Source organism: Nicotiana tomentosiformis, chromosome 1, assembly GCF_000390325.3.
Source record: "Nicotiana tomentosiformis chromosome 1, ASM39032v3, whole genome shotgun sequence".
In the NCBI taxonomy this organism is placed as follows: domain Eukaryota; kingdom Viridiplantae; phylum Streptophyta; class Magnoliopsida; order Solanales; family Solanaceae; genus Nicotiana; species Nicotiana tomentosiformis.
The window spans coordinates 55257141-55329229 of record NC_090812.1 but is presented as its reverse complement, the minus strand read 5'-3'; the positions used below and the strand labels follow the sequence as shown (position 1 = coordinate 55329229).

Sequence of the window (72089 nt, the reverse complement as noted above, 5' to 3'; positions counted from 1 at the left end):
TCTAATTTTGTAGTTTTTCTTGTGAAATGCATTCCATTAGCGCGTATTGATGGTATTCTACTGATTGTGAATAGATTCGGAGCATTTGGAGGCTGAGTACAGAGGCAAGATCATTGCGGGTTAAAGATTTGACCGGTTTGAGGTAAATAACGATTGTAAATCTAGTCCTGAGGGTATGAAACCCCGGATTTTATATCATTCTACTATTTTTAGTGACGCACATGATAGGTGACAGGCGTGTGGGCGTGCACTGTTGGGGATTTGTGACTTAGTCCGCCCTGTAGCAACTGTAAAGTTGCATACTTTGTTGAAACCATCGATACTTATATGATTTAGAAAGATTTTATGTAAATTGGGCTGAATGCCATGTTTGGGCCTTGCGCCAATACTGTTTGGACCCTTAGGGGCTGTTTCTTACCATCCTCTCATTGTTTTCGATTGAAAATTTATACTCAGTCATGTTTATACTTGTTTACCGCATAACGCAGTTTTATGACGCTATTTTGATGTATATAAATGTTTTGGGCCGAGTGCCCTATTTTTACTGAAATGCCTGAGAGGCTTGAGTTACTTATGACTGAGTGAGGCCGAGGGCCTGATTTGTGAGGATGAGTGTGGATCGGGACTGCCCGCCTGCAGTATACTTTATTATTATCGCACGTGAGTTATCCGTACAGATTATAGCGCTTGGGCTGAATGAGCCCCTCCGGAGTCTATACACACCCCCAGTGAGCGCAGGTACCTACTGAGTGCCGAGTGCTGAGTGCTGAGTAACTGGGAAGCATGAGTGATTGTGAGTTATGCCCGAGTGGCAAGAGTGATTGTGAGGTATGCCCGAGTAGCAAGAGTGATTGTGAGGTATGCCCGAGTGGCACGAGTGACTGTGAGGTTGCCCCGAGTGGTTGTTTATGATTTCATCATTTTTGCTCACCTTTGCATTGAGCCTTTGTTTGAAAAACTGTTGGAAAAATGTCTTTAGATGATTTTTTACTGGAACTGGGTTTAAACGAGATGTTTGATTCAAATCCTGATTTTTAAAAGCATGTGGTATTTTACTGAAATTTCCTGATATGAATGTTATATGCTTCATTGCCCATCACTACTGCTCAGTCTTTATTTATTGTTGTTACTTACTGAGTTGGCGTACTCACGTTACTCCCTGCACCTTGTGTGCAGATCCAGGTGTGGCTGGACACGGTAGCGGTTATTGAGTGTTCTGGTTGCAGATTTTCTTGGAGATAGCAAGGTAGCTGTTTGGCGATCGCAGCCCCTGCTCTTCTCCCTCTTATCTTCCTCTAGTAGTATTTAGCTATTTTTCCAGGCTGAGTTAGCCTTGATATTGTTAGACAGATTATAGTAGATGCTTATGACTAGTGACACCCCAATGTCGGGCTTTTCTTTTCCTCACTTTTGTTTTTCTTTAATTTGAACTCTTTAAATGAAGGTTTATGGTAAATAAACTTGAAATTATCTTTAAAACGAAGATATCGGTTTGTTTTGGAAATGAGTCGGCTTGCCTAGTTTCACGATAGGCGCCATCACGACAGGGGTTAATTTTGGGTCGTGACAATCATCTTTACCCTTATTTCTTCAAACATTGTCACTGTAGTCTTCTGCCTTGCTGCCAAAATCCAAGCATTGAAACATTCTGCCATATTATTGTCAACACAGTCACACCTGCAGAATGTATTGAAATACACCTTGCTCCATCTTTCAATATTATAGTACAACAGTTCATCAACTATCGTATTACCCAATTTCTTCATTTCATCCAGATTTTTCTTCAACTCCCACTCATAGGTAGACCTTGCATACCTCCAGAAGCAGTTCCTTCTCTCTATGTCCCTCTATTTCTTAGACCAGTTAGCTAGGATGTGCCTTGCACACATCATATGCTTAGAATTTGGAAGTAGATCTCTTATAGAATTCTCAAGCCCCTGCAAAATGAACAATGATAGTTAGTTTTAAGTTAAATAGCAGTAGGAAAATAACAATAAACTACAAGTGCTTACCTTTTGCATATTTGCTATAATGGTCAGATTTGTACCGTCTCCAAGCTGAAGATCACCCTTTAAAAAGTTGGCAAACCACCTCCAAGTGTGCATATTTCCAGTCTCAACAACAGCCCAAGCAAGTGAAAGCATCTAATTATTTCCATCTTTGCAAATTGCTACAAGTAGTTGGCCTCTACATACCCCTTTTAAAAAAATCCATCCAACCCAATACATGGCCTACAACCATCCAAGTATGACTTTTTCATTGCATATGTAATAAACCGGCCAGTCATTTTGAGAATTTAAGTCTCATTCGGCGGCATAAGGTCTTAAGCAGCTTCATATTATGTGTATTAACTTACGTGCGTGGTCGAGTTCAGTTACCGGATGATTCAAAGTCAAATCGGAAGAAGGATTCTAGTTTTGGAAGCTTAAGCAGTAAGAGTTGATCGGAATTTGACTTTTGTGTAAACGGTTCCAGAACGAGTTTTGGATGATTTCAACAGCTTTGTATGGCGATTTTGGACTTATGCGTGCATCCGAATTTGGATTTGGAGGTCTGCAGGGTGATTTGAAGCATTTTCGGCGAAAGTTGGAAAAGTTAAAGTTTGGAAAGTGAAAAGGTTTGACAAATAGTTTACTTTGGTGATATTGGGGTCGAAATGCAATTCCGAGTGTTGGAACAGCTCCGCTATGTCATTTGGGATTTGCCTACAAAATTTGACGTCATTCCGAGTTGATTTGGTATGTTTCGGTACTAGTTTTAGAAGTTGGAAGATTTGAAAGTTCATCAATTCGATTCTTGGTGCGATTCATAATTTCGACATTATTTGATGTGATTTGAGTCCTTGAGTAGGTTCGTGTTGTGTTACGGGACTTGTTGGTATGTTCGGACGAGGTCTCGGATGGCTTGGGTGAGTTTCGGATAGGTTTAGGTTGTGTTGCAATTATTTTTTATGCTTCGTCGTCGTTTCGTCAAGCATATATGGTACCATATTAAGAAAATAAGCTCCAAATTCAGTATTTATTTAACCATTAGATCTTTATCATAATTACAGAGTCATAACAAAAAGAATCGTCGAATTTGGACATCGTATGAGGGAGTTATGCTCACGTGCCGGGGAGACTGCTTGTTTATGGTGTGCTCGCAATTGCGAACATTCTTATCGCAAATTGTGATCTAGGGTTCGCAATTGCAAACTTTTTGTCGCAAATGCGGCATTTTCCAACCTTGTTCTTGTTCGCAATTGTGAAGGCTTCTTCGCTTTAACAAGAGTTTTCAACTGCGAACCCTATATCGCAAATGCGACATCTGCAGCTTATTTTCAGCTGTGTAATTCGGATTTTTGCTTCATTTTGTCATATTTTTGAACCCTAGGTCCGAGAGTGGGCGATTTTGAGAGAGGAATTTCATCTACAATCGTTGGGTAAGTGCCCTTGATCAATTTCTAAGTATGCTTCATGAATTTATTTGAGTTTTAACATTAAAAATGGTGAGAATCAAAGTGAAAAATTTGGGAAAACTTGTAAAACTTTCAAAATGAAAAATGATGATTTGAGGGACCAAATGGCATCAGAATTTGATAATTTTTGTATGGTTGAGCTCGTATCGGAATAAGTGTTCAAATTTTGTGAAATATATTGGGTTCTGAGGTGCGGACCCGGGGGTCGACTTTTTGGTTGATTTTTAGTTTTTGATAAAGATTAAGGGTTTATGATCCGGAATAGTTTCTTATGAATTTTATTTATGCTTTGAAGTTATTTTGGCTAGATTGGAACCGTCTGGAGGTTATTTCACCCGAGAAGTTCATTTTGGAGTATCAGTTTGTTTATTTTGAGGTAAGTATCTTGCCTAACCTTGTAACGGGGAACTACCCCTTAGGATGTGAGTCTTCTATACTAATTGTATCTTGTGAAGTCCGTGTACGCGAGGTGACGAGTATGTGCTCGGGCTTATTTGTAGAAAGTTGGCCTTTTAGAGTTCTTAGGTCCTTGTATTCACCGAGTATGAAGTTGATTTGTATTGATTAAGTTTTCTTAATTATTAGTCTCGCCTCTACCTGCTTTAATTATAATTAATTGCTTCATGATCCACTCTTATTGCCTATTTGACTCTTATATAACTTAACTAAATATTTTTACCTCTCTTATTGCCATGTTATCTTTTCCTAACTGCTTATCTTTACTTGAAATTATTATTATCTCTTCTGTTATTGTTCATCCTTAATTGAGGTTATGATTATCTTCCTGATGCCTATCCTTAATTGAATTTGTAGTATTTCTTTCGTGATTGCTCAACCTTAAAAGAAGTTTAGGTATCTTATATCTTAGTTGACTTATCCTTATTGGAATTATTGACTCGTGATATCTCCCTTATTGTTAAACTGTACCTTGTGAGACCGTTGTTACATATTATTTTCTCCCTTGTTGAGATGATCTTATTATGACTAGCATTCTCTATTGTGGCTATTCCTTGTGAACTAGTTTTTCCGTTTCTTTTAGTTCTAGAATTTTTGAGTTGATTTAATTGCCATACTCCTGTATTATTATCATTGTTTTTGTTGTACTTGTTGTTGTGATGCACGAGGTTTCTGCTGTGTGGTGTTATCGGGTTGCACGAGGTTTCTGTCATGTTATTGTTACTATTGATATTTGCACATGCGGCGTGACAAGGCGGGATATATATACTAATTGCGCATGTGTGGCGAGACAAGACGGGCATTTACTTTACTAATTGCACACGTGGCAAGACAAGGTGGGCTATGTCAAGGATTAATTTGTGGTGACTTGTGATGGCCTGGGGCATTCTTGTTGTTGATATTTATGTAGTGGTGCACTTACCTGTGTGAGTTTTATCCTGTGGAAAATTGTGGAAAAATATTTTACGTACTATCCATTTTCTCTATACTTAATAGCTGGCATGAATTATGTTAGAACACTTGCACAAGCATACATGTAGTTAATCACTCTTATCAGTTAAGAGGATAGATCTTGATATTGTTGAGTATTGATACACACCCTCGTCTAGTTCTATTGGCACGTGAGTCGTCCGTGCAGTTATTGGTTATAGCAAAAGCACAGAATGCCATGTATTTGGGGTTCACAAATTGGGACCCGTGAATTATGAATATTTTGAGGTTCGGTGCCTCATGGTGATTATTGGATAAGACCTGATGTGAAAACGATTATTTTTCACCTAGTTGATACATGTCCTTCTTTTAACTGTGTTCTCCGGGTTTAGACTGTGCCTAGCTTACTCTACTGTGTTGTTACTTGTTGTGTTCCGCTGCTAACTGTTGTTTCTATTTCCTATTGCAAATACCATATTATCGTTGTCATTATGCATAACTTTATAGAGATATCGTATTTCTGTTAGTCCTACACTTATACTTGTTCAGGTTATTTAGTCCAGCGGGTGTCTTGACTGTTCCTCGTCACTACTCCACTAAGGTTAGTCTTGATACTTGCTGGGTACCGCTATGGTGTACTCATACTACACTTCTGCATATTTTTGTGTAGATCTAGGTATTGCAGAGTCGGTCGATGGTTAGCTAGCTGTCCAAATCTTGCGGTGGAGACTCAAGGTAAATTTGTTGTTGCGTCCGCAGGCTTCGAGGTCACCTTCTGATTTTGTATTAACCTTATTTCAGAACAGTTGTATTTATAGGTTTTCTAGCAAACTCTGTAGAGCTTATGACTTGTACTACCAGTTTTGGGATTGTAAAATTACAAAGAGATTTTTTTTCAAAATTGTCTTATGTTAGTTTAAATATCGTATTTATTCAGTTAATGTTAGGCTTACCGGATCCCTAAGACTAGGTGCCATCACGATACCAAACGGAGGGTAAATTGGGTCGTGACAGCATCAAAATAAATATAGAACCCAACAAATATTTTCTTCCCATCTTCAAAATTTTCTTCACTAAACTTCACTACACGTGTACTCCCTGGATTAGATCTAAGAAACTCATCCCTGTAATCTAATATTCTGCCATACTTCAGTTTATGATCACCATTATCTCATTCAACACAATATTTTTACCCTCCTACAAATTGTCCTCCCAACATACAATCCCAATTTCTTTCTAATCAACTCCTAGAACTTGAATATTCTAGTGTTAGGTTATTCTTTTATCCTCTCATTGAACCTTTTGGCCAAGAACTTTGAATTACATAGCTTGTTTCTATTAGCAGGGTCACATTTGTAAACTGGATTGTAGTTCTTGACTACAAAATCCTTAGTTCTAGAATCATAACTAGCAACTAGAAGCCAATAACAGGATGCCTTCTTGCACTTAACCCTCACCCTTATAGGTTCATTTACATATTTTTCTATAGAAACCTTTTGTTGAACAACATATTTAGTTACAGCTTCTCTAAAATCTCTCACACTTGCAAATGCAAGTCCAGTTTCCCAAACTATTTTCTTGCAAGTCTTGTCAAAGATTACTCTTCTTTTAGTCTTTCTTCTTCTAGCTTTAACTTTCTGTTGAATCTCCCATTCACCTTCATCATCAACATTATCCGAATCTGTCTCAAAACTAGCAGCTTCATCTGATGAACTATTGTACCCAAACTCTTTCACATAACCTAGAAACTCAAACTATGAGAATATATCAACATCCACATCAACACAATCAATAATCATCCCACCAACATAATCCTCCATTGAAAAGGAATGTAACTTATCCATGGAGATTTTTTAACCATGGAAAAACATCAGTGTAACATGTACAAAAGACATTGAAATACCTGAATATAGTAGAAAATAAACTAATTAAAGATTAATAATTGCTATTAGACCCTAACATAACAAGTGACAATATATGTAACAAGAAAAAGCTGTAATTTGGTTATTATTATACCTTAAAAATTGTATTTCTATTACTCGATTTTACATTGAAAACGTTACAATGAAGAAATTTGAAGCAAGTTCAAAACCCTAGTTACAAATGATATTAAACAAACTAAAATAGAGATAGCATTTAGGGTTAATGGTAGGAAAGGCTAAGGTTGATGGATTTACCTTCAAACTAAAACAGAGATAACGTTTGAATTTGATTCTTCAAAGACCTTCAGCTTCGAACGGGTCTTCTACCAACTCGTCAAATGAAACAATAACAATAAACAGAACCCTAAAGAACAACGAAATTGAAGGATTTTACAATAGGTCCCTTCCATTTTGGTCAGGCAAATCGAATTTGAAGGTGGGCCATTAGGATTCTTCAATTTGAGAATTTTTAACTAACGGGGTGAATGAGAGTGTTAGTAAATAGAGGAAGGATGTTATTTTTATTTATTCAATAATTTAATTACTTGGCTTCATAATAAAAGCGCGTGTTTCCCACTCAAGTCATTATAGTTGGGCCAGGGCTTATGAGGGAGTAAATAAATATAATTATTTTAACAATAGTAGGGTGTTAGGACCCGTAAAGTTTAGGTGTGTAAATAATTTTTCAGGACAAGTTGAATGAGGTCTTTATGCATTTTCTCTTTTGAATATTATGTTGTAGTTGATCCTGACCATATATATATATATATATATATATATATATATATCTTTGATAACCAAAAGGGAGAAATTTTACAATGTGTGAGACATTCCACGTCATACTTGAGTGAGGTTATCTATTGTTTGACACATGGAGCTGTGGATCCCACCTTTCATCATTATTCTCTCCCTGGTTTTTGACCTACTCCCACTCCCCTATCCATCTCCCGATTTTCTTTATTCTTCTCCAGTACAAATAATAATTATTTTTGACTATTTCAAAACTGTGATGTAAATTGAAATAATCGATGAAAACTAAATTGGCATTTTCTTCCCAACTTTGTTATCCCGCTTGGAGTAAGTGCATATCTCAAGCATCTTTTCTGTTTTACTCCTTTATGACATATGCACATCTATGACTGCGCAACTATTATAAATTTTGAACGAAACTTTCCTTTGAGCATCTCTCTTCAATTATAAGCAAAAAAGTTGAAGATTACACTCTTCCTCAGAAAGTAGAATTACAGCCTCTATCTTCTTTGAATGCAAGGGTTGAAACTATAAATACGGATCAAAGAAAATTCACTATTCAAATTCTTTCTTCATCCACATATTCTTCCAATTGAGCTATTTTGTCACTTTGGCATTTGCTCATTGATTAAAGGCCATTTAACTTTAATTTTGTGAGCTTCTTGCTTCAAAATTCATCTTTTTGTTGTTATCTTGGGTCATAGGCTTCTGACATGTGATCGAAATATTTCATAGATTCAAACCTTTTTTTTTATTTTTTGGGTAAAAATATCAGTGGGAAAGAAGAGCTAACCGAATGTATTTGTAAAAGAAAAATAGAATTTTTATAACGAGAGGAGAGGATAGGGGATGTGATCCCTCTGGAGGAGAGTCGATTGGAGAAAAAGAAAGTAAATGAGGAGATGACCGGAGAGGCAGAGAGTGAGAGTAAGTGAAATAAGAGGTGATGCTGAAGAGTGGGGTCCACAACTCCAAGTGTCAAACAATAGATAGTCTCACTCAAGTATGGTGTGGCATGTCTCACACATTGTAAAAATTCTCACCAAAAGGTATTGTTTTCTTCTGCTTCTTCGTGTGTCATCAATTGGGAGATTTTTATTTTCTCCAAATATTACAACAACCAAAAGAAACAAGAAGTCGAGAGTAGGGGTGGCATGTCGGCCGGTTCGGGCCCCAAACGGGCCAAGTGGGCCAGTCTAAACGGTCTTGGGCCGGTCCTTAAATAAGCGAGCCACCAGTCCCGGGTTAAACGATCTTTTTGTAAGAATCAGTCCGGGATCGGGCCCACGAACTCATTGTCCCGATCTAAACGGGCCGGTACGCGGGCTAAGTGGGCCCAACAACTAAATATTTTTTTTAAAAAAAATTAAATAGAAATTAAAGACAAAAAGATGTTAAAAAATATATAAGGCAATGCCTTATAGATTTATTATAGAATTGTGACCTAAATTTTTTAATTCAAATTTAAAGACAAAAATATTGTAAAGAGATATTCAAAGCAATGCCTTGTAATTTTATTATAGCATTAAAAAATATGGCAATATCTTTCTTCTTCCTCCCCCCTATGGAATGAGCACAACAAGGTGCTAATACCACCATTAAGAAGAAGAAAAAACTAATCAAGATGTGCCAAAATATAAGTTACATAATACATGCTAATTTTTGTTCATACAAGTTACATGGTATCTCTTACAAACTTCATAAATCTTTCAAGGTCCGAAGAAATTTTCGTTGGTGGTGGCGGAAAAGTAGCTTGGTCATCACCACTTTTATTGTCGGGGGAAGCAGCATCCTCCGCAAGTTCAGCTATCATTTCTTTGTAAGCTTCGTCTTACTTGTTCATTAAACGTTGAGTTTATGGAGTTTCTATATTCATATGCAATAACCAAACTTCCATACATGTAATTCTATTTAATTGGACAAGGTTTGGGAACCTTTCTTTCTCTTAGGCCACATTCATCACATCTTTTAAAGTATTCTCTAAGTCTACTTCTACAGTTTGAATAAAAAACCCAGTTAAGAGCCGTTTTAACCTTTTCAATTTGAATATTTAAAATTCTCATACCATCACCCACAATTAAATGATAAATATGAAAAATACATCTAACATAAAAAATGTTACTAAATACAAGATTTAGCGTAGTAGTAAGCAAGTCTATAGCATTTGTGTTATTAGTAGCATTATCCATTGAAACCGATATTATTTTATCATTAATGCAAAAATATCTACAAATATCCATAACTGTGCTAGCAATAAACTGCCCGGTGTGATGTGAAGCAATTATTTTATGAGCAATTATGCGCTTTTGCATTATCCAATCCTCATCAATCCAATGGCTGGTAACAGTAAGATAATCACAGTCGTTGCTACTTCTACCAATATCAGTTGTAATAGCAACACGACAATTTATATGAGTAAATAAATAGCGCAAATATTATTCATATTCATGTTTGTATTTATAAATATCGCTCTTTACGGTTGTGCGAGAAAAACCTTTATAAGTAGGATTAAAAAAAATTCTAATATAATGCACAAACGAAGGGTCAGAAGAAAAACTATAGTGTAAGCACATAACAATTAACATTTTTGTCAATTCTTCCCGATCTTCTTTTGGATCATAATATAAAATACCACTGGTAACAGTGTTAATTCTCGGTTGAAATTGATTTGAACCGGTACTAGGGTCAGCCTGACTAGGACTAAGTACACTTTTCCCCTCGGCCAAATCTTTTAGACATTCATATCTGACTCTATCTTTAGGGTGTTTATTTATGTGTCTAGTCAAAGTTTCCGTTCCCGTTCCCCTCCCCCCTTCCTCGAGATCCAAAATATTTAAAAGCTAACTCCATACCACAATTGTTATACTTAGCCTTATTTTGTGGAATTAGTTGAGTAAAAAATGGACAAACAAGAGATGTTTTCCTCCGTATGGTAGGTTATCTAGAAAAAATAGAGGCAGTAACAAGAGTATCAGATGGGTCATCATTTGGATTAGTAGAGTTATCACTAGTTGGGTTAACATCAGGAGCGTGACTAATAGGTATATCTCATCCGCTTGAGTTTCATCGAGATCAATTCCCCCATTATCATTTTCATCAATAGTATTGTAATTATTAGAATAAATAGCATTCATTAATTCATGGTCTAATTGTTCATCGGGTGCAATATTATGACAAAATTGACTATCGATAAATTGTAATAAACTATTATCGCTATCAAGAATAGCAGGTGTAGGACGGATATGGGGTTTGATTCAAGGAGCGGGGGGCAGAGGAGGAGGAACAACATGACCACTAGATTCGTCACTCTTGAATTTTCTCTTATTCTTATTTTTACCAAAAATATTTTTTAAGGAAGCCATCTTAATTAATCAAGTAATAGCAAATAAATAAAACAAACAAAACTATAATATTAAGACTTAAGAGTTGAACGAGTTTACCGAATTGACGAACAACTTTTTGAAAATTGATTATCGTTGAAGACTTGAAGATTTAAATTCACCAACTTCACATTTTTTTCACAAATTGTAACAATCTCAATATTTTTTTACTATTTTTTGGAATAAAGGAAGCAATAGTAGCAAGTATAGAAGAAAATTAGAGAGAGATTGTGATAGATTGAGATTGATTTTGTAAGAAAAATGAAAGAATGAGAGGTATTTATAGTTGAAAATAGGAAAAAAGTGTAATTAAAAAAAGATTGGGGTTAAAACAAAGTTGAGGGATTAAATAACTATTTTTTAAAGCCCAATGGCTATTTTTTACATAGCCAAATGGCTACTTTTTTTAAAAAAAAAATTACCATTGGACATGTTTGGCCCGCCAAGAGATCGGTCCGGTCCCAGTCCCTTAGCGGGCCAAACGATCCCGGTCTTAACGATTCAAAAGCAAGAACCGACTCACGAGATCGGCCCAAGCCCACCTCTAACGGTCCTATCGATCCCGACCCACTTAGACCACTTAACCCATTTGGTCCGGGTCGGTCCGTCCCTGTCAAAAGGAATCATTATCATTTTCCCAACTGTGAATCCACATGAGAGGACTGTAGTATCACTTCTCCCTGACAAAAAGGAAAAAGAGTTAATAATGGAAATTGCTGTACAATAACATTATTGTGCTTTGTCGAGGTCACAGGTCACATCTAAAATATTCATTTGAATCATATATGTTAGTTTCTTTTAAGTTTTAATAAAGGTATATATCTATCTATACTATATTAATAGCATGAATGCACTTAGTAAAATATCGTTCGTTTTTTTACCCTCTAAAAATATATTTTACATTGCACACAATTGTAAATTAAATTACTTTCCTAATATTTAAGATACTTAAATCACCTAAAATTTTGGTTATTAAATATTTTCTTACTAAACTAAATAAGAACTCCTAATTTTAATTTAGTCTTTAGACATTACAACATATTGATTAAATTAAAAAAACTTGAGTACATATTACCATCCAATAAAATACTATTAATGAAATAATATTTACCTAGAATGAAAGACTAGAATTTAAAACTAACATTTTTCTTTTTATTTCAAACTTGATCTTTATCAGAAGAGATTAAATATTATAAGAAACAATTCATTTAATAGTCGTTTAATTACTTTTTAAATATGTAGGAGTTTAAAATTAATTAAAATTTACTTATTAATTTGTTTCTCATTTGAACTATCTAGAAAGTTATAATATTATAGCTTTATTAGATTTCACTTTGTATATGTCTTACACTTATATTATATATATATGATAAGAAATAGATAAAGGAAAAATACAAGATTTAAGAAAGAAGAGGTACGGGTTCTTGAAAGTAACATAGATATTTCACTTTTTAAAAATATGCAAGACTACTGCACCAATAAAATTATTCAATATTATAATTTTAACTTTTAAAAGTTTTAAATGCACTATAGATTGTTGAACAGAAATCAATAATAGGCACAAAAATAAAAAAGATATTTTATGAGATATTTTAATTTTTAATCCATGATACATTTAGTTAAATGTGAGTGGGTTCATTAGCTAGCTTTCAATAGTACATTCTCTTACTAGTTTGCTTTATTTTTTTAATTATTATTGTACTTTAATTTTGTGTTTATTTAAAGTTCATAAATTATTAGTTGCCTGCTTATATATCATAAATTGTATCCTTCAAGATTATTTAGATTTTCAAGGTTCTTGTCGTGAAACTAAAATTATGAAATTACAAACCTGGAACAAATGTTAAGTTGAATTATTGATGATTGAGGACTTCTAAGATAATTTCTTCAATTATTGAGTTAGTTATACACAACCAATAGTCATGGCCACCTTTAGGAACTTACACTTTTATTTTATAACTCAATACTATTTTTTTTAAAATTATACTCGTTAAAATAGGATTCACGTCCGTACCCTAAGACTAGTATAGCTAAAAGTTCAAAATTAATTGTTACTACTATTTTTTCCAAAAGAAGAGTGAGTATTGTGGTGTTTCTCACCTACATATTAAACATTGCACGGGTCGTCCAATTCAAAATTAATGTATGAATTGTAGGACCCGTTTGGTCATAGATTTTACCAAAATAAATTTGAGTTTTATTTGGCAAACACATATTTGACCATAGATTTTGCCTACATTTTGGCCAAATCTCAAATCTCAAAACTAGCTCAATAGCTAATTTTGGGCCAAAATATCACTATTATATTTTTTAAAAATTGCCCCAAACTTTTGTATTTTATAAAAGAGTCCACCATTTATTATTTTTTAACGATGTTGCTTCGTGTTCTCGATCATCTGATAGTGTATCATGTAATTTATTATAAAAATGATAATTTTGTATCAAATTTATTTATGTTCATGACTATGATTTGCGATAATATAATGAATGTTATTGATAATGGTACTATTGGGTATTTGTGATAGTTTTTAGAACTTGTGGGTATAAGTCATGTTTCATGTTTTTCTAAACCAAACTCCACCCAAAACAGATGTCCAAATACATTTTCATCTTCAAACCAAACTTTACCCAAATTAGATTTTTCAGAATAAATTTGAGAATCTATGGCCAAACGCTAGCGTAATAATTTGATTTCCAATCTTCAGATTATTTAGTATTTATAATTTACTTGGTTTATTGCTTTCAAAAAAGATATATGTAGAGTATGTTCTAAAACATGTGTTTGGTTTTAAATCAATAAATTCGGATAATTTTTAATTTTCGATATTAATCTATACAACGTTACTTGAACCAATATAAATATTCAACCAAATGAAGCATAAAATAATAAAATAATATTGATTTTTATTTTGATATTATTTTAGAATAACCAAACGAGGCCCACGTATCTAGATATGGGCTGGGTTGAGAATGAGGTAACAAGTGGGTGGGTTGGACATCTATTAACTGTGAACTACTACTGATTCCATGAAACAAACAAGTTGGTGGTCAGTGCAATGATTATAGAGCCATATAAAAGCAAATTTTTTTTTTTAAAAGAGAAAATGATTGATCTATTGGTTAGATAGAATGATATTATTTTCTTGTTGGTCCATTTCGTTTCTAAAAAAAATCATTTTTTAAAATTTGAAAAATAATTTAATTTGAGAAAATATTTATAACTAAATGTGAAAATATAAACTAACATAGAAAGCAAGAATAATGATCAATGGCTACAAGCATGGATAGGTGATGAATTACACTCAAGTAACGATCCAATATATTTCCCAGCCCTGCCCTCACCCGAGGGCATGACCTTATTCTTACATCGTTGATCACAGCCACTATAGAGTATAGACTAAGGGGTACTACTTTATCACTACCACTCAACCAATAGAGAGCTAAAACTAAGGAAGGAATGGAGATTATGTGATTTTAAAATTCTACCACCAGCTTCCAAATAGAGGTATTGCATTATTTTCAAGCAGCGTAATTCATATTATATATACACATATTATTATTGTTAAAATTATAATTACGCGAATGTTTACATTTTTTGACGAAGGATGTCGGATGACACTCTTTGTAATAAGATATCTTCGCCACTGATTGTATATTATTTACACGTATATTTAGACTTTTTTCAATTAAGAAGTGTGAGATGACACGACTTTTTGTAAGTTATCTCCGCCACTAATTATCTTTTGAGATTATGATTTAAATGTACTATATTTGTAAAAGTATCATGTTGATTTTCACACAGGCATACACGAAAATATATATATACTTTGAACTCATTGCCTAAAAGTTGCATCCATCACTCTATACACTTACTAGTTTATTTTCTATACTTTGAATTTTGTAAAAATTTATGAATCCCTTTCATGTTTTCTCTTTTCCACATAAGCTCTTAGAGTCTTGCCCTCTACCTTTAAAAATAAAAACAAAAAAAATATGTTATAAAATAAAGACTATAAAGTAAAGACGAGTATAGATAGAAACTGATATATTATTCAAACTTCAAACTTGTGTACATAATGAACTGAATTCTCCTCTATTTGTAGAAGAAAGGAAGCTGCTGTGTAAGCTGCTACTGCAAGCTGCTGTGTAAGCTGCTTGTAAGCTGTTGCTCTAAACTGTTGTGCCAGATATAGATAATCTTCTATCATGGGTAATATTTATCCATAGCGGAGTACCGAAAGGATAAGCTTATTCAGGAGGCTTATTTCCAATAGAGTACTAAATAGATAAACATATTTATGGCGGAGTCTCATATGGATAAACTTCTTCAGGAAGCTTATTTACAACGGAGTACTAAATGAACATCCATAATATAATATATTCATAACACTCCCCTTGGATGTTCATTAAAAGATAATGTGCCTCGTTAAAACCTTACTAGGAAAAACCTCGTGGGAAAAAATCCTAGTGAAGGAAAAAGAGTACATATATTTAGTAATACGCATTGCTAACTGCCTCATTAAAAATCTTATAAGGAAAAACCCTGAGGGAAAAAACCTTAATAAGGAAAAAGGAGTACATCGCGTATTTTACTCCCCCTGATGGAAACCTTATTTTAAATATTTAAGTCTTCGCATTCCAATCTTGTATACCATCTTCTCAAAAGTTGAAGTTGGTAAAGATTTGGTGAATAAATCTGCTGGATTGTCACTTGAACGGATTTGTTGCACATCAATGTCACCATTTTTCTGAAGATCGTGTGTGTAGAATAATTTTGGTGAAATGTGCTTCGTTCTATCTCCTTTTATAAATCCTCCCTTCAATTGGGTTATGCATGCAGCATTGTCTTCGTATAAAATTGTGGGTCTTTTCTCACATTCCAAACCACATTTTTCTTGAATAAAATGAATTATTGATCTCAACCATATGCATTCCCTACTTGCTTCATGAATAGCTATTATTTCAGTATGATTTGAAGAAGTAGCAACAATAGATTATTTTGTGGAGCGCCATGATATGATAGTACCTCCACATGTAAACACGTACCCGGTTTGAGATTTTTATAGGGATCAGATAAATAACCTGCATCTGCATAACCAACAAGATCTGTACTATTTTTGTTAGCATAAAACAAACCCATATCAAGAGTTCCCTTTAAATATCGCAATATATGCTTAATCTCGTTCCAATGTCTCCGTATAGGATAAGAGCTATATCTTGCTAGTAAATTAACAGAAAATGCTATGTCAGGCCTTGTAGCATTAGCAAGATACATAAGTGCACCAATTGCATTGAGATAGGGTATTTCAGGACCCAGGAGTTCCTCATCCTCTTTTGGAGGTCGGAACGGGTCCTTATTCACTTCAAATGATCGAACAACCATTGGTGTACTCAATGGGTACGCTTTGTCCATGTAAAAGCGTTTTAAGTCCCTTTTCTGTATAGGCAGATTGCTGGATAAAGATCTCGTCTGCTAAATATTTAATTTGCATATCAAGACAAAGTTTTGTCTTCCCAAGATCTTTCATCTCAAATTCTTTCTTAATATATTCAATTGCCTTTTGGAACTCTTCTGAAGTTCCAACAAGATTTATGTCATCAACATAAACAGCAAGTATAACAAACTCTGAAGCCATTTTCTTTATAAAAATACATGGACAAATAACATCATTTATGTAACCCTCTTTCAGCAAATATTCACTGAGGCGATTATACCACAATGCGCCCAGATTGCTTTAAACCGTACAAACATCTTTGTAATCTGATTGAGTACATTTTCCGAGATTTTGAATATGCTTCAGGCATTTTAAATCCTTCAGGAATTTTTATGTAAATTTCATTATCAAGTGACCCGTACAGATAAGCTGTAACCACATCCATTAGATGTATTTCAAGCCTTTCACGTAAGGCTAAACTGATGAGATATCGAAATGTTATGGCATCCATAACGGGTGAATATGTTTCTTCATAATCGACTCCAGGTCATTGTGAGAATCCTTGTGCGACAAGGCGAGCCTTGTATCTTTCAACTTCATTTTGCTCATTCCTTTTTCGCACAAAAATCCATTTATGACCAACTGGTTTTATACCTGCAGGTGTTTGGACTACTGGTCCAAAGACCTCTCTTTTAGCAAGTGCGTTCAATTATGATTGAATTGCCCCTTGCCATTTTAGCCAATCAGATCTTTGTTGACATTCTTCGACAGATCGGGGTTCAAAATCCTAAAGTGCAACATTATATGTAAAAATATTATCCACCACTATTTCAGATCGATTTAAATTAATTCCATCACCAGTAGAACTTATTAAAAGTTCCTCGCTCACTTGAGTCTCGGGTTTATTGATTTCTTCAGGAATCTCATAACTAATCAGATATTGGGTCTCTTCAGGAGATCCCTTCATAATATCATTTTGATCATTTTTCGATCCATTCATAATATCATTTTGATCATTTGTCGATTTTTTTCTTCTAGGATTTCGATCCTTAGAACCCATAGGCCTACCACGCTTCAGGCGTGCTTTAGGTTCACTAGCTCTCATGCTAATAGATGGTCCTGCTGGGACATCAATTCGGATAGGCACATTCTCTGCAGGGATATGTGACTTAGTTATCCTTTTCAAATCAGTAAATGCGTCTGGCATTTGATTTGCTATATTCTGTAAATGGATGATCTTCTGGACCTCCTGATTACATATAGAGGTACGTGGATCAAAGTGAGATAATGATGAAACTTTCCACATAATTTCTCTTTTGATTTCCTTTTTCTCCCCCTAATTGTGGGAAATTTGTTTCATCAAATCGACAATCTGCAAATCGAGCAGTAAATAAATCTCCCGTCAATGGTTCAAGATAGCGAATAATAGAGGGTGATTCAAATCCAATATATATTCCTAACCTTCTTTGGGGGCCCATCTTACTGCGTTGTGGTGGTGCTACTGGCACATATACAGCACATCCAAAAATTCGTAGATGGGCAATATTTGGTTCATGACCAAAAACTAATTGTGACGGAGAATATTTATTATAATACGTTGGTCTGAGACGGATAAGTGATGTTGCGTGCAAGATAGCATGGCCCCAAACAGTAGTGGGCAATTTTGTTTTCATAAGTAGTGGTCTTGCTATCAATTGCAGCCGTTTAATAAATGACTCTGCAAGGCCATTTTGAGTATGAACATAAGCTACAGGATGTTCAATTTTTATCCCAACTAATAGGCAGTAATCATCAAAAGCTTGAGATGAGAATTCTCCAGCATTATCAAGGCGAATAGCCTTTATAGGATAATCTGGAAATTGTGCCCTTAATCGAACTATTTGGGCTAATAACTTTGCAAACGCCAGGTTGCGAGATGATAATAGGCACACATGAGACCATCTTGAAGATGCATCTATTAGGACCATAAAATATCTAAACGACCCACTTGGTGAGTGAGTAGATCCACATATATCCCCATGTATACGTTCTAAAAAGGTAGGGGACTCAATGTCAACCTTCATTGGTGATGGTCTAGTGATCATTTTGCCTTGATAAGAAGCATCACAAGAAAATTCATTATTTGTAAGAATCTTCAGGTTCTTTAATGGATGCCCACTCGAATTTTCAGTAATTCGTCTCATCATTATTGATCCAGGATGGCCCAAACGGCCATGCTAAAGCACAAAAATATTTGAATCAGTAAACTTCTGGTTTACGATAGAGTGTGCTTCAACTGTACTAATCTTTGAATAGTATAAGCCAGAAGATAAAGTTGGTAACTTTTCTACAATGCATTTCTGGCCAAAAATATTCTTTGTAATACAAAGATATTCCACATTCATTTCATCTATTGTCTCAACATGATACCCATTTCGGCGGATATCTATAAAACTCAATAAGTTTCTTCGGGACTTGGAGGAGTACAATGCATTGTCGATAATAAGTTTTGTTCCCTTAGATAGAAATACAATAGCTCTTCCGGAGCCTTCAATCAAACTTATATTACCAGAAATTGTGGAAACATTTGCTTTTTCCTTATGCAAATAAGAAAAGTATTTCTGATCTTTGAATATGGCATGAGTTGTTCCACTATCAACTACACAAATATCTTCATGATTGGTCTTTGATCCAAACATAATTTGAGGATTATCCACATTCTTCAAAATGACATAAACATAAATATGATAGTAAATATTATAACTTTTATTTATGTACAACAATTATATAACTATACTATCTACTACAAATAATAAAAATTAAAATATTTACGTCTCTACAGATTCACTACCGATCACATGACTTGTTTCTCCTTCTGGGAGTGCAAAGTAATCAGCTACATCCAAATGCATGAAGTCTAAATTATCTTCAGAAATAAAATTTGCTTCAGCATTTTTCTCTGTCTTCTTCAGGGAAGCTTGATATAGCTCAACCAGGTGCTTTGGCGTACGGCATGTACGTGACCAGTGCCCTTTTCCTCCACATCTATAGCATGCATTTTTTGGCTTTGCTTCTTGCACCGCTTCATGCTTTTGTTCCTTCCTTTTCCACTGCTGGTGGTGAGGAGGGTTCTTTGGTGCATTATTATTACCACGATTAGAGTTTCCTCCTCGACCACGGCCATGACCACGACTGGGGCCACGTCCTCTTCCACGTTTAGCTTGGTGGAAGTTCGTCTCATTCACTTCAGGGAATGGACAAGAACCAGTAGGTCGGCTTTCATGGTTTTTCATTAATAGCCCATTATGTTGCTCGGCTACAAGAAGATGTGAGATAAGTTCAGAATACTTTTTAAATCCCATCTCTCGATATTGCTGCTACAAGAGCATATTCGAGGCATGAAAAGTAGTGAAAGTTTTCTCCAACATATCATGATCAGTAATATTATCACCACATAGTTTCAATTGAGAAATAATTCTGAACATAGCAGAATTATACTCACTGATAGATTTAAAATCTTGTAACCTTAGATGATTCCAATCATAACATGCCTGTGGAAGAACGACCATCTTCAGGTGGTCATATCTATCTTTCAAATTACTCCACAGTATGACTGGATCTTTAATAGTAAGATATTCCATTTTCAGGCCCTCATCAAGGTGATGGCGTAGGAATATCATTGCTTTGGCGCGGTCTTGGTTTGATGCCTGATTTTTATCTTTGATGGTGTCTGCCAGACCCATCGCATCAAGATGAATTTCGTCATCAAGCACCCAAGACATGTAGCTTTTGCCCAATATATCTAGGGCTACAAACTCAAGTTTAGAAAGATTTGACATTATTTAGAAAAAGAAAGTTCGTACCTCTGATACTTTCAAAGTATTTTCTCGAGATGGCAGAGTCTCGTGCTGATAACGTGTTATAAAATAAAGACTGCAAAGTAAAGACAAGTATAGAGAGAAACTGATATATTATTCAAACTTCAAACTTGTGTACATAATGAACTGAATTCTCCTCTATTTATAGAAGAAAGGAAGTTGCTGTGTAAGCTGCTACTGCAAGCTGCTGCTGCAAGCTGCTGTGTAAGCTGCTTGTAAGCTGTTGCTCTAAACTGTTATGCCAGATATAGATAATCTTCTATCATGGGTAATATTTATCCATAGCGGAGTACCGAAAGGATAAGCTTCTTCAGGAGGCTTATTTCCAATAGAGTACTAAATAGATAAATATATTTATGGCGGAGTCTCATATGGATAAACTTCTTCAGGAAGCTTATTTACAACGGAGTACTAAATGAACATCCATAATATAATATATTCATAACAAAATATACATTATTTCACTTTATCCCATTCCTAGTAGGGGCCCGCCATCCCCACCACACTTTCTTCTCCTTTTTTGACCAAATTTTATCTTTTCTCGGTTCTGTAAATCTCTAATTTATACTGCTAAATCTGGAAACTAAGATTTCAGAAGCCAAATTCTAAAATCATAGTTGTGGCAAAGGTAGATGTTCTTCATTGCAATATTGTAAGTCAATTTTGGAAGAAAATCAGCAAGAAAATAAAAATTGTACACGAAGATGACTAATTATTCGAAAATGATATCTCTTCAACTTTTGTAAATGTAGTTGTGAATATATATATCCTATACTAACCTCATGATTGCCCTCCATGCACGTTTCATCAATTCCCCTTATTAATAAGCCACCGTTTAAGGAGCTTGGGGTCGTCCGGGGATAATTTGGGAAAACTATAAATATTTTGGCAAAAGTCACGTGTTAACCGGGAGACCCAATGTTGGCATCAGATTATGCTGACATCAACTAGGGAGTGGAGACCCTATATTGGCATCAACTAGGGAGTGAAAACCCTATGTTGGCATCAGATTATGCTGGCATCAACTAGAGAGTGGAGACCCTATGTTGGCATCAGGTTATGCTGGCATCAACTAGGGAGTGGAGACCCTATGTTGGAAAATCATCAGGTTATGCTGACAACAACTAGGGAGTGAAGACCTTATGTTGGCATTAGATTATGCTGGCATCAACTAGGGAGTGGAGCCACTATGTTGGAAATTCATCAGGTTATGCTGGCATCAACTGGGGAGTGAAAACCCTATGTTGGAAAATCATCAGGTTATGCTGGCATCAACTAGGGAGTGAAGACCCTATGTTGGAAATTCATCAGGTTATGGCGGCATCAACTAGGGAGGGGAGACCCTATGTTGAAAAATCATCAGGTTATGTTGGCATCAACTAGGGAGTGGAGACCCTATGTTGGAAATTCATCAAGTTATGCTGGCATCAACTAGGGATGAGAGACCCAATGTTGGAAAATCATCAGGTTATGATGCCAACTAGGGAGTGGAGACCCTATGTTTGAAATTCATCATGTTATGATGGCATCAACTAGGGAGGAGAGACCCTATGTTGGAAATTCATCAGGTTATGCTGGTATCAACTGGGGAGTGGAGACCCTATATTGGAAATTCATGAGGTTATGTTGGTGTCAACTAGGGAGTGGACACCCTATGTTGAAAATTCATCAGGTTATGCTGGCATCAACTAGGGAGTAGAGGCCCTATGTTGGAAATTCATCAGGTTATACTGGCATCAACTAGGGAGTAAAACCCTATGTTTGAAGGTCATCAGGTTATGATGGCATCAACTAGGGAGTGGACATCCTATGTTGGAAATGATGCAACTAGGATCAGAGACCGTAGTTTTGAATTATTTTCAACATTATTTCTTCTTTTCTTCCTTTATTTTTTCAAAGAGTGAGTGAATGCGGGAAAGAATTTTGGAGGAGACTTCCCTTTTGAAGTTGTTGTTGCAAAGCTGTTTCCAGCCCTTGTGCGATTTTCCTTTTGGTTGCCCCTGCTTTTTGCAAGGTTACTTTCGGGTTGCACCTGTTTTCTATTTTCTTCAACAAAGAATAATTTGTCAGTTTGAAACGGTGGTTGGTTTTGTGGCCTTGATTATTTTGGTCACTTGATCTCGGCCCGTCCTTTTGACGAAGATTTGACACGTTGCTTTACACCACTCAAACGAACATCTCATCTACACTCTTATTTGCACAGTCTCTACACTGTTTCTTCCTCAAAATTTCAAGTGCTGCTCACCTTCTCTTCCAATTTTCTTTGTCTCTTTTAGTCTTCTCTCTTCCTGGACAGTTTATTTGCCTTGATTGTACAGTTATAAGGTGAGTTTTAGTTTGTTTTTTTTGATTTTCGGAATAGCTGCTGAATATAAATTGTTTAAATTGATTAAATTATTCGTCCATCATTCTCTGTAATTCGTCCAGGAAAAAAATGGGATATTTGTAGTTGTTTCCCATTTCAGTTGGGGTTGAATTCAATCCCCACAATTACTCACTTAACCCCTTTGAGTATATTTGCTGATGTTGATTTAGGTACTATGGGGTAGTTATGGTTAAGGATGTTTTAATTTTTCTTAAAAACAGACTTGTTCTTGAAGCATTTGGTGGGTTCAATGTTTTTTCCTACAGTCTTGGTGTATTTGTTTATTCTTTTAAAGGTGTTGGAATGATTTTACCTTTTGGAAGAAGAGATGAAAGACAAGGACAAATTTGGGAAAATTTTGGATTTGTCGATAGCTTTCATTTCTTTGATGTATGGTTCTTTTGGGGTATTGGGATACTTTGCTTTTGGAAAAGAGACCAAAGATAAGATCACTACTAATCTTGGGAGAGGATTGGTTAGTACTTTAGTGCGGATTGGACTTTGCATATACGTTTTCTTTACTTTCCCACTTATAATGAATCCTGTTTATGAAGTGATGGAAAGGAGATTTCGTGAAGGCAGATAGAGTTTGACACGGGAACAGTCAAATCAAAATTCTTATTTCAACGAGGTTAGACATTAGAATCTCATTCAAGAAGCTTTATTAGTTGGAGTTCATAATGATTTACTACAGGGATAAGTTTGTTTAAACTTATTTGTTTCTAGCAAATAGTGCAAAATTACCAAAGTACAGTACGTTCCTCAAGGGGACCAATTAGCTTAGGTTTTTCATGTTTCAATTAGGGACTAATAACGCGAGTGGGTATGGGGTGGCTAGATCAAAGGCAATTACGAGAGTTATGAATGTAGTTGCGTTAAATTGTCAATTGAAGCTGCTATGCCTCATTAGGATTAGATCTGCCAAAATTCCAAAATTGAATTAGTTCCTCGACTCACTCCCCTACCCCCTTCAAACCACTTATCATATTCAGTAATAATCTCTTAAATTTCATTACTCTTATAGGTATTTAATTAAAAATTAGAAAATAATTTAATCTTTTCTACTAATATAGTATGATTGGTTAAGGAAAGAGCACATATCTGTATTTAGTATATTGTTTCATAAAATAATATTAATTGTTTACCCGGAAAATCGGATATAGTTGAATTTATAAGTAGTTCTAAGGATATGTGATATAGCTTGACATAAATCGTACATAAAAGTGAAAATATTTTGATTCTTGGCTATAGAAATGGGATATAAATTGTTGAACTAGAAGAGTGAATATGCTGAGTAAAACAGACTTAAGAGATTTATTCTTCAACAAATAGAAGTAGTCTTTTCTTACAATGTGTCAACCTGCTTATGCTTACAAGGATTCGCCCATTTATAGTAGAGGGATCTTACTTTATTTATAATAAAATATATATATATATAGTGGAGAACCTATGATGAATTGTCATTTCCTCGATTCCTGCCAAAATTCTCTCCCCTAGTGCGGTTGCAACGTCTCTTATCTGCGAGCTCGATATTGGCTCGAGCTCGGTATTGAGTCGAGTCCTCGGCCTTGAGTTTGAGTTTGACATTCGGGGCGAGTGTCAATCAGTCTCCGACAACTTTCTCTTTGCCTTGCGGTTCGATTTGGTCATGGGCTTGATAATGATACCGAGCCGATTCCTCGATCGGTCTTGGAGCTCGAGGCTTGTTTGTACTATTCTCGGAACTCGTCTCTAGTTCTCACTTCGATCGTTTACCATTCGAACTGGATCAAACGTACAGATGCCGAAATCTATTTCGACCGTATACAGATAGTCCCCTCGTTTCTCAGAAAGAATGTGGTGAGAAATGATATGATTTTCGATGGCCCGATCGGATTGTAAGCTGACGTTTTCACTGGGCTCGATCGTGACGTATGTGATAGTTGTCCCGTTGATTTAGTCTTTCAAGGTATTTAATGCACGTCATATGGTGGTCGGCCACCGCTGATACTGAACCGCCATGGTATAAACCTATAAATAGCCCTTTCATTTATCATTTACCACTTTTACATCTCCAACCTCCCAAATTTTCTTACTCTTTCTGCCTCTACTTTGCCGCTTGTAGAGCCACCTTCATAAACCTTTCATCTTCCTTTCCTTTTCTTTCTCTTACATCAATGGCAAAAACTTCAAAAATAGTACCTCAAAAGGAGAAAGCTTCCACTTCACGACCGTCCGGCGACAAGGCGCCGGTGGAGCCGCCTCCCCATGAGTATGTTCCTGGCCCGTCTACTCTGAAGATCGATTTTAAGGTTGAGAATCCTTCGTCGGTTCCGGGTCAATATGAGCATGTGTCAATGTACATGTGCTCGATAACAGAGGGCCATCTCGAGGCTGTGAGGAAAGACTGCAACTGGGGTCCCGAGATTGTGTTGCAAATTCCCTCTCCCGAAGAGAGCATCATCACTCATGTGGAGGGGTTTTTAAGTATATATACTTACCCCTTCACGTTGGGTCCCGCCGACCCAGTGATAATTGATTTTTGCAAAAGGTATCAGGTTACTCTCGGTCAAATTCATCCTTCTCTATGGCGCATAGTGACCTTACTTCGCTTCTTCTCCAACAAGACCCGGGGGGAGGGGGAGGTGGGTGGGCTGGATTTCACCCTAAATCACCTCATACGATTGTATCGGCCTCAAATCTTTCGAGGACTAATCAGGCTTCATCGTCGGGCATCGAAAGCTTTAATGTCGAGCATCGACGAAGACAAGGATCAGGGTTGGATAGGCCGTTATATTCGGGTGAGGACCCATGACCTCATTCCGAAAGAGAATATGCCGTTCCCCGAGGAATGGAATTTTGACCGTAAGTGGTTTTCATAAGGCATTGCTTTTTTGTATCTTTCTCTGATTCTATCTGATATCTTTCTCCGATATACAGCTGCCCCTTGGATGCCACAAACGGTACCCGACTTCGAGGATTGGGTTCGAAAGTTAGCCTCGACTTCCTCTTATACCGAACGCGCTTGGCGTGATTTGGCAAAAGGTAGATGGGAGGCCAAGAATCACGGTAAGGGTCACTTCTCGTGTTCTTCGAAATGTTTTTACGCTCCATTCGTTACCGATTTCCTTTCATGGAGGTGTAACAAAGGACACCGTTTTGAGGCCTTCAAGTGGTGAGGAAGGAACTAAGTCCCCGGTCCCGGAACCGGGGAAAGATAAGAAGCGAAAAGCTATCTCTCGGTCAAAAGACCCCAAGCCCAAAACTCGAAGGGTGAGGAGGAAGGAAATCACTCTTTCGACGGACTCGGTCTAGCTACTGAGAGAAGAAGAAGATGATGCCTCGACTTTGGTGATCCGATCTGCGAAAACTGTCAAGATCGCCAGACCTTCTGAGCCGATGACGGCTATACCGGTCGGGGTCGGTTCCGATTCCTCGAGTCTCGATCAGAGCGCCCCAAGCGATTCGCTTGGGACTATGATAGTGGGTCATTTGCCTTCTCTTCCGATCTTTTCTGAGGAGGCGTTAAAGGAAGCTCGAGAATTGAAGACCCCCGATATGGGCGGAGGCTCTAGTGTAAGGGACCCTTTTCGGGATTGCTTTACTGGAGTCGATGATGCCTCCGACGTTACTGACGCTTCTCTTCTCCTAGAAGAAGCCCGACGTTTCATTTCTCGGGTAATCATTTTACTGTGCTTGGTGTCTTCTTTCTTTTCTAAACTTGACTTGTGTTTTTTCCCTATTATGTAGGCCATTAGCAGGTTTTAAGTCGACCTCAGCCGGTGTGAGGTCGAGCTTCGGAGGGTCTCGGGGGAGAGAGATGCTTTGCGGCTTATTTGCAGCCAAAAGGACGAGGCTATAAAGGACCTCCAAGCATATTTGGCTAAGGCTCGTGAAGAAGAGGCCGAACTAGATAAACAGGTGATCCTCGTTCTGTTAGAGTATGGGTTTGACCCAACTGTGGAAGCTAACCCTTCACTATCTCAGCTGCAGCAAAAGGTTGAAAAGATCGGGTTGCTTCGGGAAGAAGTCAATCAAATCAAGGCCGAATGTGACCGGTGGAAGGAGACTATCGATCGCCTGGTTGCAGAAAAAAAACCCATCTTGGCCAAATTATTATCGGCCGATGTTCAGCTTCGAAGCGCCAAGTAAAAGGGTTCGGCTCAGGCCAAGAGGATCGAGGAGCTCGAAACACTTGCTGAGGCCAAGGCGGAGGTTGAGTCGTCGAAAGTCATGGCCTATAAGTCCATTACCGTGTATTGGGCCGATGCCGAGGCTGCTCAAATGGAGGCAAGAGAGGCAGCGGATACTGCCGACACTCAAGCATATTGGGTTGCCGAACTTGCTAAGTGTCGGTCTCGGAGGGAGACCCTCGAGGAGATACATGCTCGAGGTTTCGACCTTGCTGTAGAGATAAAAAGGGCTAAAGAACTCGAAGATGAAGCTGAGGCCTTGGCTTCTGATGGCGATGATGATGATGATGATGATGGTAGCAAGAGCGGGTCTGAAGATGGGGGGAGCCCGGTAGAGAAGGGACCGCTCTCGATGATAACCCAGAAGCTTAGCCCTTAGCTTCTTTTATGTTGAATTTATTTATGTAAACCATCTTTGTATATCTTATACAAATATCTTTTTCTTTTGCTGACTTGCTTCGTGAAGATTTCATTCATGCCTTGCGGATGTTTTCATGAGGATTTAGGTGATTTCATCGAATTCGGCCTTCATAGCCTTTACGGCCGAGTGAGTGCTCGCTCGAGCTCGAAATAAAAGTATCCCACAGGCTTAGGGGTCGAGTGGGCGCTTGTCCGAACTCGAAAAATAAAAGTAGCCCACATGCTTAGTAGTTGAGTGAACGTTCGAACTCGCAGTAAAATAGCCCTTAGGTTTTTATTGAGTGAGTGATTGTTTCTCACTCAAACTTAGGATATCTTAGCCCGTAGGCTTTAATAATTGAGTGAGTGATTGTTTCGAACTCGAACTCAGGATATCTTAGCCCGTAGGCTTTTTATAACCATGTGAGTGATTGCTCGAACTCGAAGTAAGATAGCCCTTAGGCTTTAATAATTGAGTGAGTGATTGTTTCGAACTCGAACTCAGGATATCTGAGCCCGTAGGCTTTTTATGACCGAGTGAGTTATTGCTCAAACTCAAAGTAAGATAGCCTTTAGGCTTTAATAATTGAGTGAGTGACTGTTTCGAACTCGAACTCAAAGTATATTAGCCCATAGGCTTTTTATGATCGAGTGAGTGATTGCTCGAACTCGAAGTAAGATATCCCTTAGGCTTTAATAATTGAGTGAGTGATTGTTTCGAACTCGAACTCAGGATATCTTAGCCCGTAGGCTTTTTATGACCGTTTGTATCAAAAATCTCTTTGATGGTGGTTGGCCTTTAAGCCTGCTTGAATCATGAAGTAGGAAAATCTTTTCATAATGTGAGATATATGAAAAAGAAGTTCTCCTTTATAAGTCATTACATATGTGTTTGTATCTTGTGCCAGAGTTCGAGAAAAACTACGTGGGCATGGTTCGTTTTGACCATTTGGCCCTTACACTTTTCTCTATCGAGACCCTGTTTGTCATGAATTTGATATGGAGTGACTTTCTTGTGCCGAACTTGATTTATTCGCTTGGTAGCCGACCATTTAGTCATTACACTTTTCTCTATCGAGACCATGGCTGTCATGAATTTGATATGGAGCGACTTTCTTGTGACGAACTTGATTTATTCGCTTGGTAGCCCTATAGTATTCGAGGTTGATTATGAAGGAGCCTCAGATACTATTGATTTGTCCCCGAGTAGCACAAATTTGTTGTCTCGTTAAAAACCTTCCCGGAAAAACCCATTTGGGATAAAAGTCGCACTTAAGGGAAAAAGAGTACAACACGTGCTTTGAAACCATATGTCTTGATATTTTTCGTCGAATTCCTGCAATGAGTTAGTGTCGAATATACATATATAGACGATAGAGGATAAAATCATACCTTAACAGTAATATCGTTTGAGAAACGATATGTTCCAATTGTTTGGTAATGGTTTTCCATCAATTGCTCCAAGTTTATAAGACCCTTTCTCGACTATATCGAGGACCTGATAGGGTCCTTCCCAATTTGGGTCGAGTTTCCCTTCATTAGGATCTCGAGTGTTGATGGTGACCTTCCTTAGGACCAAGTCTCCGGCCTTGAAATGGCGGAGGTTGGTTCTTCTATTGTAGTACCTTTCGATTCGTTGTTTTTGTGCAACCATTCGAACCAGTGACGCCTCTCGTTTTTCATCTAATAATTCGAGGCTAGTATTCATTGCCTCGTAGTTCGATTCTTCCGATGTATGTCGGAACCTTGCGCTTGGTTCCCCGACTTTAAGCGGTATTAGAGCTTCGGATCCATACACTAGGAAAAATGGGGTTGCTACTGTACTGGATTTAGATGTTGTCCGATATGCCCAAAGGACTTCGGGCAAAACTTCTCTCCACTTTCCTTTAGCTTCGTTCAATCTTTTCTTTATGTTTTGGATGATAACCTTGTTCGTTGATTCGGCCTGTCTGTTCCCGCTAGGATGATATGGTGTAGACAGTATTCTTTTTATTTTATGGAATTCGAGGAATTTTGTCACTTTACCGCTAATAAACTGTCTACCATTGTCACATGTTATTTCAGCTGGTATCCCAAATCGACACACGATGTGGTCCCAGATCAAATCTATAACCTCTTTTTCTCTCACCTTTTCGAACGCCTATGCTTCAACCCATTTAGAGAAATAGTCAGTCATAAACAAAATGAATTTAGCTTTACCTGGGGCCGATGGTAGAGGGCCGACGATATCCATTCCCCATTTCATGAATGGCCATGGAGAAATGACCGAATGAAGCTGCTCTCCGGGTTGATGGATCATCGGTGCAAACCTTTGACATTTATCACATTTTCGAACGAACTCCTTAGTGTCCTTCTCCATGCTATCCCAGTAGTACCCTGCTTTGATGATTTTGTGAATTAGTGGTTCGGCGCCGGAGTGGTTTCCACAAGTGCCTTCATGGACTTCTCGTAGAATATAATCGGTGTCTCCTGGTCCCAAACATACCGCCAGTAGTCCGTCGAACGTCCTTCTGTATAATGATCCATCTTCAACCAGCGTGAATCGAGCAGCCTTGGTTCGTAAAACCCTCGATTCTTTAGGGTTCGATGGGAGTTTTCCATTCTTTAAATATTCAATATACTTATTCCTCCAATCCCAGGTTAAGCTCGTGGAATTTATTTCGGCATGTCCATCCTCGATTACAGATCTCGAGAGTTAACGACAGTCCCCGAGTTGATCTTATCCTCCTCGACCGACGACCCCAAATTTGCGAGTGCGTCGGGCTCACAGTTTTGTTCTCGAGGCACATGCTGTAGGGTCCATTCTTTGAAATGGTGTAGAGTTACCTGTAATTTGTCCAAATACCTTTTCATCCTATCTTCCCGAACCTCGAAAGTTTTATTTACTTGATTCACCACTAGTAAAGAGTCACATTTGGCTTCAATGACTTATGCTCCCAGGCTTTTAGCTAGCTCAAGACCTGCTATCATGGCCTCGTACTCGGCCTCATTGTTATTTAATCTAGTGGTTTTGATGGATTGTCTAATAATGCCACCTGTGGAAGGTTTCAGTACGATGCCAAGTCCGGACCCCTTCACATTTGAAGCACCATCTGTGTAGAGGGTCCAAACCCCCGACGACGTACTCGATTTTAACAAGAGTTCCTTTTCAACTTCGGGTATGAGGTTTGGCGTGAAATCGGCCACGAAGTCCGCTAAAATTTGGGACTTGATGGTCGTACGGGGTTGATATTCGATATCGTACCCGCTGAGTTCGACGGCCCATTTGGCCAATCGACCCGATAGTTTGGGCTTGTGTAAAAGATTGCGAAGTGGGTAAGTGGTCAAAACGCATATGTGGTGACATTGAAAGTATGGTCTTAACTTTCTAAAGGCGCTTATTAGTGCAAGTGCTAATTTCTCTAGGTGAGGGTATCTAGCCTCTGCTTCCCCTAAGGTTCGACTTACATAATAAACGGGAAACTGTGTACCTTGCTCTTTTCGAATTAGGACGCCACTTAGCGCGATTTCCGATACCGCCAAGTATAAGTACAACTTCTCATCTATCCTCGGAGTGTGAAGTAGTGGTGGGCTCGATAGGTACCGCTTCAATTGCTCTAGTGCATGTTGGCATTCCGGGGTCCAGGCGAAATCGTTCTTCCTTTTGAGTAGAGAGAAGAATTTGTGGCTTCGATCTGATGACCTCGAAATGAATCGGCCTAAGGCAGCTATTCGCCCTGTCAGCCTTTGCACTGCTTTCACGCTATCCACGACGGTGATGTCTTCGATGGCCTTAATTTTGTCTGGGTTGATCTCGATTCCCCGATTCGATACCATGAAACCAAGGAACTTGCTCGATCCAACCCTGAAAGCACATTTCTCGGGGTTGAGCTTCATGTTGTATTTCCTTAAGATCTTGAACGTTTCCTGCAAATGAGTCAAATGGTCCTCTGCGCGCAGGGACTTAACTAGCATGTCATTAATGTAAACTTCCATCGACTTACTTATTTGTTGTTCGAACATTTTATTCACTAGGCGTTGGTAAGTAGCTCCTGCATTTTTAGCCCGAATGGCATTACATTATAGCAATAGGTTTCGTACTTGGTGATAAATGAAGTCTTTTCCTGGTCCTCTGGGTTCATTCGAATTTGATTGTACCCGGAGTAGGCGTCGAGAAAAGTAAGGATCTCATGACCGGTTGTGGCATCGATCATGCGATCGATGCTAGGCAGTGGAAAAGAATCTTTGGGGCATGCTTTGTTTAGATCTTTATAATCTACGCACATTCTAAGTTTGTTTCCCCTTTTAGGGACTACAACTACGTTGGCTAACCACTCGGGATATTTTACTTCCCGAATTGACCCTATTTTGAGAAGTTTAGTTACCTCATCCTTTACAAATGCATGTTTTACCGCGAACTGAGGTCTTCTTTTTTGCTTCACCGGTTTGAACCTGGGGTCCAAGCTCAATTGGTGCATTGTTATCGACGGTGGGATCCCTGCCATGTCTAAATGGAACCAAGCAAAATAGTCTATGTTATCAATAAGAAATTGAATAAGTTTTTCCCTGAGTTCAGGGGTCAATCCTGTTCCCAGGTATACCTTTCTATCAGGCAGATATTCGATTAATATAACCTGCTCCAGCTCTTCGATCGTAGATTTGGCGGCTTCAGAGTCGTCGGGGATGATGAAAACTCGAGGTGTCAGAAACTCTTCCTCGTCACCCTCTATTTCCTGTTCCACCGGTTTGGTCGAGACTGGTGGCTGTGATTGCTATTTGGTTTCTCGTCTATCTTTAGTGCTTGATCTTTCCGAGACCAATAGCGTTGGTATCGGTGTTACCTCATCGACCGCAAACATTTCCTTTGCATCATGTTGCTCCCCGTATACTATTTTCACGCCGTCCAACGTAGGAAATTTCATTACTTGTGGAGGGTCGAAGGCACTGCCTTCATATTGTGGATCCAAGGCCTTTCGAGTAGGGCATTGTACCTCATATCCCCTTCGATCACGTGGAATTTAGTATTTCGGATGGTTCCAGCTACATTCACTGGTAGAGTAATCTCCCATTTAGTCGTTTCACTGGCCATATGGAAACCGTTCAAGACCCGAGATGCGGGCACGACTTGATTCTGCAAAGCGAGCTGCTCCACTACCCAAGATCGGATGATATTCGCAGAGCTACCTGGATCCACTAAAACACGCTTAACTTGAGCTTTATTTAATAGGATAGAAATTACCAGAGCATCGTTGTGAGGTTGAGAGATGCCCTCGGCTTCTTCAACTCCGAACGATAAAGTGTCCTCGGGTACATAACCTCGAGTTCATTTTTCCCCTGTGGCCGGTACCTTGCCGTACTTGAGCACGGGTCCCTGTAGAGTATCGACCCCACCGATGATCATATGAATGATATGCAGAGGTTCCTCTTGTTTATCCTTTTTGCTGGCATCCCTTTCTATGAAGTGATTCTTGGCTCGGTCACTGAGTAACTCTCGAAGGTGGCCCTCATCGAATAGGTGGGCTACCTCTTCTCTTAATTGTCTGCAATCCTCGGTCCTGTGGCCATGCGTGCCATGATACTTGCACATAGAATTCAGGTTTCTTTGGGAAGGGTCGGTTTGCATAGGTCTGGGCCACCTAGTATCTTTTATTCTTCCGATTGTCGATACAATGCCCGATGCGTCGACGCTGAAATTGTACTCCGATAGCCGAGGTGCCTCTATAGGATCGCCATATTTATCGAAGTCACTCTTGGTCATAAGTCCCCAAGAATTTTGTCCTCGATCACTCCTTCGATTGTTCCGAGCGGAATTGGGTGCTGAGCCGTCGTTCATTAGATCTGCCACGTACGGTCGATATCGATCTTTGTTCGACCTTCGTTTTCTGTCGATATCCCTCTGGTTTTTAATAGCTGCTCTGTTCTGGTGCAGGGATCCGGAAGGAGCTCCCAACTGGTCGTTTTCGACCCTGATTTTTGACTGATATCGGTTGTGTACATCCGCCCAAGTTATTGCCAGATACTCGATCAAATTTTGCATCAGCCGACATGATGCTATTGAACTTTGCTCGTTCAACCCTTGGGTGAAAGCTTGGACGGCTCAGTCGTCTGTGACCGGTGGCAATTCCATGCGTTCCATTTGAAATCGGGACACGAACTCCCTCAACACTTCATTACCGCTTTGCTTTACTTTGAAAAGGTCCGATTTCCTTGTTGCAACCTTTATGGCACTAGCATGTGCCTTTACAAACGAATCCGCTAACATGGCAAAAGAATCGATGGAATTTGGGGGCAAATTATGATACCAAATCATCGCTCCCTTCGAGAGGGTCTCTCCGAATTCTTCAATAACACGGATTCGATCTCGTTGTCTTCCAAATCGTTACCCTTGATGGCACAAGTGTAAGAGGTGACGTGTTCGTTGAGATCGGTCGTACCGTTATATTTGAGAATTACAGAATTTTTTGGGGATTGGTTTTGGGGTTGCACTCGATGGAAAAGGCTTTTTGATGAATTTCTTCGAATCCAGCCCTTTTATCATTGGTGGAGCTCCTGGGATCTGATCGACCCTGGAATTATATGTTTCTACTTTTTTATCGTTGGCTTCGACTCGTTTTGTGAGTTCCTCGAGCAGTTTAGTAATTTTGGGAGTAGTCCCCGATTCTTGCTCGTTTGACTTCACTATGACTGGCTCCGTTCTGTGGGTGATTTCCCGAAGTGGATCGGGCTCCGGCCTGCTTTGTATCTGAGTTTGGCTCTGCAACTGAGCTATCGCTATTTGCTGGGCTTGTAATATCTCGAAGATCATCCGTAAGTTGACTTCGATCTCCTCCACGTTATGGGCGTCTTGAGCCACGGATCGAGTACCGCCCTGAATGTTTTTTTCTGGTTCGGAATGTTGGTTCGCCTCCAGAACCACTTGTGAATTGACATCTAGTGGTACTTCGACTCGGATTTCAGGTACTTCGATTCGAGCTTCAGTGACATCGTTAAGTGGCCTTTCGGCCCTGGGTATCAAGTTGTTGGTTTCTTCCTGAAGGCCGGCTTCGTGGTCGATAGGTAAAGCCATGAATCGAGGGTTTGCCATTGCTGATCCGGAGTTGTAAACTGGTGCGTATTGCGGATTTGTATCAAACAACCACGGTTATCCTTAGCCCCACGGTGGGCTCCAATCTGTTTACCCGAAAAATCGGATATAGTTAAATTTATAAGTAGTTCAAAGGATATGTGATATAGCTTGATATAAATCGTACATAGAAGTGGAAATATTTTGATTCTTGGCTATAGAAATGGGATATAAATTGTTGAACTCGAAGAGTGAGTATGCTGAGTAAAATAGGCTTAAGAGATTTATTCTTCAACAAATAGAAGTAGTCTTTTCTTACAATGTGTCAACGTGCTTGTGCTTACAAGGATTTCCCCTTTTATAGTAGAGAGATCTTACTTTATTTATAATAAAATATATATATAGTGGAGAACCCATGATAAATTGTCTCTTCCTCGATTCCTTCCAAGATTCTCTCCCCTAGTGCGGTTGCAACGGCTCCTGTCTGCGAGCTCGATACTGGCTCGAGCTCGATATTGGGTCGAGCCCTCGGCCTTGAGTTTGAGTTCGACATTCGGGGTGAGTGTCAATCGGTTTGTGTATCTCCGACAACCTTCTCTTTACTTTGCGGTTCGATTTGGTCATGTGCTTGATAATGATACCGAGCCGATTCATCGATCGATCTTGGAGCTTGAGGCTTGTTTGTACTATCCTCGAAACTCGTCTCGAGTTCTCACTTCGATCGCTTACCATTCAAACTCGATCAAACGTACGGAGGCCGAAATCTATTTCGACCGTATACATTACTGTATTAGAGGTTCATGATAAATAAGTTCAGGCGATTGTCAACTTTACAAAGTGATTTACTCCGGTGTACACATATTAGATGCGGTAAGAGTCACTTATGTTCTATTACGCTTACTGTAACTTATTAATGGAAATAATTTAATCCTTTCAATAGACTTGGCTAAGGAACAAGCACAAATATGTGCTTGGTGTATAAATTTCATAAAATAATGTCACTGTCTCATAGTTGACTAGCAATTTTTAAGTTATAAATATTAGGTGATCGCCAAAACTAATGCAATAGTTGCTCTTTGCTTACATTTTATCCTACAATCTGTGTATTTGCTGTCATTGTATGAGTTCTTTGATGCATTCTTATTTTGGTAGCTATAAAGAATAGAGTACCTAATAATATTTCCTTTAAACAAATGAGAACTTTGATGTAGCTAAAGCGCTTGACAATATGCTTAAGAGGTGACAATATATTTTATGTGTTATATATTTTTCTAAAGGATGTGTCATGTCTTCAATTGCTGTATGCATATTTCTCATAGTTGTCTCTGGAAGTATTCTGGGGTTTGTGGAAAATGGATATGTCCCAGGTTCTGATGTGATTTTGTAGAAATATATAAAATTCTGTTCTCACTTATCAACATATCTCAACACTAGCAAAACTCTACTACTGCTTTGTTGCACCATTGGCAGAGCTAGCTGTTATGCTTTTGCCTTATTTGACTCTAATTTACATTTCTCTTCATCGTTTTGGCAATTATGTACAGTATAATATGTATGAAGCCTATTGTTCGTATTAAGTATATCTAAATAGCGGATGATCAATTGATGACAAGCTGATTTAAGTTTTTTTGGCCAACAATCTTTAGCTTATGTTGTGCCAATTGAATGGCTGACTCTTACGGTTTTGCCTTATTTGGGCTCTAATGTAGATTTTTTTTATCGTTTTGAAAAATCTGTGGGTGCTTTGTTCTTCTTCATTGTCCTTCATATAATATTTGTCTAAACTTCTTGTAACTGTCCAACAACTTTACCTATAAAAGCCAGTCTTCTTTGTGAATTATCTAACACAGAAAATACTTTTATCTTCTCTTCTTTCTAGGTAACTGTTTTGTGCAAATTCTAAACTTCCAGCCACGAGTGCACATGTTTGGAGGTGTTGTGGAGCCTTGGGGAGCGATCGGTCTTAACGATTTGCACCCAGTCGGGCCGAAATCGCTTTCAAGGCAGTGACTTGCCACGACACGGTATTTTTGATAAGTTGTTCTTGTTTCCTTCTTGTTCTTAGTCAATATTATTTACTCATTTTCCTTACAATTTGAAAGCGATTTTACATATAATATTGACTAATGGCTACCACTTGGAACAAAACACTTCCTGATCTGTCAAAGCTTGAGCCTTTAGATGGAAACAATTATAAACATTGGTACGAGAAACTTTTAATTTTTTTTGAACAATTAGAAGTTGATTACGTTTTGTCTAACGATATATATATCTTATACATTCGCCAACTATTTTTAATTTGAGAGACAGAGCTAATAGTTATTTTGATTAGTTATTCAATCTTTTAGAGGAGCTCCACCCATTAACAGTTGTCCTAGAAATATTCTTCACATTTTCCAGCAAGCCCATGCTCCCGTTTGGGTAAGGCTTTAACTTGAAAAGAGCTTCATTCCTATTTTTGGCAAATAGCATAGCTTGCGTCCAACGACTTTATTATCCCTCTGATGTATTGTGCTATAACTTGTTTCAGTCTTAAACTTTTTCATTTCTTTCCCCCTTCCTAGTTACAAGCATAGCTTAAATTCTGACTGGACCGACAAGTTAGACACTTCTGGCCCATTACAAGGCCCAAACCAATCGGACAAGATATAAAATTAGAAAAATTAACCCAAATAACCGTTCACCTAATTTCTTAAACTAAAATTAGCCGGAGGATGTATAATATATGTATATATATATATAGTTCATATATGATATATGTATAATTGTGTGTAGTCAATGTATAATCTATGTATATCGGCTAGAAAAAGTAAACATTGTATCTGGCCAGCTATTTATGTAACAGTTCCATAAAATTAGCCGGTCGGTCGAAATTAATTGCACTCGCTAGCCAAAAAAAATATAAAATATATTTTTTTTGTTGGCTATATTTTCGAAAGCGGCTAAAAATATACATTTTTCTCTAAGTATCCAACATTTCTAAATAAGAGAATGAGATGGATTACGACAATACAAGCTTTGCTCCTCCACTACATGGCCCTATTGGCTCTTGCACATCAGCACTGTATCTGTGCTGATTACTTGGCTATTTCTTCTTAACACTGATAAAATTAACTCAAATAACTGCTCATCCAACTGCTTAAATTAAAAATAGCCAGTGGAGGTATAATATATGCATAGTTCATGTATTATATGTGTATAACTAGTTTTAAGATACGTGTGTTGCGCGTGTACTCTATATCAGTGTACATAAGCTCTTGAAAATAATGAATATTGATCCCGCTAAGCCAACTTAAAATTAAAAAATTATGTCAAGGCAAAGTATACTAATGTCTTATCATAACTTCGATATATGAGTCATTTATTTATTTTTACAGTTGAGACATCGTAGAATAATATGTTGAATTGTATTCATATATCATACGATAATACTATCTTTGTTGCCTTAAAATATGAGTTTTATTTTATCAAGTATTCTATCTAATATGAACCAGTTAGAGTGTAGCCCGGGCCCAAAAGCTATCTAGTATTGTTACTAATACTATTAGTTTAGATGTCACTCACTTTTTCATTTAAATCCACCGTGTTGGTTATGTAAATGGTGATAAATTTATGCCCTCGAGGGCTATATGTTTCAGGTTGGGCATCCTTCTTGGTAAAATAGAGCGTAAGTCTTTACAATATTTTTCGGTAACACAGTTGATATGTACCAGATTATAAAATGACTCGACTATAGTGGGAGAAGTAATTTTTCTACCAAAGTTATCTGACCAAGAAATTTAGTTGTGAGGAGTCCTGCAATAGTCTTAGAATACATAATATTTTGCAATTGAGAGAGACATGATATAAGGTCGATTCGGCTAGCTTGTGTAGATAGATTTTAAAGAAGTTACATCAAGATCGGAAAATGAACTTAGTATACACACTGCAAGTGTAATAAATTGAAAAAATAAGATATTTCATATTTGTAAATCACAATTACTTTATTTTCTCTAGTTGGTTTGCCAATATTAAAGGTGTCAATATTACTTAGGTAAATTTGTACTAAAGGTGTCAATATTAAATAGAAAAGGATGTAGTTAGACCAGAGATCCAAGAATGTTGAATTTTTCTTGTAGTTATATAAAACATATTATTTTCACTCTACCAAAGTACATGGAAATAACCAAACTGAGCATAACCTAATCCTTTTGATAACTAACGCTACAATGAAGCTTTACTCCGAAATGTCACTTTTTGTGCACTTAAAGTGACACTCACATATTAGCAGATGTGATGGACATTTTATCTCTATCGAAATTATCAAAATGAGTAGCAGAATTATTTACTAAAAGATTTTATATGAAGATGAGGAACCGTAAGAGCTAGTAGCTGTGAGTCATAGGTAATATCAGTACAAAAGTTATTTGTTTTACATTAAAATGTACGTTCACAACAGTACGCAAGCTCAAACACTGGTCCAACATTTGGAAGCTCTTTAGTTTAATTCTTTGTTAGCTTTATTTTATATCATATTTATTTTAATTAATTTGGAGTTTGTTTTTCGCACATTGACCCAAAGAAAAGGATAGTTCTTGTGCTATATTTCATATATAATCCTAATTTATCATTTGAATTCAAGGAGCGGCGGGTTCATTTTACAAAAAGTTGGAAAAAACCCCTATTTACAAATCATTATGAGATCTTCTAAAACTATCTGAGTAAAATGTGGTTGGGTTAGGGGGGTGGGGGTGGGGGTGGGGATTTTATTAAATAATAGTAACCTTACAGACTTATCCAATTAAAAAAACCGATTCCAAGCATAATTATCAAAATGAGCCTAAGCAATGGACTAAGAAATGCAATTAGCAAATTAAAGGACAACTAAAGTAGTAGATATATAACAGTGATGCAAATCTTCATATACATCAAAGCAATACGTTGCGAAAAATGATATTATTATATGCTTGTTGAGCAAGTGTTATCTCTTTTAGCAATTGTAAGATGAGCATGTATCAGTCTAATATTTGAAATTCTAAAATGTATATTAAAATTATGACATCTCGACAACTCTTTGTTTTGATAAATTAATTTGCATTTTTTTAAATATTTATGCATGATTTATTTTATATTTGGTTTGGGAAAAGTATATACTTGATCTCGATATTTTTGAAGTAAGACAATTGTACCTATATATTTTTGTCTCATGTTCCTGTAACGTCCAATTAATCTAATAGTAAATTTTTTACCAACCACATATGATTCTCTTCTTATCCAATCTAAAATCATAAATGCGATATTTAATTTTTCAAGACTATCATCAGTATATTGGAAATCACCTCGAGTGCCCAAAAAATTAGGTGTCATTAAAAATAAGTATTATGATAGAAGTTGTAATCAAACTAAGTTTACAATGAAGGTGCATATTTCTTGAATGTGGAAACTCGATCATGCTTATTGTAATTGTGTGATTTTTGATAATTAATTTTTGCCATTTCCTTTTTGTCACCTATACGTCCATTACATCAATTTTTGTTTGTAGAAAGCGTAATGGCTGTAGGTTCCTGTAATACATCTTAACATCTAGAATAATCCTAGTAAGTGTTTGGCTTTTCTTATTATGTTTATCTTAAGGAAAAGCTAATATCTTTTCGTGCTTTACGTAATTTTAGATAATATTAAGTAAGATTTAAATCATAAATATTTGAACTACCAAAATAATCATAAGAGTTTTAGTGGTACGTCTTCTTTTATGCTTTTGCTCTGTTATTTTAACAACTGATTCGATTATTTATATTGTTGTATACTTTAGTAGCAAATAAATTATGCAGTATATGACGCACAAAATTATTTTATGTAATATTTTAAGGGATAATTTTTATAAATAGAGATGGGTACTATGCCTAGATAATCATGCAATTATTTTGATAATGTTTTTTGTTCTTGCTATTTTGCTTTGAATTTATGTTAATTATAAAAAAACGGTTCAACATTAAAGTCTTCCTGAAAAATTAAATTTTACCACTTGTTCTTCAAATTAAATTTTACCAATACAAACGGTAGTTTTAGAATATTTAAATACTCCCAAGCTCTCAACTGAGTTTTAAAAGACCTAAAATGCTCTAGATTACATTTCAAGCATAGTATAAATATTTTTTTTCCACAAAAGTTTAAAATTATTGAGCACATATTAAACAATATATAAAATAGAAAACGGGTTGTAGTTTAGCTTGCTCCGGACTTGATAGAAAATCTTAGAAATCTTATCCTCATCCCTTTATACAAAAAGGTGAAAATCCCTATAAATTGTACCATCTTACGTGGCCTAGTGGAGAATAAATGACTAAGCAACTGTACATGTAGTCAAAGTAGAGCTGATTATTTGGCCTTTGCATAATATCTCAACCGTACCGTTTATTTACTTATTCCGTATGATGGCAATTGTAGTAATAATGAGCTAATTCATGAAAAATATTGTTTGTCCATGAATTAGCTCATTATTACTACAATTGCCAGAATAAGTAAATAAAGGGTACGATTGAGCTATTTTGCAAAGCCTAAATAATCACTCTACGTTGCTTAGTCATGATGGTACAAGTTACAAGGATTTTCACCTTTTTGTATAAAGGGATGAGGATAAAATTTCTTAAGGTTTTCTATTAGGTCCATCATATACTGTGAGAAAGCTAAATTGTAGCCCATTTTCCATTGTATATAGTGTCTAATATATGCTGAATAAGTTTAAATATGTGGAAAAAATTAGTTCTTATACTATGGTTGAAAGGTAATCCAGATAGCATTTTAAGTCTTTTAAAACTCAGTTGAGAGCTGAGTCTACATTTTTAAAATATTCTAAAACTACTGTTTGTATTGGTAAAATTCAATTTGAAGAATTAACATAAATTCAAAGCAAAAGAGCAAGAACATAAAAATATTATCAAAACAATATTGACTTTTATATGGTTATTTAGGCAGAGTACCCGTCTCTATTTATAAAACTCTATCCCTTGAAATATTACATAAAAATAATTTGATATGTCAAATACTGCAATAATTCACTTACTACTAAAACTCTTATGACTATTTTGGTAGTTCAAGTATTTAGGATTTAAATCTTATTTGATATCATCTAAAATTGCGTTAAAGCACGATAAGATATTAGCTTTTCCTTATGATAAACATAATAAGTAAAGCCAAACATTTACTAGAATTATTTTAGATGTATTACAAAAATCTACATCCATTACAATTCATACAAACGAAAATTGATGTCGTGACGTATAGGTGATAAAAACTAATTATTAAAAATCACACAATTACAATAAGCATTATCGAGTTTCCATATTCAAGAAGCATGCACCTTCGTTGTAAACTTTGATTACAACTTGTATCATAATACTTATTATTTTTTAATGACACGGGTGATTTTCAATGTACCAAATACCAAACTTAGTTGAGAGGAGAATTAGAACGAGTGACGTGCGCCTACCACGCGTCACGTGCTGTACTAACTTTGCCGTGGACACAAGTAGATGACTCTCATTTGGTGACATATAAGCGATTTTCAGATGTCACAGAATGGAATAATTCTGGATGGTAAGATCAGGAGTTAAGAGAAAGCTTCTCTAGGTTTTGGATTCCTTGATTCGATGTTTTCTTCATTTCAAGAGCTCGTTTATATGGCGGTGCAATTGGAGGTTGTACAGGATCTAAACACTGATAGGTTCCATCTGCAGCTTTAGGAAGTGGATATGAACGGTCTGAATCGTACCCACTAAGGTCTCCACAAGCCAGAAATGGAATATACATCTTATTAGGACCTTCCAGCCATGCACTACTGCAATCTGTCATGAAACAAAAATGTTTGAAAGATGATGCAAAATACAAATATAAGCGGAATTAAATATAATCTGCATTTATAAAATGGAAACCACATTACTTCCAACATAAAAAACAGCAACTAGAAACTATATTCCAACACGAAGAAAAAGAAATACAGGCAGAATTAAGATCCATGTCACTTGCCTCAAAAATCATAAGGTGGCAAAATTTATAGTTAGCGTAAAGTAAAAGGCCATTTAGAGAAGATGCATCTGCACATGAAATTACCTAGGTCCTCTGTGCCAGATGGACTTCCAATCTTTTCAAGAAGGCGATGAAGATCTTTCTCATTAAATCCTTCAGGTGGAGAGTAATTCTCGCAAACTGCAAATGCCTCTGTACAAGGTAACACTAGTATTAAATTTGGTTAGTTAGCAGAAAATATGTTATGAAAAATATATAATCTAGGCAGGGAGACCACACGGGTGAGGGCGGGGGAGGAGCGAGGCGATGGTGTTATACATCGGGGATCCAAGTCGGGGTTGGGGTTGGGATCGGGGTAAGGGATAGGGTTAGTGTCGGGGTTCGGGACGGGGTCATGGTCATGGTCGGGACTTCGGGGTCGATTGGTGAAAGTGTCGGGATCTAGATAGAGGGCGAGATTAGAGTCGGGTTCGAGATCAAGGTCGGGATCAATTTACGAGGTCGAGATTGGGTCCAAGGTTGAGGTTCGGAATTCGGGGTCAAGTAGTGGTCGGGGGTCAGGACCGAGGGTCTAGGGTACGACCCCGGGACCTCACCCCATATCTCGACCCTGAGCCTGAACTCCGCCCGGACCTTAGGCCCAATCCCGAACTCGACATCGGACTTGTACCCCTACTGCCCCGCCCTCACCCATTTTGTCTCGGGGTGGTTGGGGTGAGATCGTGGTGTAGGGTGGTAAGTCAGGGGTTTGGGGGCCGGGTTGGCAAAGGTGTGGATTGGGGGAGAGGCTGGCGGTGAGGAAAGTAGAAAATTTGTTTTGGAAAATGAGTTTCTCTCTTGGTAGGGAAGTCATTTTCCCCCAATTGGAGGAAAATGAGTTCATAAGGAAAATATTGTCCAAAATATTTAAGCCAACTAAACACGAAAAAATTGAAAAACATTTTCCTTCATACAAAACACACCCCAAGTTTCATTCCAATTCGCATTTGATATATCTGATATATCTTATAGACTCCGCTAATCCTAAAACACCTACCGCTAATTCAGAGAAATAACCAAAGTTGAAGCCGGATATACAAACTAACTCTGCAGAAACATCATAAGGCAGTAGACTTTACCCCTACCCCTGGGTAAAGAGGTTGTTTCCAGTAGACCCTCGGCTCAAGAAGATGAAAAGAAACAATAGAATAGTAACAACAACAAAGGCTAGAAAGATAGTACCAGCTCCCTAAGAAACAGGAAGCAATCAATATTAGGAATATTTCTGTGTGAAACAACAAACATGAGTCCTTTCTAGATTGTAAGGGCATAAAGCAAATACTGAAAATGGCATTGGTAGCATGGGAATTATTGTGCAGACCAAAGAAGTATGGAGGGTTAAACATAAAGGGGTGTAAGCTGTGGAATGTAGCATCTGTGGGGAAACTGTTATGGCAACTAGTGACCAATAAAGAAGTGTTGTGGGTAAGATGGGTGCATGGTGTGTATATGAAGACGTGTAGGAACATTTGGGATCACAATCCACCTGTGGACTGTAGCTGGTATTGGAAGAAGATCAATGGATTAAAGCATAACATGTCTCAATGGTACAATGGGAGCACATACACTCTGGAAATGGTGCCTGTTCTGTTTCGAGTAGTTATAATGCGATGTTAGGCCACATGTCAAGATGCTGGGAAATGAGTTTGGTATGGAGTGGAGTGATGTTACCCAGGCACAAATTTGTGCTATGGATAGCAAATCAACAGAAAATGCTAACTAAGGAGCGACTGTTGCAGATGCATATTTCTATCACAGGGGATGCTGAATGTTGTATGTGTGACCTGGGAGTAATAGAGTCCCAACAACATTTGTTTGGTGACTGTTGTTGGGTGACAACTATGAGAGATGCTCTGGCAAGGTGGTCTGGCATCAATATACCAACTATGGCTATACCTGAGACATTACAGAGGATTAGCAGGAGGCATTGGAAGCAATTTAAAAAAGAAATAGCAGCAGCAATGATAGGAGCAGTAGTATATCATACTTGGCGAGCTAGGAACTGGAAAATCTTCAGGCAAATCAACTTGAACATGGAATTTTGTGTTGGACAAATCAAGAAAGAGATTGCAGAAAGATTGAGTATATATGAAGAATCTAGAAGAGCAAGACGATGTCCATTACTGTTAATACGATTGTGTAATTAGACTGTAGTACAGTTGGTATTTCTTTTTGTAGTAGATGAGCTCATGTATTTAGAGGATGTTTTTTTTTTAGAGGTCGTGCTGAACTGGGATAAGCTAGTACACGCGATGCTCGTAGGATGTAAAGCTTTTGGGTTGTTATGGTAATATTCACAGTTTATTACCAAAAAAGCAAATACTGAAATCCTTGAAATTTTACAATATTAATTTCTCACGAAATATTACAACATTATTAATTTGCAAGAGCTCGCAAATGAATGGGTTCCATTAGCAGGAAAATTTGCCACGTAAACAAGGTAGAAAACATTAGCTACTCACCTATGCTAGAATTCCGACTGCTCTTTGGCTTAGCAAAAGTCACTTCTGTGAAAAATAGTTTTAGCTGCATTATGAAGGCAAAACATAAGCAATCCACCATGATAACTCAAGAATGTAGAACATCCGACAACAGAAAACAAGAAACAGAGGTCTCCCCTAAAGACTAAACGAGATCTTGAATGAGTGAGGAAACTAAATCCAAAAATAATGAGTACACGTGCAATGAACCTGATAGTAAAGGAGGCTTGTGTCTTTTCCTCGAAAATTTTTTGCTATGAACTTTCCGCCTCCTTTTAGTATGTGAGTGACAATGGTTAGGCCCTGCAAGTTCAACCACCCAGGTGACAACTGAGATATCTCCAAACAGAGACTGAGAACAACATGGCAGACTTACATGAGAAACATCTCTTTAAGCACATATAACTGATCTTTCAAGGAATAAGCGAACACTATAAGCAGGATACCAAAAAACTAAAAACGAAGTAAGATGACATACAGAAACAATTATTTTCGTTTTTTGGTAATCTATATACAAAGCAACGTGAAATAGTGAGATAACATCACCAGATAAAAGAAGAATAAGTTATCTTCCTCAAAACAATAACAACAACAACCCAGTAAATTCCCACTAATGGGGTCTGGGGAGGGTAGTGTGTACACAGACCTTACCCCTACCCCGAAGGAGTAGAGAGGTTGTTTCCGAAAGACACTCGGCTCAAAAAAACAAAAAGACAAAAGAAAACACAATTTATCATGGAGATTTACAAAAAAGCATTTCTTTCAAACATCCTAATTAGAAAACAAGGAACTTCTAATTAGGCTTTCAAGTGTTCCTGGACAACAATGGCACTGATAATTTTATAGATGCAGGCATGCAGCAAAGCCATGAAAACTACACATCTATATGAGTGTGCCTTTTAGAGTTATTACAGTGTTGCTATATTGAGGCGAATATTATTCACTAAATTAATTCCACCTATTTTCTCTTAGAAACTAACCGCCAATATAAGCTGGGACTGAACAAATTCATCCATGTCATGAAGTCCCGTTACTGCAACATAAGAAAAACATAAGCACAGATTAGTTTCGTCAAATACAGCAAACATCAAAGTAATGTATCAGGGCAGTTGAAAGCAATTTCTTACCATCAGGTGCACCATCACAGACAACAAGGTCAGCCTTGCATCCGTCAAAATGTCTAATAACCTGTTAGAAATTGACAATGGTGCATATAAATGGTTAACCACAAAGCATGAGGGAAAATAACATATTACTAATATCTCCTAATATACTCCTTGAAGAACGAAAAAAACAAAGAAGAGCAAATGTAAAAAACGTAGACAATAGGAGACGAACACACTAAGATAAGAAGCCCAATGTATTACAACATTATGAGTAGCATGGATGTACAATATTTTTGTTGAGCAAATTGCAGCACCATCCCTAATTTTTTGCCTAAAATGCAAACTCAATGTTTTCACAGCCTGAAGTCATGGATCACGCCCCTTGTGTTATAAAAGTTATTTGTGTAGCAGTCCAGCCAATAGTGACACAGATCAAGGTATAAAAAGACACACATCAAGTTCACCACATCCAATCCTAAATTACACGAGAACTCTCAAAGATGCAGTTGGACAAAACTAGCCACCTTCATTCCAAATTTAACCTTCTCTTTCTCTGAGCATTATGTCTAATGGGCATTGTTTACCCTCAAAATCGGATAACAATTGAATTTATACGTTGTTTTAAGGATACGTGATATAACTTGATACAAATTAAGAAAACAAATTGATATTGAAGATAAAAGAACAAATACAAACCACACGAATTGAACAGCCTTGACCTTCGAGTTTGATCACCCTCGAACCAAGAAATGCCTCAACTGATGTATGAACAGAATAACAAGATGATAAAAGCTAGAAATGACAGTATATTGCTTTGTGTTGCGTATTGCAATGTATGTTACAAATGATCAGACCCCCCTTTATATAGTGGGGGAATCCTATTCTTGATACAATTCCATATAAGGTTAAAAATCTCATGATTTGCCAATTAATCGGCCTCTCATTGATATGTGCCGGGATTTCCGCCGTAATCCCCAACCGGTCACGAATATTTCGTCTTTCTGTTATTTGGCTTGGCAAATTTCCCTCGATCTCGTTTGGTCTCGATCTTGTTCGATCCCGAGGTCACGATCTCAACGATGTAACTTCGCACCTCGGTTCGATATAACCCGAGATCGAGCTTAATCCTCTTACGCTTCAGTCTCGATTGGTCACACAATAGGCGGACCCGATGAATCTTAAGGGAGATAAATTCTTTAAGAGATATTTCAAGAAAATTAAACAAAATAAATAATAATGGCTTAAGTAAGAAAGTAGAGTGATATAACTGTTCCATCCACTAAATTTTCTCAGCCATCGAATACTCCATCCATTCTAAATGCTCTGGTTTTTTTAATAATTAATTTTAGATTCTCTCAAATAGCTCTACTATGGAACAGGAAAAGGTGTGTTACTTTCCTTTTTAGGTAGTCAATTTTTTCAAAATGTCTGCTTCATCCATTTCAACTTTAAAATTTTGTTCTTCATATGGAAGACATTATGAAAAAATACAAACACTAAAATTTCCAAAAATGGTTCTTTTCTACTTAAATTGCTTATATTTCCAGAAAAATATCCACAATCAATTCTCACAGTTTATAAGTTTTTGTATTACATACCATAGATAATAATTATCTCAATTCATGAAAGTGCACATGCATCAAATGTGCCAAAATGCTAGTTATTATCGAAAGCTAATTAGGAAGTTATAAAACAGCCTTCAAATAAAATTTCATATTAAATAAATGAAACAGCATAGGGATCCATACCACTTCAGCTGTTTTAGCATTTGTTATATCACCCTGTACTTGAATAACACCTTCAATGGGAGCCATAGGCTGTAAGTCAATAGCCACAATAAGTGGTAGATCGTCGTCCCTAGAAATCACATGAATAAGAAAGATAGTAGCACCTCACATTACATGTTGGTGACATGGCCAGGAAAACCAACAAAAAATATATATAAGTGATAGCAACTTGACTTTTACAATTTTAAAGTTGGTCGAAGAGTGAATGTTAAAATCTCCTCTCCCACGGACGTATTATAGCTGCAACGGCAAGCCTCTAAGGTATGAAACTTGTCAACAGCCTAACTCAATCACCATTAGAAAAAATTAATGGAGAGCAACTTTTTCCCATTCCACGTGGTCATGTGGGGCAAGGTCAATGTGTTACTAGGATCTAGGAGAAGAGGATGCAGCAAGCTGAAGCTTTGGTTCATCCGTTCATGACTAATTGTTCTTCCATATTATTACATGATGAATATGATAGCATGCTGATTAACTCTCTTTCCAAAAGATTGAATTAGGAAGAAATAAGACAAAAGTCAAAACAAGTCACAGAAGCACCAACTACACAGGAACACTCTATCGTTAGATTTGAAAAGACAACTTTATAATATCATTATAATGGGCATATTTATTCACTTTTTCTTAGTAGACTAACTAGCTAAGTGACTAAGATATTTGCTGGATTAAGAAACATTGACCTGGACAACCATCTCGAGCTCCTAATATGAATTATCCATCAAAAAGACGAACAGAGGAAAGAGCAATTGACATAGAACCAATTCTACAAAAAGGAAAGTATACATACTTGGTATCAGGTGACAACTTTGCTGGGAGATATAACTTCCGGCTTAAAACCTATAAAGAGAATAAAAACATTTAGGGACTTGGAAATGGAGCACACAATAAGGAGAAAGACATGTAGCACATAATTGTATTTCTTTACTTTTTCATATCTTTCATTGTGGAAAGTAGTGGTACTATCAGAAACAAGCCAAATAATGGTGCACCATAAAACATAATGCCAAATCCAACAGCACGTAGATATTTGTCCAATAAGAACCTCTAAGAATCAGAAAAGGAAAATTCTTTCCATTTATTTCCCTAGTAAAGTTCACAAATTACAGTCTAAAAAACATAGTACTTTCCGGGCTTAAGACTGAACTCCCTCTTTTTTAATTCTCAAGCTATTTTCAGTTCTAATGTTCTATGTAGGTCTGTTCCGTTAGAGCTTAAGAAAGCACAGAGGGGAAAGACTTTCAAGTTTAGAAGCCAAATCATATGGCAAAAAACAAAAGTTTGACCAAAATAAGACACCATAATAGTGATAACCTTGGGTAAAGAGAGAGACACAGAAGAGGGGGGGGGGGGGGGCAAACCTCTACATATGACAACATTTGTCCTATGGCATTAGTCACGCAAGTGTAAATACGTATATATGCAAAGATATGCTGAGAACTTGAGAATCACCTCCAAAATCTATATCACTCTTAAAATGATTATAAATTATAGTAATCCTTTCAAATAAGCATGAGTAAGCACAAGACTAAAGATATCAGTTGTGTTATTCTGAATAAAATAAAATAAAATTAAAAAGGCAAATCTTTATAGCAGGTGATTATTGATTACAGAGCTATACCCAGACACAGAAACAACAATAACCAACTAACAAAGTTCCAATTATAAATACCTGACTCCAGCTGCCTGGTGCTGCACACAAATCCACAACTCGCTTCACACCTGCATATATACAGGGCAATTAACGAAATTCCACAAGCAAGCAATTCTGACCAACAAAGCAACGTAAAATAATATTAGTTAACTCCTAATCTGCAACATTTTGCTGAAAGAGTATACTAGCATCCATCTAATCATTCAACATACAATTATTTCAAGCTCTAACCAAACATATTATGGGAAACATAAAAATTGATATCTTGTTCTCCATAGTCCATATAAAATATTGCTTCAAAACCTGAAAATTTAGCTTGTCTACAACTTCTTTAATTTTCATAAAAGGGATTAAGCCCTACATCAGGAGCTGCATTGTAATGAATTAACGAAGAGCTGCCAACTTTTCCAGATCCATCAAAAAGAGAAATCACAAGTAATAAAAGTTTTTACTCATTAAAGTCAGTTTGATAACGAGAAGCCGTTCTTTTCTTGGTAAAGATAAAATGCAGCAACTTTAATAATATTAATCTTTTTCCTTACATGTGGAGTCAATCAGGAAAAAAAAACTATGAAAATTGCAAGCAAGTTATTGAGAAGAGAACCTTCAAAGATGTTAAATTCCTCATCAATCTGAAGGAGCTTGAAGGCACTTCGGGCACGCCATCCTTCTTCCTTTGCTTTCCGATAGTAAATATCCTACAAAATTGAAACCTGTTAAGGATGAAGCGTCTGGTTATAAGCAAAAGAAAACGTCTGCATAAAATCCATACTCTTTTGTCCCTCGATGCTTTTCCCATCGCATAAACCTTCAGTCCTCCAAATTGCTTCAATATTGATGGAGTAATTGAATTGGGCCGTAAACTATGGCAGCAAAAGACTGAACTTTTTTAACCTTTAAGAGAATTGAAGCGGCAATGTCAAGTTTCTTAGCTAACCAACTCGCTAGTTATTGCACAACCAAAATAAAGATAGCTTTTTTTAATGACCGAGAAATTAAGACCCTTAAGAGAATAAGGATTTGTCTGGGCCAATCCAACAGCAACTTTCGGAACTCGGGGATAGGGGGCCCTCCCCTCTACCTTCTCCATTTAAATACTCGGATTAGTTCTCATGGAGCAAGGCTCTAAACTGTGACTTTTCAAATGCGGTCATTATCGCCCAACAATTCCTTCAGCTTATATGCGTGATATCCGTGAAGCTATATGCGTGATATGCGTGATATCCCAAATATGAGCCGTGCTAAGACCTAAAGGTTGTGGTTTTTCTTTTGGGACTTACGTCGAACAACTTATGAGCAAATGCTGGGATTTCGTTTAACAACACAAACAACATGTAAAAATAAGTTAACAGAGTATGAGCTGGAGAAGTCACCTGACTACACTTCAATTGAAGCAGAAATGAAGGCGTCGCCGGTTACAAAATTGGTGGACGTCGAGTTCAGCCACCGAGACGTAGAAAACTTTTTTCTTCTTCTCTCTTGAACTGGCAATTGGTTCTGGGCCAAGCCCATTTTCACAAATGAACCCAAAAAAAAAGAGCCCAAATTTCGTGCCACTTTTGAAATTATTGGTTGGTATTGTAGAAAGATAATACGGCAATAAAGTTACAAGTTGCTGAATTAGTAATATATGAATTATAATTGATGTTTCTAAAAGATTTATGCACTTAACACAGTAGTACCATGTTTGTTTTTTAAATAGAATTATTTACTTTCCTGCTTTAGAATTGTCACACCTCCTTTTTCCCGAGAAATAGCGAATTTTTCTAATTAAAGTGACATTATTCGTAATGGGATTATTTATTTAATTTAGAGTCGCCACTTGAAATAATTTTTATGGTGTCCTAAGTCACCGATTTATTTTAAAATCCCAAATCGAGGAAAATTAACTTTATTTATGGTCTGAACACAGAAGACCGGGTAAGGAATTGTGTTAATCCGGGAGAAGGTGTGAGGCACTCCCAAGTTACGTGGTTTTAGCACGGTCGCTACAATTAATAATTGGCCTAATTATCTTATTTATTATATGTTTAAAACCTATTGTGCATTTCTACTTTTTAACTACTTTTAATTATTTATTTAACTGCTTTTAGTATTTATGGAAGTTATTTGAACAAGTCGCGATGTCGCGCACTTATTTTTTTTGGTACATATTGCAATCGCGCTAAGTGAAACGCACCCGCGATTTACAACATGTTTAAAATCAAAGAAAATAAAAAAAAGAAAGAAAAAAAGAAATAAGGAGTTTGTTTGGTCTTAGTAAGAATTAGGCCAAAAGCCATCTCAGTGGCCCAAATGCCTTAATTCCACCCGACCCAGTCCTTAATCTACCCGGTCCAATTCAGGTGATCTAAAACGACGCCGTTTCAAAAACGGCTAATCTTGGCCTGTCATTTTTTTTTTATCTGACGGTCTGCAACTCACCCTCATCCCCTTAAAATTGTCCACCCCCCCCCCCCCAAACCATAAAGACTCGTCCACTTCACTCATCTCCCTCAAATCTCTTGCAAGCGGCCCACCTCCGCATACCTTCAAACCTTCACCAGATAATATTCACTTCCCTCTCTCCTCAAATCCCAATTTCTAACCTAATTTTCTGGGTTTTATTGCACATTAAACCCCTTTTCTAGAAGCTTCCCATATAATCAACTCAGATTCCTTATCTTTGCTTTCCAATTACCCCCTTAAGTTCCTGTTAATTACAAATGAACTACCCTCGAAAGAACAAGCATACTCAACAGACTGAACCATGCTTCAATTCCCAACGGACCAATTAATCTAAAATTATACAATTAGACTAATTATCTTGTAATTGAACTACTAAATCATGCAATTAACTATTACCCTAAGCATATAACTAAATAATTAACGAACTACAAATGCAAAGTTGCAATTAATTAAGAGCTAACCTATTCTGGTTAAAATTAAATCACACAAACAGAAACAATCTCAATTAAATGCCAAAACGCCGACAAACTGGTTTTTAACCAAAACAACAAAACAAAAAAACGAAAATATGATAGAATGAGGCAAAGGTATACCAATCGAAAGAAAGACGACGCTATTGAAGCGATTTTCCATGAGGTTCTGCAGAAAGGATAGAAAGACTGGCTACCGAGACTCCCGTTTGATAGGGAACTTTCAGGCTTGGCGACCGTGTTTGGTTTTTTCTTTTGTCTCAGGAATGGCTGCAATGGCCTTCAGTGCCTGATCAAATTCCTCATCTTCACAAATCATTCCGACAACTGGCCCATTGGTGTGAGTAGGCAGAGGATTATTCATCATATTCGGGGCCTCTTCTTCCATGAGAACTATTGACTTGGCCTCAATGAGGTCTTCCACTGCTCTTTTGAGAGTCCAACAATCTTCAGTGTCATGTCCCATTGCTCTGGAGTGGTATTCACTCTAGCATCAGCTCGGTGTGAGGGGGACTCGGGGTTTGGGCGGTTCGGAGCCACTAGCTGCATCAGACCTAGCCTGACTAGCTTTAGAAACAAACTTGAATACGATTCACCAATAGGGGTGAACCGATTCCTTCTAAGGGGCTCTCTTGGGCGAGGATTGTATTGGGAAATATATGGAGCTTGATAGGGATGGGCATTTCCGGGAGGTGGAGCTCGGCTTTGTGTATAATGTTGTGGCCGCGTATAAGGTTGCGCATTCATCACCGTATAGGAGACGGTGCCACGGCATAAGTAGCATCTTGATGGGGATAATAGTGTTGTGGGACCTTAGGAAGCATATATGATTGGTTGAATGCCCTATAGAACCCCTTCGAGCTCAAAGCCATCATGACTCCCTCTTCTCTCCCGTTTCTGTTCATTAAACCCCCGAACCATTCTGAACGGCCTGTGATGCATCCTTAATAGCAGCTTGACTCAAGATTAGGCCCGTTTTCAAACCATTTTTTACCATCTCCCCAATTTTGATAGCCTCAGCGAACGGTCTACCCATAGCAGACATCATGTTCTGGAAGTAGTTCGCTTCTTAGGCCTGGAGAACGACCGTAACCATTTCAGCTTCGTCCATTGGAGGCTTTACCCTGGCAGCTTGCTCGCGCCATTTGACAGCATATTCACGGAAGCTTTCTGTTGTTTTCTTTTTCAAATTGGATAAAGAGTTTCTGTCGGGAGCAATGTCCACATTATACTAGAACTGGCGGACAAAATCTCGAGCCAAATCGTCCCACACGTGCCAATGAGTAATTTCTTGATCGATGTACCACTTGGAAGCAATTCCGGTGAAACTTTCTCCAAAATAGGTCATTAATAGCTCCTTTTTTCCACCAGCGCCCCTCAGCTAGTTACAGTATCGTTTCAGGTAGCGATCGGGTCTCCGTGCCCGTCGTACTTTTCAAATTTTGGCATCTTGAAGCCAACTAGCAAGTGGACAAGGGGAAACATACACAGGTCGGAGTATGAGACGCTCTTTTGGCCGCTCAAGCCCTGCATGTTTTTCAGGCTTTGTTCCGGGATTTTCATCTTCCGAGCCATTTCCTCTTGCTCGGGATTCTTGACAATCTTTTCTTGCTCCACCGGGAAGTCACATTGCGGAGGTTGATTAAATGGGTACGGGGTCACATATATTATTTCTGGTTGAAACTGTGGACCAGGAAAGGTGAACGTTGGAGGCTCAACATGTGGCCGTGGTATAGTTGGTTGTATGGCGGTGTAGACTGGTGCTACAGAGAACATTGCTGGCGGTGTCCTTGAATCTGGCGCCTAGGGGTGAACCACAGAAGGCATGCCAGGACCATTTGACGACATTAGAGGGTATCCACATGGGATGATCAGATTGGGCACAGGGACGTTGGTAGCCCCACATGGCCAGGGATCAACTCGGGGAACCCAGGTATTGCATTCGGTGATTCCCTACCATTAGATCAGGCGTCCCACATTTCAAACATGCGGAGACGCAACATCCTATTTTCTTCAGCAGCTACTGATTCTAGCTATGGCATAGCCGATGCCGGACTATCCTCAGAGTTGATAATTGGTAGAATGCTTTCGGAGGCCATAGGAACCTTGCCTTTAGATCATGTGAAGTATGTATGAGAAGCCATATTACCAACAAAACCAACAACCTGAACAAAACCTGGCTAATTTGCACACCCAACAACCTTGTTAGTCTTGAGGCATTTAACATATAGGAAATTGCAAGTTGGGATGCAATGCACCTAACAGCTAAACGTTTCTATCATGTGTTTGAACGGTTGCATGTTTCATCCCGGCCTTAAACTAACCGTTTTTCACTCTGTACCTCTTTTCTTTCATTTCTACCTTTCTTTAATCACTCTTGATTTTCTCATTTTGTTTATGTCGCTCTTTTATTTTTGGCTCTCTCTTTTCTCTTTTTGTTTTTGTCACTCTTTTATTTTTTGTCGCTTTTTTTTTCTTTTTATTTTTGTCACTCTTTTCTTTCTTTTTCACTCAATTAATTTTATGGCTATGATTGAATCTGATGGGGATTGCCTACGTATCATGACGCTGCATGAATCAGATCATTACGTAGTTCAGGAATACCAGAAACAGAGTAAATAAACTAACTCTTTTTTTTTCTTTGTTTACTTTTTATAAAACTCAGACCATGAAAGCTTTTAGAAAAAGAAAAATATTTGTTTTTTGGAATTTTCGAAAGAAATGCTTTTAAAGAAGAAAGAAAATATTTTGCATTTATGGTTTTGATTTTTTTTTTTTTTGAAATGTTTGAAAGAAAGACTTCTAAAGAAGAAAGAAAATATTTTTTGGAATTTTTATTTATTTTTTTGGAATTTTTGGGAAAAAGACTCCTAAAAAAGGTACAAAATATTTGTTTGAATTTTGATTTGATTTGTTTTCTTTTTTCAAATTAAAGACTTCTACAAGAAAATATTTTTCAGTTTAAAACTTTTTTTCTTATTATTTTTCTTATTTGTTTGGGATTTTCTAGAAAAGACTCCTAAAGAAGGAATTAAAGGAAAATATTTTTGGATTTTTAAAAATTGGGGCCGAAACCGATGAGGTTTGCCTACGTATCTCACATCCGGTGAGAATTAGACCCGCGTAGTTCGGTCAGTTTTGACGGAACAGGGAAAACATGGCACTTGAGATTTTTGGCTCATTTTGAAATGACCTTTTCCTTTCTTTTTTTCTTTCCTTTCTTTTTTAAATTTCAGAAGAGTTTCAGGATTTTCAAATATCTGGGTTTTTCATAACCGGATAAATTTTCTCACTCCTACCTCACTTTACTTTTCTCCATTTTCTGTATTTATTCTAGCAGTCAGTCAACATGCAAATCAGATCAAACAAAATGCACAAGTAGCACGTAGGATGCATTAGGATGGTCTTTTATTTTTGGGTACATCAGTCCTAGACGGACCCAACACCTGTGTTGAATCATCCAAAGTCAAATGCACGTGATGCAAACAAACGTTCCTAATAGGGATCCGGCATGAGGCTATGTTATTCTATGTTTAAAATCCTGAGGGTGTGTTTTAGACATGGCTTACCCAAGCGGACAGCTCGAGCCAAGGTGGGGGCAATGTACCGGGAGCACGATAGTCTACCCGGCCTAGTTGCTGATCAAACCTTGTTCTATTTGGTACGACCTCTAACAGAAAGGTAGGCGACGCGTACGTGTGTACTATAATTTTAGAAGACTCGGAAGGGAGGCGTAAGAAGACAATTTAGTACATTTCAAAAAATATCAAAGCGGTAAATGAGCGGCACTTTGCGCGTTATGCCAAAAAACACAGTGTCAACACTAAACAAAGCCAAATACATATTACATTACAAGATCGAATTCTGAACCCTGAACCAGAGATTCTGGGTTCGTTCCCCAGCGGAGTCGCCAGAGCTGTCACACCTTTTTTTTCTTGAGAGAATAGGGAGTTTTTCCAATTAAAGTAATATTATTCGAAATGGGATTATTTATTTAATTTCAGAGTCGCCACTTGGGATAATTTACGGTGTCCCAAGTCACCGGTTTATTTTAAAAATCCCAAATCGAAGAAATTTGACTTTGTTTAAAGTCTGCGAAAATCAGAAGACCGGGTAAGGAATTCTGTTAACCCGGGAGAAGGTGTTATGCATTCCCGGATTCCATGATTTTAGCACGATTGCTTTAATCATACATGTCTTAATTAAATTGTTTAATTACGTATTTTTAGAACTTATGTGCATTTTATCTTTTACCGCTTTTAATTATGGTGCTATGGATTTATCTTTGAAACGGATTATATGTGTGTAAATCCGTTTTATTTGGGGCGTTAAAATCGTGTCACGCGTACGTATACACAATTAATCGCGCTGTATTAACACTAAGATTGTTCGGCCAAAGTTGCGCGAACGCGTACTTTGATTTTATTTTGGGAATCATAATTATGTAACGCGAACGTGTACACAATCACGATAATAAATTAAACGCACGCCTAAAGCATACTAGGAATATTCAAAAGTTGTTTAATGTTCCTACGGTTTAGGACTAAATGATCGTGGAAAGAATTTACATCCACGCTATCCCATTAACTCACTTAAGTTTCTTCAGATGCTGGCTCCCTTTTCCTGCCTTTCTACTGTCATGTTTTTTGGTGTAATAATTACAAATTTGTAACTGCAACTACTCCTCTAATTTTAGTCACATAACCTTGATCACGGCACATACAAGTACTAACTTGTATCCAGTATATGAATTCAAAAACACTCGAGTTAGAATTCTCATGGTACCATCTCATTCAGAGCTATAACAAGCTGTCGCTAAAGAACCAGATAAAAGTGAAATTTTCTAGAAGACCACCAATATAGTGCAATATATACAAAATCAAATGTATGGATACAAATCTTCACATGCTATGGAATGCTGAAGAAAGATGAGGTTATAAATGAACTTCTGGTGACATACAACATATAGAAAATTAATATTACCTCTGCAGTTTACCTTAAAAGTTCAATCAATGCATGCCACTCAAGTGTAACTTAATGTTCAAAAAATAACAATGAAATATAAAGAAAAAGATAGATGGGACAAGAATAGACAGAGAACATCTACAGAGTGCCAGTTCACATCATAATTAAAAAAGCAGCAATATTCACATATCCTAGGGGAAAAAAAAACATTAGAACAACTTAAAGATATACTCATCTAAAGAAACTAATTTTAAGCTTCCATTACACATTTTCCATAGAAGACACAGATCATGTTTAATCGAATCATTAGATAAGGAAATCAGTATCAGAAATTACAGAGAGAATTCACGGTTTCACAATCCACTTAAATTCATTTTCAAGTAATACAGCAAATAGGACTGCAAATAAGTGCATATCGCCATTTTTAGCTCAAACATTCAACAAATCGGGCCGTGAAAATAATATTTTTGCATTCAAAGAGAAATATGAATACATGAGTAGTCAGAACTTACTTATTGAAAGCAAGGGAACAGTACAAAGTACCAAATAAAGGCCATAAATGAGTCGGAATGGGCTTCAGCAGAGAAGAGCAACAGAATCAGCAAACGAACAACAAATTTACAACTCAAACAACCTTCGAAACCCGGAAACGATCAAGCCATGTAGCGGAGATTTGAACAGCCTTTTAATCTTCTTTTTTTCCGATTTTTTATCTCTTCTTTTGAAGTTTTCTAGATCTTAAATTTTGATGTGCAGGCTTCTTCTCTCAGCAATTCAGGCGTGTGTGTGATTGAGTGTGTGTGCATGAGGTGCGGACGAGAGAGTAGGTATGAGGAGTGTAGGCAGATTAGAGGGAAATGGAGAAGAAGAGGGTGGCGGCTAGGGAAATGGAGAAGGAAGCATACATTTTCTCAAAATAAATTTGAGTTTTATTTGTTATAGATTTTACTTATATTTTGACAAAATTACAAATATCAAATCTCAATAGCTGTTTTTGGGCCAATATTATATTTTTTCAATTACTCCAAACTTTTGTATTTTATAAAAGAGCCTACAATTTATTATTTTGTAATAATGTTGTTTCGTCTTTTCGGTCACCTCATGTAATTTATTATAAAAATGATAATTTTGTATCAAATTTATTTATATTTAGGACTATGGTTTGCGATAATATAATGAATGTTATTGATAATGATATTGTTGGTTATTTGTGATAGTTTTTAGAACTTGTGGCATAAGTCATGTTTCATGTTTTTTCAAAATAAATTTGGGAAATATGTTTTGAAAACTGATGTCCAAACACATTTTCATCTTCAAACCAAACTTACCCAAATCAATTTTTTCATAACAAATTTGGAAGGTATATTAGGAAATTAGAGTAAGGGGAAGTTTGGTCGTTTAAGGGATTTGGGAAAAGAAAACGACGTAGTTTTGGTGTCAAACTACGTCGTTTGGGTAGTGGCATGGGTGGAGCTGGACCAGATTTATGGAGACTGGGCTTGGGCTGATTTTTATGTAGAAATGGCGTGGTATAGTCACTTTTTAAAGCGGTATTTACTTTTTAGTCAGTGTTTTTAATGTTGAGCAAAAATAGTCACTACTCTATTAAAATTGATACGAAAAGTCTTTTTTACCCTTTCTTCATGAGTGATATGTAAATATTAAGGACATGGTGTCATTAACTTCATGAGTGATGTGTAAAATATTAAGGACAATATGTCCTTAACATTTACATTGCACACGTGAAGTTAAGGACACCATGTCCTTAACATTTACAATGCACATATGAAGTTAAGGACATGATGTCCTAAAGTTTAACAACAGAAGTTTCAAATACAAGTTAATGATATTATGTCCTTAACATTTACATTGCACATATGAAATTAAGGACATCACGTCCCTAATATTTACATTGTACATATGAAATTAAGGACATCATGTCCTTAATATTTACATTGCACATATGAAGTTAAGGACATCATGTCCTAAAGTTTAATAACAGAAGTTGCAAATACAAGTTAATGATATTATGTCCTTAACATTTACACTGCACACATGAAGTCAAGGACACCATGTCCTTAACATTTACACAACACATATGAAGTTAAGGACACTGTGTCATTAATATTTACACATCACTCATGAAGTTAAGGACACTATGTTCTTAACATTTACATTGCACACATGAAGTTAAGGACACCATGTCATTAACATTTACACTGCACATATGAAGTTAAGGACACCATGTCCTTAATATTTATACAACACTCGTGAAGTTAAGGACACCATGTCCTTAACATTTACACTATACATATGAAGTTAAGGACATGATGTCCTAAAGTTTAACAATATAAGTTGCAAATACAAGTTAATGATATTATGTTATTAATATTTACATTACACACATGAAGTTAAGGACACCATGTCCTTAACATTTACACTACACATATGAAGTTAAGGATATGATGTCCTAAAGTTTATCAGCAGAAGGTGTAAATATAGGACATTTTGTCCTTAATATTTACACATCACTCATGAAGTTAAGGATATTATATCTTTAACATTTACAATGAACACATGAAGTTAATGACACCACGTCCTTAACATTTATATTGCACATATGAAGTTAAGGACATGATGTCCTAAAGTTTAACAACAGGAGGTGCAAATACAAGTTAAGGACATTATGTCTTTAATATTTACATTGCATACATGAAGTTAAGGACACCATGTCCTTAACATTTACACTATACATATCAAGTTAAGGACATGCTGTCCTAAAATTTAACCACAGAAGTTGTAAATACAAGTTAATGATATTATGTCCTTAACATTTACATTGCACACATGAAGTTAAGGATACCATGTCCTTAATATTTATACTACACATATAAAATTAAGGACATGATGTCCTAAAGTTTACCAGCAGAATGTGTAAATATATGACACTTTGTCTTTAATATTTACACATCACTCATGAAGTTAAGGATATTATGTCCTTAATATTTACACAACACCTATGTCTAGCACAAGGGTATTTTTGTTCGGCGGGTAAAAATTTATTAAGTACTGGCTAAAGAGTAAATATATTTAAAATAGTGGCTAAAAAGTAAAGACATCTCTAATCAGTGCCTATTTGTGCACTTCCCCCGATTTTTGTGGAGTTTGGGCCATCCTCTGAAGATGGCCCAATTTATTTGGAGCTTTAGCAGGCCTTTCCTTTCTTTAATTTCCCTTGATTTGAAACTTAAACATGCCCACAAATCCTAAATTAAAACCTATTTTTGCACAATTCACCAATTCATCTATTTCCCAATGTTAACCTTAATTAAAAATATAAATCAAACCAAATAATTAATTAACTAATACTAAAAATGACTAATGTATTTTTTGTGATTTTTTTTATTTAAATAAAGGCTTTTAATATATGATTAAAATCCTAAAATGTAACTAAAATCATAAAATACACTAAATGAAAGATAATATATTTTTTGATGATTTTTTATGATTTAAAATATTTCTAAATATGTGTGAATAATGCGAACAAATGCAAAAAAAAAAAAAAAAAATCACTCCTAAAAGTCTATAAAAGCAATTAAAATTATTTTGGACTATTTATAGGAGTAATTTCCTATGTGGGGCAAAAACTAAGTGCTCACACTAACGAAAGAAAATTATGAATTTAAAACTAAAAGCTAAAAATATAAAAATGACCATTGTCTTTTGTGATTTCCATTTAATAATGCAATTAATATGTGATTAAATCAATAAAATATAATTAAAATCTAAAATGTTATGCTATGATGAATTAAATAATATTATGATATTTTTTATGATTTTAAAATGCTAAATATGCACAAAGATGCAACTAAATGCAAACAAACAATTAAAAGAAATCCCTAAAATGCTATAAAAATTAAAAACAATTAGAAAATTTATTTTTTTGTGGATTTTGTATGAATATTTTCATAAGGCAAAAATTACGTGCTCACAAGCATTAGATATAAATTATATAATGTGGGCTATTTTTGTCATTGGAGAGCTTTTTACGGTATAATAGCAATATTCCCTATATTCGTATTATTAGTAATACAACGTAGTTAACTAAATATCTGACCAAATTTTCCAACAACCAAATATCTTAGTAATGATAGTACTACGTCTGTGTTGACACCGGTATTTTAAAAGGCATTTTCGGAGCGAGTTCCGGGGCGAGAGGGGCAAGGCCTACCAAAAAAGCCCGGGGACGATGGTATGGGGCGAAAGTCTCAAGAGGCCTACATCCAGCAATTCGGGGCGTACGGGGCACATTTTTTTAGTGAGGCGTAAGCCACAAAGATTTTTTAAATTAAAACAAAATTTATTGAATAAGTCCTTCATATAATACCCAAATTCTCAAAATTCAGCTTGGTAATTACTCAAAAGTTTTAAAAAGGAATTGAAATGTATTAAATTTAAAAGTTTTTAATTGATTGAAGCCCCAATTCATATTTTTTCCCAATTCTTTATCTTGTCCGCTAGTCTGCTAATATCTCCTAAAGCAACGAATATTCAATTTTTTTTACAAATATAAAGAAAACTTCATAGCAACAAGTTCAAAGTTCAAATTGCACGTTAGTCATCATTTTTGTTCCTTCATGTAGAAAACTTGATTCTTTTCGACTCAAGTTACTTGAGCTTCTAAGTAGCGTATAATAGATTGTTTTGACTAGTTTTTTGTGGGGATGAAGCACATAGCATTTTTCCTTTCTCTAATCTAGATTTACAACAACAACAACAACAACAACGAGTGAATTTCCTACCCACAATTTTTTTAAATATATATATATATATAAAAGGGATTAAGCGCTATCTCACTTGATGGGTCTCATGTCTTCTATAGTTAAGGTGGAAGTTCGAATCACATCAATAGCGTAATATTCCCTTCCTCTCCTCCCCATGTAATAATATATATTTTTTAACTTCTATTAAAACTTTTATTGAAAAATAATTTGAATAAAGATTATCTGGTTGGAGATGTGATTGAGAGTCTTATGAATTCAATTCCATACCTTTTTCCTATTATGAGTCCTTTTCTATGTTTACTCTTTTTCGAACTTCCTTTTTGGTTTATTCTTATTAGTACTTTTCTCTCTCTCTTTATTTCCCCACAAAGTAAGCATTGGAAAAGACTTCTTTATCTAGAGCATGTATCTAATCTTGAAAATGACTATCTCCTAAAGTTTATTAACAAAACAAGAAATCGTGTCACGTGATTCTGCACCAGCTATAATCAATTTACTATACTAATTATATTTTGTCTTTTTGTATTTTCTTGTCAAATTTTGAAGCAACCCATGCTTGTATACTTCCATGTTAATTGATTTTCATATCAAATCTTCTTTTCTTTTTCTCTTTGAAGATTCCCTTTATTTTATTTGTTTTCAAATAAGTTGATTTTTTTGGTGGAGGTAAAAATAAAAAAATAAAGTAATTTCCTTTTTCTTCTTCCTTGTTACATTGCATTTCTTGCAGACAAGTTAAGTTCATTAGGAGCACTCGAAATATGTTAAAAATGAAAAAGATTTGAAGTTATTGAAAAAAGTACTAAACTAAAGAAAAAGGAAAAAAAAAATACAGGAACTCTTTATTTTACATCAACATATATTCTTTTTTTGACTTGGTTAAAAAAAAAAAAAAAAACTTTCTTCCGAAGCAAAAATTGGACTTGGTTTCTTCACCAGCAGACAATTAATTCCATGCCAAGATCTTTTTTCTAAGCTAGCGTTTGATCATAAATTTCCAAATTTTTTTAAAAAAATCTAATTTGGTGAAGTTTGCTTTAAAGATGAAAATGTGTTTGGACATCAGTTTTCAAAAACATATTTCACTTTTTTTGTTGAAAAAATATGAAACATGACTTATACCTACAAGTTCTAAAAACTATCACAAATACCCAACAATACCTTCATCAATAACATTCATTATATTATCGCAAATCATAATCTTGAACATAAATAAATTTGGTACAAATTTATCATTTTTATAATGAACTACATAATACACTAACATATGACCGAGAATACAAAGCAGCATTGTTACAAAATAATAAACGGCATGCTCTTTTATAAAATATAAAAGTTTGGGATAATTTCTAAAAAATATGATAGTAATATTTTGGGCCAAAACCAGCTGGGATTTAGGTTTTGGAAATTTACCAAAATATGAATAAAAATATATGAACAAACATGTATTTGCCAAAAAAAATTAAATATATTTTGGCAAAATCTATGGCCAAACATGTAACGATCCGACTTGTCGTTTTGAGAATTAATATTTCATTCAGCGACTTAAGGTCTCGAGTAACTTCGTAATATGCATTATGACTTGCGTGTGCGGTCGAGTTTGGTTTTGGAAGGTTCAGAATTAAATTGGAAGAACAATCCTTATTTTTTAAGCTTAAATGAAAAGAGTTGACCGGAGTTGACTTTTGAGCAAACGACTCTAGAAAGAGATTTTGATTATGTTAATAGTTTCGTATGGTGATATTGGACTTAGGCGTATGTCCGGATTTGAATTTGAAAGTCCGTAGGATAATTTAACGCATTTTAGTGAAAGTTGAAAAATGAAAGATTTTTAGAAAGTTTGTCTGGGAGTTAACTTTGTTGATATAGGAGTCGAAGTTCGATTCCGAAAATTAGAACAACTCCATTATGTCATTTAGAACTCGTGTGCAAAATTTGGGGTCATTCCGAATTGATTTGATAAGTTTCAGCATCGAATGTAGAATTTAGAATTCGTTAGTTTTCATTAAGCTTGAATTGGAGTGCGATTCGTGTTTTAGTATTGCTTAATATAATTTGAGACATCGACTAAGTTCGTGTCGTGTTATGGAACTTATTAGTATACTTGGTTGGATCCCATGGGGCTCGGATGAGTTTTGAAAGAGTTTTTGGAAGAGTTTGGTGTTTTGAGCATAAGCATGCAATGATCCAAAGGTCCGTTTTTAGTTCTAGAGATCAAAATTTGATTTCGAGACTTTCGGGAGTTTTATAATGAATTATAGGACTGATCTGGAATGTTTGGTCTAATTTCATCAAGTCACGATTGGGTTTTTAGCGCGAAACATGAGTTAATTATTTAACGATCGAAATTAGCATCGCATTGAGTAAATGAGCTCCGAATCAGTTTCGATTGAACGAATATGTTCGTATTATTATTTGTGATTCGTAGGAACAAGAATCGCCGAATTTTGAGTTCGTATGATGGAGTTAGAGCCTTTTTAGTGAAAAATATACTGCTGGTGCAAGCAAGTTCTGGTGTGGCCTTTTAGTGGCGGAAAATAAACTTTTAATGACGGGAAATGGACTTTTATTGAGTTGTTTCGTCTTTTAGTTCATTTCAACATTTTTGGAGCTATGAAACTCGGATTTGGGCGATTTTTTAGAGGATTTTCACCAAATGGATTGAGGTAAGTGTTTCCTACTTGGTTTTCATTATATTTCATGATTTCATGATTATTTTCATCTTTTATAAGTGAATCAATTGGAAGAAAATGGAATTTTTGCAAAATCTTTCAAAAATAAAAATTTAAGATTTGGAGGTCGAGTTGTTATCGGAATTTGATAAAATTGGTATGGTCGAACTTGTATCGGAATGGGTATTCAGATTTCATAAAAATTATGTCGGGTTCCGAGAGGCGGGTCCCCGCATTGACTTTGGGTTGACTTTTTGAATGTGAAATTCTAAGTCAGCGTTATATTATCCGGAATTATTTCCGATAAATTTTAATAAAGTTGTACAATTAATTTGGATAGATTTGAGTTGTCCGTATGTCAATTCAAACAAGAAGGCTATTTTGAAATATCGTCCTAACTCAGTAAAGGTAAGTATCTTGCATAACCTTGTGTAGGGGAATTTTTCCTTAGGCATTGAGTCTTTTGTGGAAATTGTGTGATTGAAAATCACGTACGCGAGGTGACGGGTATGTACTTGGTTTATATGTGCAAATTGTATCGGTTAAAATTCGTAGACACCCTTATGTATTAAATTAAAAAATTGTTGGAACTTATTAAATCCCTTATTTGTCATGCCTCTTTCCTTGTTTGCCGTTGTTGTTTTTATATGATAATTTGGTGTGATTGCTACTTGACTTTTATGTAAATTTTGTGTTTGTTGAGTTGCCATTTCGTGGAAATAATTTCATTATGAATTTTTCATATGCAAATATTTATTAAATAATTCTAAAAGGAGGCATTAGTCTATTTGCCAAAAACTTAGATTAAAGAAGGCATGGTTCCTTGATGAATTACTTTCCAGTTCATGTCGGTTAAATTGGTATTGAGTTATAAAGGTCGTAAATCATATTGAGGCGAAGTGTTAAATTGTGAAATATCATTTTGTTGAGTTTTTCACTCCCGGGTATTTTGTTAAGATTTTTATGCGCATTATGGTCGAGCCGTGAGCTTTTTATTGTGGAAAAAATATATATTATGGTTTTTTTGGCAAGTTGTAATATTTGAGCACCTGATGTGCAATTTGTGATATTTGAGCACTTGATGTGTAATTTGTGATATGTTGTAACATATGAGACTTAAGGTACAGTTGTTGAAATCATATTTACTTTTGGGACTACGAGGTGGTACCTCTAGAGATCCCCATGTCTTGCCTATTTAATTTTGGGACTACGAGGTGGTAGCTCGGGAGATCCTCCTGTCTTGCATATTTACTTTTGGGACTACAAGGAGGTAGCTCAGGAGATACCCTTGTATTGCATATTTATTTTAGGTTCTACGATGCGGTACCTCGGGAGTGCCGTTTGTTGATATTTTTCTATGGATGCACTTGTCTTTGGTTATTTTATTTTTCCGTCATATGTAAATTCTTATCTTATTCCGTGATGTACTAGTTTACTTTATTATTATGTGTTTTGTGCTCCTTATTGTATTGCGTTGGCTTTGACTTTTTAGCACGAGACTCTAAAGATTTATATTTTTGGTTTTTACTGATTTTCGATGGCTGAGTTGTTTTAAATAAAAGAAATTACTATTATATTTTAAATTAATAAGTTTTACATCCAAATCAGTAGTTTATCTGATGCTTTAATTTAAGTCCAAACGTCATTTTCGTCACTCAAACTATTTCTAAAGTAAATTGATCGTGTAGATTTTTATATATTGATATTTTTGACACATGAGTTATCCGTGCAGTTGTGATAGAAATATGGGCATGAGGCGCCGTGGAAATATGAAAGTTGGCTGAGACCCGTATTTTTTTTATTATGAAATGAGGTGTCACAAGGTGACTTTTATTTGAAAGAATTATATTCATAAGATATTTATTTGAAGGGAGTATATTCGAAATATATATTTATTTGAAATGATTATATTCTAAGGATTTTTATTGAAAAACTTATATTTGAAAGATTTATACTTGAAGTACTTACATTTGAAAGACGTATATTTGAGAGACTTGATTGATTGGTTGTATTTGCGATCTTTATTCGTTTGAGCAATATTTATGGTATTCTTGTTGCCTTGTTGTTTATATCATTGCTATTTGTTTCTATTATTATTATATACTGCTACACTGCACAGGTTAATTGATTAGTGAGTGTCTTGACTGTACCTCGTCACTACTCTACTGAGGTTACTCTTGATACTTACTGTGTACCGACCGTGGTCTACTCATACTACACTTTTGTAATTTCTGTGCAGAGCCAGGTATTGGAGATATTTTACTCAGACAGAGTTAGAGTGTGATCGCAAGGATTCAAGGTAGAGCTGCTTGGTCGCCGCAGTCCCTTGGAGTCTTTCCACTTTATCGTACTGTCAATTATTATTCGAACAATATTGTATATTCGATTTCCTTGAGATCATTTCATATATTCAATTAGAGTTCGTGACTCGGTATTACCAGTCTTGGGAGGTTGTATCATTATTTCCGTTGTTGGTTTTGATTATTAAAAAAAAAAAAAAACTTGAATTGTTATTATGACCGGCTTACTTAGTCTTAGAGACTAAGTGCCATCACGACGCCTGTGGTGGGATTTTGGGTTGTGATAAGTTGGTATCAGAGCTCTAGGTTCATAGGTTCTACGATTCACAAACGAGTTTAGTAGAATCTTGCGGATCAGTACGAAGACATCTGTACTTATATTCGAGAGGCTACAGAGCTAGTAGGAAAATTTCCACTTCTTTCATTCCTTATCGTGCGACATTTATTCAACTTGAAGCATATATCTTATGTTCTTTTGCATCCACTCGTGTATGAAATTGCGCACTCGATATCAACTATGTACCAACGGTTCGTGATACTACAAAGGGGTTATAAGGGAGCCAGGGTTGCTCAAGCATTGTTACCACGTGTCGTCCGGATCGAGGATGCATGTCACAAATCCAAAATCTAACTAGTCATGATGGCACCCAACTCAACCCGCTAGGTAAGCCAATTAACAACTAACCAATTCCAATAACAATTAATAAAGCAATTAAGTAAAGAAATATCTGAATCTGATACATTCCCCAAGGACTGGTACAAATCATGAGCTTCTAAGAATAGAATTACAAGGCTGGTATGGAGTAAATATATCATCTGTTTGAAAAGTATATAAACACAGTTTTTATGAATCTAAGGCTACCATGAACAAGAGGCAGCTACAATCGGAACACATGTACATCTTCAAATCCTTCTCCCGTCGATCTCAGCAATGCTTGCAGCCAACGTCTGCACGTAAGGTGCAGAAGTGTAGTATGAGTACAGCCGAACCCATGTACTTAATAAGTAACAAACCTAACCTTAGGTTGAAAGTAGTGACGAGCTAGAACAAAGGTCGGGTCCCACACCAATATCCAACAACAGTTCATAACAACGTAAAACAAGTAATAAAAAAAGTAATTCAAAGATGAAATGCTCAGCTTATTCATAGTTTCCCGAAAAATAATTTCGCTTTTCAAGTATATAAGTGAAAATACAAATCTTTTACCGGATCGTCGAAAATATGAGTAAGTTCAAAAACAATAATTTTTCCCAAAAATCCTTTTAACAATAAATAAAATATTCCATTTTTCTTTCCAGGTAGCCAGTGTGACATATATCACTATGCTCATATGTCAATATGTGTAAGAAGTCATGAATGACATGATGCCGTACATTATGAGAAATAAATGCATCTTTATGCACGTATGTCATATGTGCATGTCAATGCCATGTACCTCAGTGATGAACTCATGTACTCACACTCTCGGAGTACTCAATCACATTGTCTCACACTTTCCACTCATCATGCTCAACTACTCAGTACTGTATATGGCCAATCCGGCCCAGGGAAGATCCATCCCGAAATATATACATCAACTGACCATCAGTCACTCAGTACTGAGTAGGGCCAAATCCAGCCCATGGGGAAGATTCATCCCCAGATATATAAATGCTTTGGACAAAATCCATGTTGAGGGGAGATCCATCCCTCAATATAATCAATCACGCTCACTGGGTGTGTGTGCAAACTCTGGAGGGGCTCCTTCAGACCAAGCGCTATATCAAGCCAATCGTGGCACAAATCAATATAACCTGCTGCGACGTGCAACCCGATCCCATAATATAATCAACATAACATGCCGCAGCATGTAGCCCGATCCCATAATATCACTCACACTCAGGCCATGGGCCTCACTTAGTCATCAATCTCTCCAGTCTCTCGGGCTCACAATGTCATGAAAATAGCCCAAATGATGATATGATGTGTCAATAAATGGTAACAGAGACTAAGATATGATATGCATGTGAATGCATATGACTGAGTATGTAATGCAATGAAGGCAGATAATTCAACAGCAGAAATGACCTCTGTAGGTCCCAATAGGATAAGCATGTAGCCTACACAGACATGGTTTCTAATATGGATCACAACTCAATAGCTCAAGAACGTAGAAGTTTCATGGTTACAGTTAAGATCATGTAACTACACAGTACCACAGAATTAACAGAATTATAATTTACATGGTGCACGCCCACACGCCCGTCACCTAGTATGTGAGTCACCTCAACACCAATCATATAACACGTAATTCAGGGTTTCATACTCTCAGCACCAAGTTTAGAAGTGTTACTTACCTCGAACAAACTAATTCTAATGTCGAGCGATGCTCCAAAACTACCATCTCGCACGTTCTGACCTCCAAACGGTTCAAAACTAACCAAAAATAACTCAAATACATCAAACAATGCTAAATGAACCAATCCCAATCAAAAAAGATTGAATCTTTAATCAAAAGCCCAAAATCGGCCAAAAAGTCCAATCCGGGCCCGCACCTTAACCCAAATTTTTTTATAAAATCCGGTAACTCATTCAATTATGAGTCCAACCATACTAGTTTCATCCGATTTCGACTCTGAATCGATGTTTAAAACTCAATTATTCACTTTAGAATTTTTTTGATAAAACCCCCCTCCCCCCCCCCCCAAAATTCTCCAATCAAAATATGGATTGATTCAAAAATGAACTTCTGTGATAATATTAAAATACAAAAAATGTAGTTGGGTACTGACCCCCATGAAAAGACGAGAAAAACGCCGCAAAAATTACCTCAATTGGAGCTCTAGAACTCAAGATATGGTCAAAATACCAAAAGAACGCAGTCTGATATTTTTATACACAAGGATTTTCGCTTTTGTGACAAAAACTCCGCACCTGCGTATTTCCAGATGTCATTTCCCCTTTTGCGGACCATTCTTCGCACCTGCGGGGCCACAGATGCGGACCTAACTTCGCATCTGCGAAGCACCAACACTAGCTCTATTCTCCGACACTAAAATGAGTATAACTCCCTCATACGATGTCCAAATTCGACGATTCTTTTTTCTATGACTCCGTAATTATAATACGGATCTAATGCTTTGATAAAAATAGAAATTAGAGCTCATTGCTTAATATGGTACCATTTATACTTGAAGAAACGACATCGAAACATAAAAAACGAGCGCAACACAACCCAGACCTATCCGAAACTAACCCGAACCCCTCGGGACCCCGACCAAGTATACCAACAAGTCCCGAAACATAACGCAGACCTACTCGAGGCCTCAAAACACACATAACAATATCGAAACGATGAATCACACCTCAACTTGAAATCAATGGACTTGAAACTTTAAACTTCCACATCCGATGCCGAAACATATCAAATCATGTCCGATTGACCTCAAATTTTGCACACAAGTCACATTTGATATTACAGACCCGCTCCAACTTTCGGAATCAGAATTCGACCCCGATATCAAAAAGTTCGCTCCCGGTCAAACTCTCCAAAATTCCAACTTTCGTCATTTCAAGCCAAATTCTACTATGGACCTCCAAATCACAATACATACGCGCTCCTAAGTCCAAAAATCACCCAACGGAGCTAACAGAATCATCAAAAATCTAATCCGAGCTCAAATACTAAAAAGTCAAACTTGGTCAACTCTTTCAAATTTAAAGCTTCCTAGTTGAGAATCATTCTTCCAAATCAGTCTGGGGTAACCTGAAAACCAAAACTGGCGATTCACACAAGTCAAAATACATCATAGGAAACTACTCACACCTGTAAACTACAGAGCGAAGTACAATTGCTCAAAACGCCCGGTCGAATCGTTACAATGCAGAAGTATTGAGAGATCATTCAGTTGTGCACATTGGGGTGCAGCAAGTTCTGACATCTGGTTGATAAGTACGATCTTAAGAAGGTTTAATTAGTTACCTAATCATCACAATCATGGTAGGGTCACGAGGTTGATGTGGATCTGAAGATAATTGGTAGTATTAGAGACTATGTGGTTCGTATGAGATTTCCATTTAGTGAAGGGTACATACTCGCAGCCAAGGCACTGGAGGAAGTGAGTTTAACTGTCACGAGTATGGATGTACATGGACTGGATTGGTTCGATTTTTATCAAAATCAAACCAAACCAACTATATCGGTTTGGATTGGTTCGGTTTCGCGGGATTTTCGGATTTTTATTACTTAAATATTATTTCAATCTTACTTTGTTAAATTTTTTATAAGTAAATATATTAAGTAAAAATATAAAAAAATTGACAAACATATTATCTATTAAATATTATTATAGGTGAATTTACTTAGTAACACATGATAGTTAGTTTTTTAGTCGTTTGATAATAATTTTCGTTGATATACACTTTCAAGTTTAACCGGCTTTAGTAATTAAACATAAAAATCAATATGATACCTAAATAATAATAACCACTTCAAATTCAAAAAAGATATAAAAATTTAATAGATCTTGACATATGAATATGGAAGAACAAAGATATTGACGTATTTCAGTAACACTTGATAAGAAAGCGATCATACAACCTATTATTTAAGGTTAATAAATATGGATCACTTCATATTTTATTAAATATTATATCCCGTAAGAGAATCTCAAATATTTCTAGACATTTTTAAAGAAACTTCTATGTAAAATCCTAAAAGTATATATAAAAATTATATATTTATATGCAGGTTTGGTTCAAATTTTTTGACTCAACACCAAACCAAATCAAACCAAACCTAATCGGGTTTTATAATCGGTTTGGTTTGACTTTTCGGTTTGGTGCGATTTCTGGTTTGGTTTGTACACCCCTAGTCAGACGATGACATGCGCCAAATAAATGAAAAATAAATGGCTTGAGGTGTCTTATGACCGGTGTCGTACGAGCGATGAAGGTTAGTATTGTGGATCATCGGAATGTTCCCTATGGCTTTGCGCCAAGTGAGGGGAGTCCACTATCAACGATTAGATTGCGGGTTCATGTGCTATATCATTTTTGGCCTGAGATATATTTATGTGGTATTGAAAGGTTCTCCGAAATTTGTATATGATTAAGAGCTGAGATTTGTATGGGATGATGCTGGGACTTGCGGTATTCCCGCGTCCTTAATAATTCTATATTTTAGCATCAGCGGGGGCATGGAAACAATTTTAGAATACTCTGAGTGCTCCAGTAAGT

The 72089-nt window shown here is 36.5% G+C and overlaps 1 protein-coding gene and 1 pseudogene across 4 annotated transcripts; one reads left to right on the top strand and one right to left on the bottom strand.

Annotated features, from left to right (window-relative positions):
- The first annotated feature begins 22580 nt into the window (after positions 1 to 22580).
- LOC104119589 (amino acid transporter AVT3C-like) lies at positions 22581 to 41487 on the top strand (annotated as a pseudogene).
- Positions 41320 to 58034, bottom strand: LOC104119588 (tRNA (cytidine(32)/guanosine(34)-2'-O)-methyltransferase-like). 4 transcript variants are annotated; one of them, XM_009631139.3, is made up of 13 exons: positions 57628 to 58034; positions 50606 to 50729; positions 50005 to 50126; positions 49837 to 49930; positions 49251 to 49300; positions 48369 to 48418; positions 47543 to 47651; positions 45816 to 45876; positions 45669 to 45721; positions 44899 to 44991; positions 44671 to 44734; positions 42254 to 42361; positions 41320 to 41988 (listed from the first exon to the last, which is right to left on the bottom strand). In XM_009631139.3, the coding sequence occupies exons 3-13, from the start codon at positions 50029 to 50031 to the stop codon at positions 41747 to 41749; spliced, it is 951 nt and encodes a 316-aa protein (XP_009629434.1). In that variant the 5' UTR covers positions 50032 to 50126; positions 50606 to 50729; positions 57628 to 58034; the 3' UTR covers positions 41320 to 41746. The 4 variants fall into 4 exon arrangements, with proteins under 4 accessions (XP_009629434.1, XP_018634333.1, XP_009629433.1 ...); XM_018778817.3 differs by having other exon boundaries at positions 50005 to 50095; XM_009631138.4 differs by lacking the exon at positions 50606 to 50729.
- Positions 58035 to 72089: the final 14055 nt, after the last annotated feature.

Coding starts and splice junctions, on each gene's coding strand:
- LOC104119588 (XM_009631139.3), bottom strand. CDS start 50,031: ATGGGAAAAGCATCGAGGGACAAAAGA. Junction 45,877..47,542: donor ATGCTAAAACAGCTGAAGTG/GTATGGATCCCT, acceptor AATTTCTAACAG/GTTATTAGACATTTTGACGG. Junction 44,992..45,668: donor AGTCCCAGCTTATATTGGCG/GTTAGTTTCTAA, acceptor TTGAACTTGCAG/GGCCTAACCATTGTCACTCA.